Source organism: Bufo bufo, chromosome 2 (genome assembly GCF_905171765.1).
Source record: "Bufo bufo chromosome 2, aBufBuf1.1, whole genome shotgun sequence".
NCBI classification, from domain to species: Eukaryota; Metazoa; Chordata; class Amphibia; order Anura; family Bufonidae; genus Bufo; species Bufo bufo.
The window spans coordinates 16,878,955-16,951,043 of NC_053390.1; the positions used below are offsets into that span (position 1 = coordinate 16,878,955).

General features: G+C 45.1%; 1 protein-coding gene across 1 annotated transcript; it reads left to right on the forward strand.

Annotated features, from left to right (window-relative positions):
* The first annotated feature begins 8,944 nt into the window (after positions 1-8,944).
* Positions 8,945-35,173, forward strand: LOC120992042 (gastrula zinc finger protein XlCGF17.1-like). The gene is made up of 4 exons (XM_040420802.1): positions 8,945-8,997; positions 30,343-30,463; positions 31,349-32,383; positions 32,838-35,173. Exons 2-3 carry the CDS (start codon positions 30,343-30,345, stop codon positions 32,338-32,340), a joined length of 1,113 nt encoding a protein of 370 aa, XP_040276736.1. The 5' UTR covers positions 8,945-8,997; the 3' UTR covers positions 32,341-32,383; positions 32,838-35,173.
* The last annotated feature ends 36,916 nt before the right edge of the window (positions 35,174-72,089 follow it).

Sequence of the window (72,089 nt, forward strand, 5' to 3'; positions counted from 1 at the left end):
GGATTAGGCAGTGGCTGAGTGACAGACAGCAGAGGGTTGTAGTCAATGGAGAACATTCAAAACAAGGTCATGTTACCAGTGGGGTTCCACAGGGATCTGTACTGGGACCAATTTTGTTTAATATCTTCATAAGTGATATTGCAAAAGGCCTCGCTGGTAAGGTTTGTCTTTTTGCTGATGACACAAAGATATGTAACAGGGTTGATGTTCCTGGAGGGAAACGCCAAATGGAAAAGGATTTAGGAAAACTAGAAGAATGGTCAGAACTCTGGCAACTGAAATTTAATGTGGATAAGTGCAAGATAATGCACCTGGGGCGTAAAAACCCAAGGGCAGAATATAGAATATTTGACACAGTCCTGACCTCAGTATCTGAGGAAAGGGATTTAAGAGTAATTATTTCAGAAGACTGAAAGGTGGGAAGACAATGTAATAGAGCAGCACGAAATGCCAGCAGAATGCTTGGATGTATAGGGAGAGGTATAAGCAGTAGAAAGAGTGAAGTGCTTATGCCGCTGTACAGAACACTGGTGAGACCTCACTTGGAGTATTGTGCTCAGTACTGGAGGCCATATCTCCAGAAGGATATAGATACTCTAGAGAGAGTTCAGAGAAGAGCTACTAAACTAGTACATGGATTGCAGGATAAAACTTACCAGGAAAGGTTAAAGGACCTTAACATGTATAGCTTGGAAGAAAGAAGAGACAGAGGGGATATGATAGAAACTTTTAAATACATAAAGGGAATCAACTCGGTAAAAGAGGAAAGAATATTTAAAAGAAGAAAAACTACCACAAGAGGACACAGTTTTAAATTAGAGGGGCAAAGGTTTAAAAGTAATATCAGGAAGTATTACTTTACTGAGAGAGTAGTGGATGCATGGAATAGCCTTCCTGCAGAAGTGGTAGCTGCAAATACAGTGGAGGAGTTTAAGCATGCATGGGATAGGCATAAGGCCATCCTTCATATAAGATAAGGGCCGGGGGCTATCCATAGTATTCAGTATATTGGGCAGACTAGATGGGCCAAATGGTTCTTATCTGCCGACACATTCTATGTTTCTATGTTTCTGTTTGTCACTCTCTAAAATCAATAGGTCATCTAACTATGGACTTATCATAACAGAACACAATACAATTTAGACTAGAACCTTCAGAATCACAGGTGCATGTCCATGAAGATAACATGATTATAAAAAAGAAAATGGCTGCACATCATTATATATACAAACAATAGAGCTAAGAAATGGGGGTCATTCTAAATAAAAGTGGTACAATACCGACTATAAATGAGTCAATGGAAGCTCTTAGCGCACATATTTGATCAAACGTGTGTCGGGCCCATCTACCAGGCATCAAGGAGGCTTCCGCAGATGGGTCCCTAACACTGGTATACTGCCTTTCTTCGGAATTACCTAAGCCTACAATATTCAGGGCAGTGTAGGAACCAGCTCACAAGTCCCAGCCTCTTTTAGACTGAACACGGCCATCTACCTGGGGCTTCTGAGCGGAGTACGTAAGTAGCTGGTTCCTATACTGCCCTGAATATTGTAGGCTTAGGTAAGTCCAAAGAGAGGCAGTATATTAGTGTTAGGGACCCATCTGCGGAAGCCACCTTGACTCAACTGCAGGCCCCGCATATAATGTTTTACAGGGTCAGCTCACCTTTTGATGACGACAGCGAAGTCTTGCCTGTTGGTACTCTGGCACACATGGCTGACTTCATGTTAGGTTGCCTTTCCCACGACCCTCGCGTTATACGCCTTTTAGACAACACAGATTAAAGGTTGTTCATCCTTCTCGACCCCCACTACGAAGAGAACTTCTCATTTCTCATTCCTCTGGTGGAGAGGACAAGCAAAACGGCGCTATACCAGAAGGTCCTTGTTGAAAAATTGCTCCAAAGTTGATAGGGCCGACATCCAAATGGATCGTCGCCGTCACGGGGACGTGCGATCACCTAGAAGTTATCTAGAGTCACCAATGCGGCAGCAGGCCCTCGCCCCTAAGGTTTTAGATGGTCAGATCAGCAGGCCCTTGCTCCAAATGTTTTTGAGGGTCACCAGCAGGCCATCAATCGTAATTTTTCAAGGGTGTGTATGATGCCCTCCTTTATGTGTAATAAAGGGTGTATTGGAGTGCCGGTTCCTTGTAATGTTTTGGCAGCCCTTTCACTTATTGCATAGGCTTTATGAGCGTACGAGTCCCACTACCTGAACTATTGTACCACAATGTGAATGAGTCCCTCCATTATGTGATATACAGGTTGTATCGGAGTGCCTCTTCCGTGTAATTTTCTGCAGCACTTGCACTTTATATACAAGTAAATATACAGGAAAGAATGTTCCTAACAATTTTTCCTCTAAAATTGATTTTTTTCCCCCTGGTTTTGTGCGTATTATTGTCAGTCTGTAAAAGTGGCGTACTACTCGGACAACATCGCTCCCAGCAGCGACCTGCGAGTCCAAGATGCATCCAGACATCCTCCCCATGCTGTTCCCGGACCATTTCAGTGGTGTTTCCAACAATTTCTGACCTTTTCCTATGAACCAGACACCCTCCCCTCTTCAGAGCAGGGGGTGCTTGGTTTAATGCTTGGGTTCTCCCATTGACTTCCATTATACCGAGCACCCCGATGTGTTCGGCCAGGGCACCCGAGCACTTTGGTGCTCGATCAACACTAGTTATTATCATAGACGCCAATGCACTTGCATTGGAATCTACGATGATGTCACTACTTTCCTATGGAGCCTATTACAGGCACGGGCTCCACAGGAAATACTATGCAGCAGCCTCCGGTCATTCACAAAGACAGGGTTTGAAGAGGATTGAGAACCGCACTCTACTACTTAATATTCTGGTGCCGGTCAAGGGCTGCAGACAGCCAATACACATAGGAGTAAAATTGAGGCACATAATTTTCAGTATTTGCAATTTCAGGTGATTTATTTCTTTGTATCATATAGTGATATCATCCATTAGCCCAATCTATTTCATAATGTGAACATTTTCAGAAACCGGACGTTTCTGAAAATGAGCTTGTGGGGATGCGCCCCACAAGCTCATACACCCGTCTGAACAGATAAAACCGCAGATGAAGGTCCTGCACGACCGAAACGTCCGGTTTCTGAAAATCTTCACATTATGAAATAGATTGGGCTAATGGATGATATCACTATATGATACAAAGAAATAAATCACCTGAAATTGCCCATTCACAAAGACAGGGGCTGCTGCACACAAGCTCCGACTCCTCCGATTGATGCAAAGGAGAGTCGGAGCACCACCGGAAGCGCGCGTGGTCAGGATTGACCATGGCATCTGAGGGGTTAAATGTGCGCAATTGGCATTTCTGCTGGTTGTGGACATGAGCCGCGAGTGTCTGCTATAAGAAGCAGGCGGTCACCCGAGGCTATGGCGACCGCAGCGCTCAGGAGCGAGCGGTATCTTTAAAGACCGTACTATTACGGCGCTGGTTGGGAAGAGGTTAAAGAGGCAGAGCAGTGGAGGGTCTAGGCGCAAATGGCGACAAGACTACAAAGTCTTGTCACCATTTTGCAATTCTAAGTCGCATTGGCGACCATTTTGCTTACAATCTGGAGCGCTGGAGAGCTCTGACTGGAGGATCCCGGATTTCCCGGAGTCCGTCCACCACCGAGCGCTGCTCCCATAGAAGTGCTCCATTCATTTCTAAGGGGGCAGACATTTTTAGGCGGCCTCATAGAAATGAATGGACGGCGCCTGCGCAGTGTGCCCTCCGTTTATTTCCCCGCTCCGTTCTCATTGTAGGTGCAGGTATAAGAGGTGGGACCGCACCTAGCAGACAATGGGGCCCTATCCTAGCGATATGCCTCATTGTCTGTGATGGGAATACCCCTTTAAGGGCCTCGGATTTCTCCTGAAAGCTTCCTCAATTCTTAAAATAAACCCCAAATAATCGGAGAGAAGGAGGCGGAGATCATCAGCAAAAGAGTCTGTCAGCCAGGCCGTTCTCCAGGACCCTGGACTCTTCCTGTCACTTCCTATGATGGATTCTCCTTCCCGATGTCTGACTTGTTACAGAATACAATAAAGAGGAGAGAAATCTAGAAAAGTTTACCTCTCCGCTCAGCAGGGAGATGATCTCCAAGGTGAGGTCTAATATTCTTCTGCTGATCTCCTTCCTGTCCATCCTTGGTGGTCATTCAGGAGAAGAGGAGAGAACTGGAGGAGCTGGAGGCTTCTAGGACTTCTAGGACCTGTGGTGATGTCACTGTCATCTGATCCATTTTGTTGAGCCCCGCCCCTGCAGTGATCACATGATGGTGACGTCATCATAGGTCCTTCACCTTCTGGTTACTCCACTACTGTGCCCCGCCCCCTGCACTGATCACATGATGCTGACATCATCCCAAGTCCTTCTACACCTCTTATCTTCTTCACTGCTCAGCCCCGCCCCCTGCACTGATCACATGATGGTGATGTCACCCCAGGTCCTTCAGCTCTGGCAGTGCAGTAGATACTGGGCAGGTCCTGGTCTCTTCTCTAGGAGTTCTGGACACAGCTGAGCACAGCCCAGAGGTGGGACCTGCATCTATCAGACATTTATCTCCTGTGGAGCCACCAGAGATCTCCATGTTGGGGCCCCTGGAATCCATGTGGTGGGGGCTCTGAGAAGCGGGGCCCCTCCAGGCTCAGGAAGTGCGGTTCTGGAGGTGACATCTGGTCTTGTCCCCTGGATGATTTCCTCTCCTCTTCTCATAAAGGCGCCTGCAGTACTAGAAGCCTCCAGCTCCTCCAGTTCTCTCCTCTTCTCCTGAATGACCACCAAGGATGGACAGGAAGGAGATCAGCAGAAGAATATTAGACCTCACCTTGGAGATCATCTCCCTGCTGAGCGGAGAGGTAAACTTTTCTAGATTTCTCTCCTCTTTATTGTATTCTGTAACACGTCAGACATCGGGAAGGAGAATCCATCATAGGAAGTGATAGGAAGAGTCCAGGGTCCTGGAGAACGGCCTCCAGACCTTCCAAGTGATGGAGAACCTGAAGATCAGCCCCCAGTATGGTGAGTGATGTGTCATGTGACCAGTGACCAATAGTCATGTTGTAGGAGCCATGAGGAGGTAAGTAGGCACGTTGTACCAGGAGGAGAGGGCCGGAGGAGAGCACATGGCCCCTGAAGGGTTTATTCCCTAAGTGTCTCTCTCCATCCACAGGAGTACACAATAGTGAAGAAGACATCGGGGGACTGTGTGACTCCCATCATCCATCTCCAGGAGTCAGGAGGGCAGAGCAGGACCCCTCCCCCCATCACAGAGCCTCCCCCTCACCCCCTGATACATGAGCAGAAGATCCTAGAACTCACCCACAAGATGATGGAGCTGCTGACTGGAGAGGTGACACTGCTGGGAATTCTGGGAAATTCTCCAGTAACAGCACTGGAGGGGTCTCGGTGATGACGGTGTCATTGTGTTGTCAGGTTCCTATAAGGTGTCAGGATGTCACTGTCTATTTCTCCATGGAGGAGTGGGAGTATATAGAAGGACACAAGGATCTGTACAAGGAGGCCATGATGGAGGAGCACCAGCCTCTTATATCACAGGGTAAGACCCATCATGTGCAGTGTATACACGTGTGTGCAGTGACATGTAATGGAGGAGCACCAGCCTCTTATATCACAAGGTAAGAGCCGTCATGTGCAGTGTATACACGTGTGTGCAGTGACATGTAATGGAGGAGCACCAGCCTCTTATATCACAAGGTAAGACCCGTCATGTGCAGTGTATACACGTGTGTGCAGTGACATGTAATGGAGGAGCACCAGCCTCTTATATCACAAGGTAAGAGCCGTCATGTACAGTGTATACACGTGTGTGCAGTGACATGTAATGGAGGAGCACCAGCCTCTTATATCACAAGGTAAGAGCCGTCATGTGCAGTGTGTACACGTTTGTGCAGTGACATGTAATGGAGGAGCACCAGCCTCTTATATCACAAGGTAAGAGCCGTCATGTGCAGTGTATACACGTGTGTGCAGTGACATGTAATGGAGGAGCACCAGCCTCTTATATCACAAGGTAAGACCCGTCATGTGCAGTGTATACATGTGTGTGCAGTGACATGTAATGGAGGAGCACCAGCCTCTTATATCACAGGGTAAGAGCCGTCATGTGCAGTGTATACACGTGTGTGCAGTGACATGTAATGGAGGAGCACCAGCCTCTTATATTACAAGGTAAGAGCCGTCATGTGCAGTGTATACACGTGTGTGCAGTGACATGTAATGGAGGAGCACCAGCCTCTTATATCACAAGGTAAGAGCCGTCATGTGCAGTGTGTACACGTGTGTGCAGTGACATGTAATGGAGGAGCACCAGCCTCTTATATCACAAGGTAAGAGCCGTCATGTGCAGTGTGTACACGTGTGTGCAGTGACATGTAATGGAGGAGCACCAGCCTCTTATATCACAAGGTAAGACCCGTCATGTGCAGTGTATACACGTGTGTGCAGTGACATGTAATGGAGGAGCACCAGCCTCTTATATCACAAGGTAAGAGCCGTCATGTGCAGTGTATACACGTGTGTGCAGTGACATGTAATGGAGGATCACCAGCCTCTTATATCACAAGGTAAGAGCCGTCATGTACAGTGTATACATGTGTGTGCAGTGACATGTAATGGAGGAGCACCAGCCTCTTATATCACAGGGTAAGAGCCGTCATGTGCAGTGTATACACGTGTGTGCAGTGACATGTAATGGAGGAGCACCAGCCTCTTATATTACAAGGTAAGAGCCGTCATGTGCAGTGTATACACGTGTGTGCAGTGACATGTAATGGAGGAGCACCAGCCTCTTATATCACAAGGTAAGAGCCGTCATGTGCAGTGTGTGCAGTGACATGTAATGGAGGAGCACCAGCCTCTTATATCACAAGGTAAGAGCCGTCATGTGCAGTGTATACACGTGTGTGCAGTGACATGTAATGGAGGAGCACCAGCCTCTTATATCACAAGGTAAGAGCCGTCATGTGCAGTGTATACACGTGTGTGCAGTGACATGTAATGGAGGAACACCAGCCTCTTATATCACAAGGTAAGAGCCGTCATGTGCAGTGTATACACGTGTGTGCAGTGACATGTAATGGAGGAGCACCAGCCTCTTATATCACAGGGTAAGACCCGTCATGTGCAGTGTATACACGTGTGTGCAGTGACATGTAATAGAGGAGCACCAGCCTCTTATATCACAAGGTAAGAGCCGTCATGTGCAGTGTATACACGTGTGTGCAGTGACATGTGATGGAGGAGCACCAGCCTCTTATATCACAAGGTAAGAGCCGTCATGTGCAGTGTATACACGTGTGTGCAGTGACATGTAATGGAGGAGCACCAGCCTCTTATATCACAAGGTAAGAGCCGCCATGTGCAGTGAATACACGTGTGTGCAGTGACATGTAATGGAGGAGCACCAGCCTCTTATATCACAGTGTAAGAGCCGTCATGTGCAGTGTATACACGTGTGTGCAGTGACATGTAATGGAGGAGCACCAGCCTCTTATATCACAAGGTAAGAGCCGTCATGTGCAGTGTATACACGTGTGTGCAGTGACATGTAATGGAGGAGCACCAGCCTCTTATATCACAAGGTAAGAGCCGTCATGTGCAGTGTATACACGTGTGTGCAGTGACATGTAATGGAGGAGCACCAGCCTCTTATATCACAAGGTAAGAGCCGTCATGTGCAGTGTATACACGTGTGTGCAGTGACATGTAATGGAGGAGCACCAGCCTCTTATATCACAAGGTAAGAGCCGTCATGTGCAGTGTATACACGTGTGTGCAGTGACATGTAATGGAGGAGCACCAGCCTCTTATATCACAAGGTAAGAGCCGTCATGTGCAGTGTATACACGTGTGTGCAGTGACATGTAATGGAGGAGCACCAGCCTCTTATATCACAAGGTAAGAGCCGTCATGTGCAGTGTATACACGTGTGTGCAGTGACATGTAATGGAGGAGCACCAGCCTCTTATATCACAAGGTAAGACCCGTCATGTGCAGTGTATACACGTGTGTGCAGTGACATGTAATGGAGGAGCACCAGCCTCTTATATCACAAGGTAAGAGCCGTCATGTGCAGTGTATACACGTGTGTGCAGTGACATGTGATGGAGGAGCACCAGCCTCTTATATCACAAGGTAAGAGCCGTCATGTGCAGTGTATACACGTGTGTGCAGTGACATGTAATGGAGGAGCACCAGCCTCTTATATCACAAGGTAAGAGCCGTCATGTGCAGTGTATACACTTGTGTGCAGTGACATGTAATGGAGGAGCACCAGCCTCTTATATCACAAGGTAAGAGCCGTCATGTGCAGTGTATACACGTGTGTGCAGTGACATGTAATGGAGGAGCACCAGCCTCTTATATCACAAGGTAAGAGCCGTCATGTGCAGTGTATACACGTGTGTGCAGTGACATGTAATGGAGGAGCACCAGCCTCTTATATCACAAGGTAAGAGCCGTCATGTGCAGTGTATACATGTGTGTGCAGTGACATGTAATGGAGGAGCACCAGCCTCTTATATCACAAGGTAAGAGCCGTCATGTGCAGTGTATACACGTGTGTGCAGTGACATGTAATGAAGGAGCACCAGCCTCTTATATCACAAGGTAAGAGCCGTCATGTGCAGTGTATACATTGTAGATCATACATGGAGCTTCTGGGCAATGTCCGCCCCTGTGTGACTGTATAGAGCCTGATGTCGGAGCTTCTGTCAGAGGGAGATATCAGGAAACCCTCCAGTGTTATCTCCTCCGATCACTAAACCTAGAAGTGAAGGAGCTGAGAGAAGAGTCTGATCTATAGACAGATCTACAGGAGGCCATGTATTCAGTCACTGTGTGCTTGTGTCTCCACAGATGGATCCAGGAGGAGAAATCCACCAGAGAGATGTCCCCGTCCTCTGTATTCCCAGGACTGTCCAGAGGAGAAGGTCCCAGAGAACTCTCAGGTAGATGGAGCTGAGCCCTGTACACATCTATATAGGGGGGTCCTGCAGTCATAGAGGGGTCATAGATTGTGGGGGTCTCTTCTGTGGATCTGTTAGATTTCCCACCTGTCTGCTGTATTGTACTGAATTGTTACAGATGACAAATCAGGGGGAAGATCTGACTGATATTAAAGTGGAGGATGAAGAAGAGAGGATGACGGGATATCCCCCGTGTAAGAGTGAGGTGGAGGAGGACATTCCAGGAGATGTCTCCACAGGTATGGAATTATGAATGGTGAAATGGAATTTTGAGGTTTGTTAAAGGGTTTTCCCCAATAACATTGTTTATAAAATGATAATGCCCATGTTTCCTGTGATGACTACATCAATGCTGTGCAGTATGGTTGTGCCACCGCTCCCAGTCTTTCCACACACAATGGGCCAAATTTAGTCTTCCAGAGTAAACTATCTCCTAATTTGTAGTTGTCCTTTTCTGTTCCTGCAGAGTTCCCTGAGGTCCTCGGTAACAACCACTGAGTGTATTGTTATAGACAGGACTATTTTTGTCACTTCTCAAACAATTTTGGGGCTTTTTTGTGTTGTTCTATGTATGTCTTGGGTTTCTCAAGAATGAGTGTGATGTCATTGGTGGACAATGCTACTTTAGATTCACTGGATCCAGTTTAATTTCGTAGTAAAGCGATGAGTCTTCGAGATAAGAAATCAGGGGTTCAAATTGAATGGATGTAAAAGAAAGCTTTGAGTATAGCGCTGGGCTGTAGGATTTTTATATCGGTCTGAAATGAATACTCTGAAATTGCCCCTGAAACGCCCCTCAAGTCTTGAACCTTCCCAGCTACGCTATTAAAAACTCTTTACTTGTAATGTGATAATCTCACTCATCTAAGGATGGTTCCGGACCATGTGTAGATCTGTCAGGACCTTGCAGATGTTCATAAGAGCCACTTGTCCCCAATCAAGTCCTTCCTGGGATGTACTGATAATATTAAGAAACAGAGAAGACAATATATTATTTTTGACAGTAGCTCCATCTAGTAAATCAGATGATATGAGTTTGGGATTATTAGGAAGTTTCCACGTTTATCTGGCACTTTGCCGTAAGCCGGCTTCATAGGAATCCAGCATTGAGCCTATCTGTAAGACATTTTAGTAATAGCTCAACAGAGGAGGAGTGATTCGTTCTACCAGCACTTCATATATTCTCACTGTGTAGTCTTCGATGCCAGGAGATGAAACAAGCTGGAGTAAGTTGTGACAAATTTATTAAGTAGTGCAGGACAGGAAACCGGCAGATATAAAAACAAGAGGAGGCTCTCCCTTTTTCAGTGCATTCCTGTCACGGCGCAGTGTGGTAAATACATTCCACACTGAACACAGAAGGGAAGGGAAAAGGTCTTAGTTCTGGAACCTAGAGAAAGGGAAATGGTCACACCTAAAGAGTCCCTACGCCGAGCCCTGACTTCTATCAGTATGAACAGACCCTGATGGTAGGAATGTTCATACACAGGAACCTAGGCCCAATCTCGCCCTAACAGGGCCCTGCAGATAGTGTCAGGACATGGATGGCCTATTCCTTCCTAGATGAAGGAAAAGGAGACCCCTAAGGCCTAATATCAGCAGGTAGTGGAAAACCACAAATGACAAAGAAGATTAACTTAACTTCCAGAAGTATGCAGACGAGCAGGAACTCAGAGAGAGCCAACACCAGGACTTCCACAAACAAGGAGCTATCAACTGCATAGCATGATGGGTGAGGTCAGACTAAATAGAGGAGAAGGAATGACCACTTAAACTACACCTGAGACAAGAGGTGTGGTCATCCCCAGCAACAACCAAAGAGGCTGTGAATCACGTGCAGCCAGTCTCCTCAATCTTCTAGTTCCTGTCACAGATGGGACTGTGACAGTACCCCCCCTTCTACGGGTGGCCTCCGGACACCTCGAACAGTCTTTATCCGGATGAGCCCTGTGAAATTCCTTCACAAGACGATGAGCATTAACGTCGGCTGCTGGAACCCACATACTCTCCTCTGGTCCATAACCCTTCCAGTGGATGAGATACTAGAGGGATCTACGGAGAATTTGGGAGTCCACTATCCTGGCTATTTGAAATTCTAGATTACCGTCCACCATGACAGGCGCAGGAGGCAAGGAGAACGGTTCAACAGGTTCGACATATCTCTTCAACAACGACTTATGGAACACATTATGAATCTTCAAAGCCTGAGGGAGTTCAAGACGATAGGCAACCGGGTTAACAATGGCAATGATTTTATATGGACCAATAAAACTTGGGTCCAACTTCCAAGAAGGTACTTTTAACTTAATGTTTCTTGTGGACAGCCACACAGAATCACCCACTCTCAGATCCGGATCACTCATACGTCTCTTGTCAGCCATATGTTTATACTTATTGTCCATTTATTTATTTTTTTATTATTTTGAGTCTTCCGCCAAATAGATGACAAAGAAGAGGAAAATCGTTCCTCTTCCGGTATACCAGAAGTTTCCATACCAGAAAATGTGCCAAATTGCGGGTGGAACCCATATGCCCCAAAAACCGGCGACTTATCAGTGGACTCCTGTCTACGGTTATTTATGGCAAATTCGGCTAAAGACAAAAATAAAGACCACTCCTCCTGGTTCTCCGAGGCAAAACATCTCAAGTAAGTCTCCAGATTTTGGTTAGCGCGTTCAGTCAGTCTGTCTGTTCGACTGAGGATGAAAGGCCGAAGAGAAGGACAGTTGTACCCCCAGATGAGTACAGAACGCCTTCCAGAATTTAGAAACAAACTGAGTCCCCCTATCAGATACCACATCAGAAGGAATACCATGTAATTTCACGATGTTATCAACAAACACTTGTGCAAGAGTTTTAGCATTGAGAAGACCTGGTAATGCTATAAAGTGTGAAAACTTGCTGAAGCGATCAACAGCCACCAAAATCACAGTTTTTCCTGAAGAATTAGGCAAATCTGCAATAAAATCCATGAACAAATGAGTCCAAGGAATGGACGGGATGGGCAACGGAAGTAAGGATCCGGAAGGCCGAGTATGTGTCACCTTAGCACGCGCAAAAGTACTACAAGCTGACATACTCCTCAACACTCTTACGCAATCCCGGCCACCAAAATCTACGAGATTTGATATCAACAGTGGATCCGCTCCCAGGGTGTCCTGTGAGAACTGTACAATAATGTTCCTTGAACACCTTGTGACGTAATTCAGAAGGAACAAACAACTTCCCCGGAGGACAAGAATCCGGTGCATCTCCCTGGGTCTCCAACACCTCTGTCTCAAGGTCGGGATGTAGGGCGGATATTACTACCCCTTCGAACAATATCGGACCAGGATCTTCAGAATCACCTCCCCCAAGGAAGCTATGTGACAGCTTCCGTACCAGGGAGATAGGTGAGGATGAAATTAAATCTGGTGAAAAACGACCATCTGGCCTGCCTTGGGTTCAGTCGTTTAGCCGACTCCAGGTAAGCCAGATTTGTGTGGTCAGTAAGTACAGTAATAGGATGAATTGCTCCTTCCAACCAATACGCCATTCCTCAAAAGCCAACTTAATGGCCAGCAACTCTCTATTACCCACGTCATAATTCCCTTCTGCAGCCGACAGTTTCTTCGATATTTCGGGAATTTTTTGCAGAATATTCACTGCAAATTCGAGAATTCGCGATTTCGGCAATGTAATATGCACGTATTGCACGCACAATTTCATTACCTATAACAAACAATCACACAAAGGCTGTATGCCAAAAGCCGGGTATGTGCAAGACAACAACCTATCCATGAGACAGATACAGTCAGCATACCTTACATTGGCAGCCTTGTGCACTATGAGACATGCAAAACCAGCTTTCTATCCAAAAGGAGAAAGCCAGCAAGCCTCAAAGTTGCTTGATTTGAGTTGGATGGCTTGGGGGACCTGCGCACCTAGATCATTATCATTAGGGTGACAAAAGTTGTAATTTTTTTTATGCCAACTAACTCTTCTTTCACTGCTTAGGAGGGCTGCATAATAATTTTCAGTTTTCTAATGGTCCTAACATTATATTCAATAACCTTTCTATACTGTTTTGTCATGTAAACTCATTTGCATAAACTTGGGCATATGGGAAAGACACACAAATTAGCAGAATCTGCCTTGTTTTTCAGCTGAAACACTATTTGCATTTCTTTCCCATATGCCAAGTTTATGCAAATGAGGCAGGATTTTGCGGGAAGTGCCAACAAGCAGGGCATAAAAGCGCCGATTTTCAGAATGTAATTATATGTAACCTGTGCAGGATTAAAGGCTATGCAAAAGTGGAATGGAGCTCTGTCCTATGTGGATGTTGCCGTAGGCAAGGGACCTACAAAAGAACCAGAGTCCCCCAAAAATGCTGGAGCTGCACTCGCTATGAAAGAACTGGCGAAACCTGAGACTACGAGTGTACCTGGAACATCCAGAGTGCTGATGAAGGAGAAAATGGTGGATCCTGTGAAGAGTGCTCCTGGAAAATCTTCTCCTGCAAAAGTGGCAGGTGAACCTTTTACTGACGCAGGAGTGAAGGGGACGATCGCAGGAGAAGAAGACATGGACCTACATACAAAAGAAACAAAAAGAAAAGTGAGTGGTCATGAAGAACAGGTTCTCAGTGTCAAAAGAGCATCCCGTCAAAGTGCAGATGAGAGCGACAGCGGCTTAAGACCAAGCGTGACCTTATCTGATCCTATGCACATTCTTCAGTTTGAGAGCTCTGCATCACCAGAGCCATTAGTTCCATTTATGTCAAGTAGTTCATCTGATGAAATGACCTGATGCGCAATGCTTTCCTACAAATTCATCTCACAGAAAGTGAGAAATTTCGAGAGCTCAACAAAGAGAGCTGCTTTTGTATGCAAAGAGACTTTCTGTTATTTGAAGTTTTTTTCTTAATGGACAATGTCTGATACGCTAAAAATCTCCTCCCTTAACGTAAGGAGTATTAAGGGAGCACCTAAGAGAGCTGCTGTTTTGGCTTATCTGGAGACAGTCAACTGCGACATCATCTTTTTACAAGAATGTGGAATAGAATACTCCCCAAACTACGCAGACCAAAGGGAAAGTTGGACACATGGCCCTTCATTGTGGTCTGGAGACAACAGTAACAAAGCTACTGGAGTTATAATACTATTCAAAGGAAATAGTTGCCAAATCATTTCATACATACAATTGATTCCAGAAAGAGCTTTATTAGTAAATATCTACTTTAATGGCAAAGAACTCACTTTACTAAATGTATATGCTTCACCTGAACTTCATGAAAGAGCTGAGATGCTAGAGGATATACAACCTTTCTTAGCTGGTCAATCACCAGTGGTCATGGCCGGAGACTTTAATTGTGTCCTAAAAGAGGAAGACAGAACTGGTGAGAAAGTAAGAAGAAGGGACAAAACAGTGAAGCAACTTAAAAATATGATTTTGGACTTTAATTTAATTGACATTTGGAGTAATGTAAAGGACAATGACCCAGGATACACATGGAGTAACTCTTTAGTTCAATCAAGACTGGATTATTTCTAAATGTCAAAAGTCCTGAAGCCTGTGACGATGTCCCTGGAGGGTAATATCTTCTCTGATCATAAGTTGAAATTCTTCCTCAAAATTGGAATTAAAAAAGCAAAAGAGAAAAACTGTGGTTCAAAAATCTTAATACTGAACTACAGACTTGCCTGAAGCTGAGAAATGGAGGCATCGATGTCCCAGACCTGATAGAGAAAACAAAAGGAGAAATTAAAAAGGCAATTTACCAGAAAGGCAAAGAAATCATATTTATTACCAAAGTGAAGCAGCTTGAAGCTGATGACAAATGTACAAGATTCTTCTTAAACAAAACTGTAATATCAAATATCGGTGGTGAAACAAAAAAATAAGAAATGCTTAACAATTCTATTAAGAGCTGTTTAATAAAAAACAAATAGATAAAACCTTTCTTGAAGATGTCTTAAACTCGTTAGAAAACAAGCTGGAGAAAGAGGAGAAAGAAATGCTCTGTAAGGACATCTCGCTAGAAGAATTGCATACTGCCTTTAAAGGTTTCGCAAACAAAAAACAAAACTCCAAGGTCTGATGGACTTACAGTAGAATTTTACTTAACATTCTGGAATGTATTGAAAGCAGACCTGATGGCTATCTTCACAGAAGCTGTAAATAAAGAAATGTTGCCAGAATCTTGGAGGAAAGGTATCGTGACATTACTATAGAAAAAAGGCGACAAATCGCAATTAGAAATCTGTAGACCAATCACACTCCTAGATACGGATTACAAAGTTATGGCCAAGTTGCTTGTGAACCGGATTAAAAAAGTAATTGGCAAAGTAATACATAAAGACCAAGTATGTGCAGTCCCAGGTAGAGGAGTATGGGAAAATCTCAACATAATAGGAGACTGTATCTGGTATCAGAATGAGAGAAAACAAGATCTAGCCATACTATCCTTGGACTTTCTCAAAGCAGAGTGTCACATGAGTTTCTGTGGTTGGTGCTGAAGCAAATGAACTTTCCAGATGTTGTAATAAAACAGATATCATTGCTCTACAGAGAATCCTTCAGCCAAATTCTTATTAATGATTTTCTGTCTGGGAAAAGTCACTTTGTTTTCCGGAGTCAAGCAAGGTTGCCCCTTGTCACTCATTCTGTTTATTTGTGTTTTGGAGCCACTACTATTGCTACTACGAAAAGACAAGGTAATCAAGGGTGTCTCTATACCTGGTGGTAATGGACTTACTGTTAAAACAGGGGCCTACATGGATGATGTTACAATCCTATGTACAACAATACCTGCATTGAGAAGAGCCGTACAAATTATGGAATTCTTTTGCCAAACTTCTGCCTTTTGTCTTAATAGAACGAAGTGTGATTGCTTTGCCAAAGGAGATTGGAGAGAAGCAAATATCCCGGATATAAAAATACAAAAAGAGCTGATAAAAATACTTGGAGTAATTTTTCATGACCATAACAACGTAACACACTGGAAAATTGGCATTGAAAGGTAGACGTTCTAAATTAATCACTAATCCTCAGCCTGATAGAACGTTCAAAAACAAAATAATGAATTTTTATTAGAACCACATATCAAAAAAATCTAGTGGCCAAAACACCCTTTTCAGTATAAAACAGGCCAACAGGATACCCGGCATGTATAGAGGGACTCGGATACACGCCATCTACATGCCCGATAGCCTGACAAGGAATAAATAGTGCCCTGTGTGTATGCCGCCTCACTCTTGTTCCTGATTTTAATACAGTGAGTGTGTGTCACACAAGGGTGAACAAAAAGACAGCCAAACTAACAGTAGATATTGGGAAGTGTTAGCAATCCCCCTAATTTGTTGTACCTCCCAGTGTTACTGATTAAACCACCTGGGGGTAAGGGAGCTAATACACTAACACCTAGAGGCTATGGTGCCACAAGTCCTAAGCCCAGCTACTCCCAATCCTAACTGACATACTAAAATAGAAAGGTAATTGACGCTCGCTCAACGCGTTTCTGCGTGGTAACAGCCACGCTTCATCAGGAGCGATAGGTACACAGTAACCAAGTGAATGTTGTCAAAAGTTACATTGATAGCCGCACTGTAGCACGCGAAGACGGGCGCTGTGATGGCCGTACTTGGCCAAAAGAACGTCAGACTGAAGTAATCTTAGGGGGTGTTGGCGCCGCTGCCGGCCAATCAGGAGCAATGGCGCATCAAAGTGATCCCACTTCACCCCCCCACCCCCGACAGAACGAAGCAAGAGATATCGCCATTGGCGTCCATGCGGCTATGTGTTGCCCAGCATCATATGTGTTGGGTGGACATAGTACAGGTGAGGTGCACCAGAAAAGGGAATATAATAGTCGCAAACAACGGGAATTAATAGATCAAGGAAAACCGCAGGGCATGAATGGGAGTATACATAAATCTGTGGGTACATATACTAACGGGGCAATTCTGAGGCACTAGATCCAGGGAGTTAGTCTGATGCCTGATTGGAGTCGGGAAGGAATTTTTTATTCCCCTAAAGTGGGGAAAATTGGCTTCTACCTCACAGGGTTTATTTTTTTTGCCTTCCTCTGGATCAACTTGCAGGATAACAGGCCGAACTGGATGGACAAATGTCTTTTTTTCGGCCTTATGTACTATGTTACTATGTTACTAGATGATTACACAGACTAATGAACGGCTTGTGCCAATAGGAAGAAACTATTGAAGCAGGGGAAGTGCACATGATGACTTATAAGTACAGTATACCCCTATTCTGTAGCACTGAATATACGATAGATCAGGACCACACTATGGATACGATGAAGCACGCAAATGAGATTGCCTCAATTAGTCCTTTAGGGCTGACTGTCCGTAATTTAAAAATCCATCGAGTTTCATTGCGGAGTAACATCGTGTCGATGTCACCACCGCGAATAGGTCTCTTAATGTGTTCAATCCCCTGGACCCTGAGTACACTAGCATTGCCTCCATGATGATCACATATATGGCGTGCTACTGATGTCTCTCGAATGTTTCTATTATCCAATTGTCACGACCATGGTCATGGTCGTGACTTCCCCGCATGCAGTTGCCTGCTGTTTGGTCTGTTGTCAACCACATGGTGAGGACTGTTGGTATGTTACCTCACATGTGGTTGCCGCTTGCAACATGATTGTATTCACAGTATAGCAGCCTGAGCTGTTGCTAGGCAGCTTGCTGTGAAGGGCATGCGGTAACACCTGGCAACCTCTTTGTTTGTGTGCACTTTCCTGCACTTGCGGTTGTCCGTGGCAACGTGTGGATTTGTGTACATGTGTTGGCAGTGTCTCGGCCTTCTGGCTGTTCCCTAGGACATGGTTGCCACGCATGTCGTTGCCGGCGGTAACAGCTCCAGTGTGTTTATTGTGTGTGTATTCCCCTTTAAGTGGTTTCACTTCCCTGGTTGGTGTGGTAGGGTTAATTCCCTCTCCGGTGTGTGTCTGGGTGGGTGTGGCCACTTTGGGCTATAAAGCCCCTGTGGAGACCTGAAGTTGTGGGGTTCTCCAGCCTTGTAGTAAGCTGGAGGCATCCTCCTGGTCTCTAATACCATCTGCCAGTGAGGGCCACCCTTGTGGTCATAAACCTATGTATTGATGTTATTTTATGTTTATGTGGTGTCTGTTATTATTGCAGCTATGGATCTGGGTTCCTGTGTGTTTGTGTGTGTGCTGTGTCCTTTTATGTTTGGGTGTGGACATCATCTTGTGAGCACGGGATCCAGTCAGTGTTTCTGTGGCAGGTAGGGGTGGAAGTCCTTCACTCTCCTGCCATATCCATTGGCTGTTTATGTTTCTTTTCCTTTACAGCTTGGCCAGTTTAGACTTCTGTCTTTCCGTATCCAGGGGTCTGCACATGAATGGGTCTGCACACGTTCCGCCAAATTGCGGAATGGATGCGGACCCATTTTGCGGACGTGTGAATGGAAAATATATCCCTCAAAATGAAAATAAATTAAATTATTAAAGGTAAAGGGGTTCTGCGCTTTGTTTTAACTGATGATCTATCCTCTGGAGGATATACCTCTCCCTCTAAAGAAAGTGGACCCCTAATCAGTGTCACACTCTGATGAGGATCGATCTGTTTCCACCTCAGGATTGTTACCACGTTTCAAGTTGAAATCAAAGACTCTCCTTGAAATCACAAATGTCCCTATTGAACTGAAAGTGTTTTCTCTCTTTTACTTGACAGGTGAATTTTTCAATGTTTTGCCAAAGAATAGATTATGTTTTGCCAAAATCAATATGTGCACAAATTTTTTTTTGTTTGTGCTATACTCTCTTTCAAGTCACTTTCACTTTTGGTCAGTAATCCTTTTTCTTCCTCAAGTAGAATTTCATGAGACGGAGCAGCTGGTAAAATGGGGTTACGAAGCCCCCTAGGGACTATGTTGTTATTGATATATGTATCCAACGTTTGAACCTCCCACCAGCACGTATATGATCTTTGTAAATACGGGTGAGATTTTTAACAGATGAGTTAATGCTCACATTTGCTGTTGGCGCTGATAATTCCTTTTTGGAAAACACCTCTCTGGGATCACCCAGCCAACTCTCTGATCTGTATCTGTATATGGAGGCATTGGGGACAGACCCTTCACCGATCTAAGAACCCCCTCTACAAAATATCCTCCTTTAAGTGATACCACCCCCATTGACACTTTTGTATTAGTTGTAACAGAGGAGTTGTATAAGTTGGAGACTAAGCAGTGGGGTCCTGATAATCTGAGCAGGGTAGAAAGAACCCTCAGACAATGGGGGCAACATTGTCATCATGGATGACAACCAGTACTGAGACATGTGTCTGAGGATACTGGATGACAATGCCACATATAGACACCTCCCCACTGACCCCACTCCACTGTTAGGCACCAATTGTCCCTACTTCTGAATCAGGCCTATCATGATAACCTCATTAGCAAGACTGAGCTGGACTTTTTGTTACCCAAGTTTCCAGCTCTTGCCATCTTTTATAACTTACCTAAGCTTCAGAAAGGTAGGTACAACCATCAAGGGGAGAGCCATTGTTTCTGGCATAGGCAGACTTACTGCCAATATCAGCACCTACATTGATGTGGTGCTAAGACCTGGGACACGATGGATGTCCTGCAAAGATTGGATGGCTTCCCATGTGATGACGATACATGGCTGGCGAGTCTGGATGTCGAGGCCTTGTATAGTTCAATACCCCACCACACTGGATGCCAAGCCACCAAGGCCTTCCTCCAACAAAGGGGTGAACACTGTAACCGGCACAACGCTTTTATGATGGATCTGATAGAATTCATTCTGGCACACAATGTTTTTCTGTTTGACCGTAAGATTTTCCACCAGCTGAGGGGAGTTGTGATGGACAGTCCATGTGCCCCTACCTACGTAAATCTCTACCTGGGCTGGTGGGAAAGGTTGTCTTTAATGACACAATGGACCACTATACATCATCGATATTAATCTGGATTAGATAAATCGATGATGTATTTCTGCTGTGGAAAGGTGCAAGGGAGCTGTTCGCCCAATTTGTGGCAGAACTTAATATCTACCAGTTAGCCTGTTCTTCACGTCTGATATCAATGAACATGAGATCATGTTTCTACATCTAACCATTTACGCGGGGACAGAGGGCAAGATCGTCACGAACCTGTTTAGAAAAAAGACAGCGACAGTCTATTGCGTTGGGACAGTGGTCACCCTCTTGCCCTCAGAAAAGGAATCCCTATGGGACAATATTTGAGGGCAAGAAGAAACTTTTCTGAACTTAGCGACTTCAGGGTAGTTGCTTGTGAACTGAGATCCCGTTTTACTAACCGGGGTTACCCACAGGGGATTCTTAAGCAGGCATACCATCAATCGATGTGCGCTAATCGCGCACAACTCCTAAGCTCCAAAACTACTAAATAAGATAGTGCACCTATGATAAGGCACACAAACAGGTACGGGAGATATTACAGGCGCACTGGTCAATTTTGCAATCTCATCCAGATATAGGAAATTTGATATCTGAACGCCCCCTTGTTACCTATCATCGTAGCTCGAGCCTACACGACCGATTTGTCCACCTCCTGTACCAAAGCTCTTCATCATCGATGTGGCTTAAAAGTACCTTAACAGGTACGTTTCCATGCGGTTCCTGTGTGGCATGTGGCAATATACTGAAGGGTACTCTCTTCACCAGTTCAGTTACTTGTGAGAATTGCCGCATAAGATCCTTCATCAATTGCCTATCTGTAGGGGTCATTTATCTGCTTACATGTCAATATGGACTACAATATGTTGTCAAGACGAAGCGAGAACTATGGAGGAGAATAGGTGAGAACCTATTGGATAATAGAAACAATCGAGAGACATCAGTAGCACGCCATATATGTGATCATCATGGAGGCAATGCTAGTGTACTCAGGGTCCAGGGGATTGAACACATTAAGAGACCTATTCGCGGTGGTGACATCGACACGATGTTACTCCGCAAGGAAACCTCGATGGATCTTTAAATTACGGACAGTCAGCCCTAAAGGACTAATTGAGGCAATCTCATTTGGGTGCTTCATCGTATCCATAGTGTGGTCCTGATTCACCGTATATTCAGTGCTACAGAATAGGGGTATACTGTACTTATAAGTCATCATGTGCACTTCCCCTGCTTCAATAGTTTCTTCCTATTGGCACAAGCCGTTCATTAGTCTGTGTAATCATCTAGTGCCTCAGAATTGCCCCGTTAGTATATGTACCCACAGATTTATGTATACTGCCGTTCATGCCCTGTGGTTTTCCTTTATCTATTAATTTCCTTTGTTTGCGACTATTTATATTCCCTTTTCTGGCGCACCTCACCTGTACTATGTCCACCCAACACATATGATGCCCTGCGCTGGGCAACACATAACCGCATTCTTAATTCTCCCTTACCGATGAGCGTGCATGCGCTACCCCTCCGGATGTCAATGGCGATATCTCCCGCTTTGTGCCCTCGGGGGGTATGTCACTTTGATGCATCCTTACTCCCGATTGGCCGGCAGCGTCAACACACACCCCCTGGAGGGAGGGGCTAAGATTTCAGTCCAGCGTTCTTTTGGCCGAGCACGGCCATCACAGCGCCGGTCTCTGCACGTTACAGTGCGGCTACCAATGTAACTTTTGACAACATTCACTTGGTTACTGTGTACCTATCGCTCCTGATGAAGCGTGGCTGTTCCCTCGCAGAAACGCGTTGAGCGAGCGTCAATTACCTTACTATCTTAGTATGTCAGTTAGGATTGGGAGTAGCTGGGCTTTGTACTTGTGGCACCATAGCCTCTAGGTGTTAGTGTATTAGCTCCCTTACCCCCAGGTGGTTCAATCAGTAACACTGGGAGGTACAACAAATTAGGGGGATTGCTAACAATTCCCAATATCTACTGTTAGTGTCTTTTTGTTCACCCTTGTGTGACACACACTCATTGTATTAAAATCAGGAACAAGAGTGAGGCTGCATACACACAGGGCACTATTTATTCCTTGTCAGGCTATCGGGCATGTAGATGGCGTGTATCTGAGTCCCTCTACACATGCCGGGTATCCTGGTTTTATACTGAAAAGGGTGTTTTGGCCCCTAGATTTTTAGATATGTGGTTCTAATAAAACTTCATTATTTTGTTTTTGAACGTTCTATCAGGCTGAGGATTAGTGACAATAACAACGGTCAAAAGAGTTGGGAGAAAGTCAAAGCAAAATTCCAAAAGAAAGTGGAGTTATGGAAGCTGCACAAATGAACAATAGAAGGGAAAAATTTGATCATTAAAGCCCTAATAATTCCAATTCTACTGTTTTGAATGAAGTTTTCCCTCCAAGTGATCAGTGTCTGAAATATCTTCAGAGAGTAATCTTTCAGTTTATTTGGAGCTCGAAAATGGAGAAAGTCAATAAGGAGACAATGTATAAAGAAAAACAGTTCGGAGGCAAAGGGATACCTAATATTAAGAAACTTCTGTACTTGCATTTCTTTTCCCTGTGCTTCAGGATGATTAATAGAACCGAGAATACCTGGTCTTTTTCCCTAAAGTATGCAGCAGGACATTTGTTCCGGAAACGCCAATGGATACAATTTCCTTTAACAATACTAGTGTTGCTTGTCCCACCAAGGCAATATGTATTAATTGTGAAGATCATTCGACAGTACTCCCTAGAGAAATGTGAAAGAGACCGTTTGGATAATGCTAAAAGAAAATACATCTGAATAATAAGGAACAAGTCTGTCCAGTCTCAAATTATACAGAAGCCAAGTCTTTGGAATGTTGGAAGCTGTGTAATTGCGCTTACCTCTCGAACTGTTTAAAAGACTTAGCCTGGATGGTAATGCAGGATTGTCTACTGACGAGAGACATTCAGCACAGGAGAGGACTGGTGTCAATGGCAAAGTGTCCAAGAAGTGACTGTGGTATGGATGAAACCTCTCTCCGCGTAATGTGGAATTGTAAGTATGCACAGGACTTATGGAGGAGGATGGGTGTCTTGCTGAAGCATACTTGTGATCTGGGCTTCTTGAATCACAAACTAGTAATGTATGGACTTTGTACTGTGCTTTAGACAGGTAAGAAGCAGGTATTATGGACTATGGTGAACTGCTTGAAAAATACATTATGGAAAGTTCGTAATATTTTGTTGTTCAGGAGAGACTTGATTGAAGAAAAAGAATGCATCAAACTTGCTTTAAGTGAGATTTCTGTTTTCCATTTGTGTGACAGAAAACGTTTAGGTGTTACAGCTGCTACATCGTGGAATATTAACATGTGGAATGTGCTTCTTGATTAACTTTTGATTAAATTGTTTGATTGTAAGTTTTTTAGTTTTATAATAAAAATGTAAAGCTGGTTTTGTATTTCTCATAGTGCACAAGGCTGCCATTGTCAGGTATGCTGACTGTACCTGTCTCATGGATAGGTTGTTGTCTTGCACATACCCGGCTTTTGGCATACAGCCTTTGTGTGATTGTTTGTTATATGTTGTTTCTTGTGAGTTATTGGTAATGATTTATTTTAAAAGTAAAATAATATAGCATCTATAAAAGGAAATTATCAATAATAGGTAGTAAAATATTTATAATTTTTATTAATGATTATAAAAAAAAAAATCGGTATGGATGTAAGATAGCATAATAAGTATTAAGAGTAGCTATATACAATAAGTGAAAAAAGATTATAGGTTTATCTAGTGATAAAAAAAAATCTAAAATATTCACTATTATGAAGATATAGCAATATATTCTAGATCTTAGCGAATTCTCGAAGTGTTGATATTCGCTATTCACGCTCAACACTACCATTTACTAGGGGAAGGACCCTGCAATAAAACTGCTCCTACCCCGGATGTGTCAACTTCCACAATGAATGGCTGTGACACATGTGGTTGCACCAGTATAGGAGCAGAAGCAAAACATTCCATTACCGCAGAAAAGGCTTGTAATGCCGTATCAGACCAGACTGAGACATCCGAACCTTTCTTAGTCATGTCCGTCAAAGGTTTGACCACAGTCGAGTAGTTCAAAATAAATTTACGGTAGTAGTTGGTGAATCCCAAAAACTGAATAAGCGCTTTCAGATTTTCGGGTCGATCCCAGTCTAACACAGCACGGACCTGCTCAGGATCCATACGAAAACCTGAAGATGAGAGTAGATAACCCAGGAATTGCACTTCCTGAACCGCAAATGCACACTTCTCCAACTTGGCATACAATTCTCTTTTAGGATCAGTAACACCTGTCTCACGTGATCCTGATGAGTTTACATATCTGGAGAATATATTAATATGTCATCCAGATACACAACAACAAACCTCCCCACCAGATGATGAAAGATATCATTAACAAAATGCTGAAAAACCGCGGGAGCATTAGTTAATCCAAACGGCATGACCAGACTCTCAAAGTGACCCTCTGGGGTATTAAACGCCGTCTTACATTCATCCCCTTCCTTGATCCTGGCCATCTTATATGCCCCCCCTAAGGTCCAACTTGGAGAACACCTTGGCACCAACAATCTGATTAAACAAGTCAGGAATCAAACGAAGGGTGTACGGATCACGGACCGTAATACGATTGAGCTCACGGAAGTCCAGGCACGGCCTAAGAGTTCTGTCTTTCTTCTTTACAAAGAAAAACCCTGCCACCACTGGGGACTTGGAAGGTCTAATATGTCCCTTAGCCAAACTCTCGGCAATATACTCTCACGTGGCCGCTATTTTGGGTTCAGAGAGGTTATGACTGTGTTTTACCCACTCTGGAGCTGGGAGTGGCTGTGACACGCACAAGTCCAGCATTGTGTAATTGGAAGAGGGGCAGTCCTTGCCCTGAGAGGGAGAAAATCTGGCAGCATCATTGCTTTGCCAGTTTCTCCGTACCCGTAGGTCAAATTAGGAAATAAATTTCATATTTTTCAGGACAATTTTGCGCATCATCTGATATCAAAAATGACTGGAAGACAATACAGTGTGCCTGAGAACCGTAATATCTCAGACAGGGAATTTCCGATTTGTTTGCGTATTTCCAGGAAGGTGTGTTAGAATAACCCGAACAACCTCTGAAGAGATGGTTCCTTTCATATTTTCCTAACCCATGAAATATGAGGAAAATATGGGAAAAATATGAAGTCTATGGATTGGAGGTGACTTTCAGGTCATCTTCCTTCTTGTACTAACCAGCTGTGTGATAAGGATCTGTCCTTTTCTTCTGAAGTTCGCTGCCCAGGCTAAAGGTGTGAGACCTCCTGCGATGCAGGAGCCACACAGACTGGGAAGATGCACTTTTTATGAGGTTTTGTCATGATGATATCAGAGTGATGGATGTATAACCTGGCAGGGGGTGCTCCTCTGTCCAGGAAGATTATTTTGGCACAGAGGTGATAATTGACTCTGATATGTGAGCTGTGCTAGCAAGGTGAATTACTTCTGGGTTGAAAAAAAAAGATTTTAACTCTTTGTGTGCAGGAGAGGGCTCTTGTGATTTTTTTTTTTTTTTGTGATTTTTAAACCGGATGCATTCGCGATTTCTTTGTATTGCTGAGATCGCGAAGCGTCACACCATCCACATGATGTAACCTGATTGATCAGTCCAGGCCATCTTCCTCCTATAGTGCACCTGGTGTCATCTCATCTGTACGTAAGTGACACACTTGCATCCAACCATCCACATGATGTAATGTTGTAGTTCATCAGACCCTTTTTCCCACACTGCACCTGGTGCCATCTCTTCTCCAGGTAAGTGATGCACTCACATCTGGCCATCCATATAATGGATCGTGATTGATCAGAATATGCTGTATTCCTCATTGTTCCTTTCTCTAAAGCTCAGGTGTACATAGTAGTCACTTTGAGTGGTGAACAGGGATCACATAAACACTGTCCCTTCTGTGGCTACACAAGCTCCTACAAAACAAGCTGCAACATCCTGTCATCAGACCAGGTCGCCTTCTTTCCATAGTGCAAATGGTGCCATGATGCACACGCACACACCCAACCTTTCACATAATGTATTGTAATTCATCAGACCATGCTGTATTTTTCCATTTTTTTTCTTTTCTGATGCTCAATAGCTCATTGTAGTCACTTTTCAGTGATGGACAGGGGTCACATGGACACATTGAGCCTGCTGCAGTTTACACAGCCTCATACACAACAAGCTGTATTTTTTCTATGTTCTGACACCTTTCTATCATCACCAGCAGTAATGCTGTCAGTGGTTTGCCCTACAAACTGTTCTGTGAGATTAGACCAGATGGGCCTCAAACCACACACATCAGAGAGCCTTGGGCACATAGCCTTGAGTTAACTGGTTGTACTTACACTTTTTGTAGGTGTTAACCACTGCGTATCCTGAATATCCCACAATAACGTCCGCTCTGGAGATGATCTGACCCTGCCGTCCTCACACCTTTGGTCCTTAAGTTGCTCAGATTCTTAGTTTTGTCCATGTTCCTGCTTCTACCATCAACTTCATTGTCTGACTGTTTACTTTCTGAAAAATATTCCCCATGCTTCCCCGACAGACGCCATTGCCACCATACTATGGCTGATCAGAGTGTATACTGAGAAGGGCGAAACTGTCCTTCTAATGAATCTTCCTACAGAGGAGGGGGTTTTCAGTGATCTCAAAAGTTCCTGTTCCTGTCTAGCAGGGCGGCAGTCTTTCTCATGAAGCTGTCATGGGTTCACAGAAAATATCCAGGAAATGGCATCAGATTTTTTTTCCCCCTCTTTCACCATGACAGCCTGGTGAAGAGACTGGGAGTATTTGCTTTGTCTGATCTATTGACAGATATACAGGAGGCGTGTATTCAGTCACTGTGTGCTTGTGTCTCCACAGATGGATCCAGGAGAAGAAATCCACCAGAGAGATGTCCCCTTCCTCTGTATTCCCAGGACTGTCCAGAGGAGAAGGTCCCAGGGAACCCTCAGGTAGATGGAGCTGAGCTCTATACACATCTATATATGGGGTCCTGCAGTCATAGAGGGGTCATACAGTGGCTTGCAAAAGTTTAGGCACCCCTGGTCAAAATGAGTGTTGAGCGCGAATATTCGAATAGCGAATATTAATTGCGAATATTTCAACTTCGCAAATTCACGAATATTTCGAATATAGTGCTATATATTCGCTATATCTAATATTCGTAATTTTTTTACATCTGAAAACATGATTCCTCCGTGCTTCTTTCTTGTGGGTCAATGAGTCATTGGCCCACAAGCAACTTAAGCAGGAAGGAATCATGTTTTCAAATGGAAAAAAAATTACGAATATTCTAAAAAAAGACTATATAGAGCAATATAGGGAACATATTCCTTATTTTGAATATTCGCCTTTTTTCCCCCAATCTGTACAGTTGTTCGCATACTCCTCCCCGACAAGCGTACCGGTCACCATGGGAACGCCTGTGGGTTAGAAAATACCATCGGATCTGAGTTTTCCCTGAGATCGTGAAAACTCAGATCTGATGGTATATTCTAACCCACAGGCGTTCCCATGGTGACGGGGACGCTTGTCGGGGAGGAGTATGCCAAAGTGGAATACCAGTACACATTGAAAAAAAAAAAGACGAATATTCTAAATAACGAATATTCACTATATTGCTATAACTTCTTTTTTTAGAATATTCGTCATATTCTAAAACAAGAATATATAGCAATATAGCGAATATTTGTAAAATACACATATAGACTGCAATTTAGCTAATATAGTGCTATAGTATTTTTTTTTAATAGTGTACTTTTTTTCAAAATCTGAAGTTCAGAAGAGACAAAAAAAATTAGACAAAAAAAAAAGATTATAGTACTATATTAGCTTAATTACAGTCTATTTGTGTATTTTAAGAATATTCGCTATATTGCTATAACTTTGTTTTTTAGAATATTCGTCATATTCTAAAATATAGCAATATAGCTAAACATAACAAACATAGCAATATAGCGAATATTCGTAAAATGCACATATAGACTGCAATTTAGCTAATATAGTGCTTTAGTATTTTTTTTTATAGTGTACATTTTTTTTTCAAATCTGAACTTCAGAAGAGACAAAAAAAATTAGACTATAAAAAAAAAAGATTATAGCACTATATTAGCTAAATTACAGTCTATATTTTACGAATATTCTCTATATTGCTATAACTTCGTTTTTTAGAATATTCGTAATATTCTAAAAAAACAAAGTTATAGCAATATAGCGAATAATCGTAAAATACACATATTAGCCATAGCCAACCAATAGGAAAGTTGCCTTTATAAAGTTAAAATCGCAATACGTGAATAATTCAATCGCATATTATCCGCGATAAATAGAATAATGACGAATATTCGATTTAGAAGAATATAAGACGAATATTCAATCGAATATTTGCAAAATATCGCGAAATCTAATATGGCACCTCCCGCTCATCACTAGTCAAAATTACTGTTACTATGAACAGTTGAAGCAAGTTGAAGATGATCTCCAAAAGGCTGAACCTGGACATACCCATATTTTCACCCAGGCAGCCCCCCTGATGGTAGCATCGGAGCATTTCATGCTGCGATGCTCTCCCTTGCCCTGTGCACGGCAAGGGCTCTTTTATTTACCATAGCACACTGCCGGGCGGAGGCTTCCGCCCAGCAGTGTGTTCGGTGACATCACTGGCTCTAATGAGCCGACTTTAGTGCTGCCCTAGCCGTTTTACTGGCTAGGGCAGCTCTAAAGCCCGCCTATCAGTGCCGGTGATGTCACCAGGCTCAGTGCCGGATGGAAGCCTCCGTCTGGCAGCCCTGAGGAGAGCCCAGTTCATCACCGGAACTGCAGAAAATGCCTTTGCCCTGCGTGATTCAGCGCAGGGCAAAGTAGAGCATCGAAGCATAAACTGCTCCGATGCTCAAGGCAGAGGGGCTTCCTCTGTGAAAATTGGGGATATGTCCAGGTTCAGCTCTGAACCCGGACAACCCCTTTAAAGATGACACATTCCCTTTGTATTTTGTGCAAAAACATTTTTTATTTTAATTTACATTTTCGAAAAAAGGAAAAGGGCCCAAAACAAAACTGTAGGCACCCTGCAGGGTAGTACCTAGGAGCAAAGAGTCTTTCAGGTCTTGTTTGAGGGATTCTCATCCATTCTTCCTTGCAGACGTCTTCCAGTTCTATGAGATTCCTGGGCCATCTTGCATGCGCTGCTCTTTTGAGGTCTATCCACAGATTTCCATTGATGTTCAAATCAAGGGACTATGATGGCCATGGTAAAACCTTCATCTTGCACCTTTTAAGGTTGCTTGTTGTGGATTTTGAGGTGTGTTTAGGATCACAATCCATTTGTACAAGCCATTCTCTTTTCAACTTCAGCTTTTTTTACAGTTGGTGTTATGTTTGCTTCCAGAATTTGCTGGAATTTCATTGAATCAATTCTTTCCTTTACCCGTGAAATGTTCCCTGTGCAATTGGCTTCAACACAACCCCAAAGCATCATTGATCCCCCCATGCTTAATGACTGGAGAAGTGTTCTTTTATGAATTTCTGTGCCCTTTTTTTCTCCAAACATACCTTTGCTCATTGTGGCCAAATTATTCTATTTTATTCTCATTGGTCCACAGGACTTGTTTTCAAAATGCATCACGCTTGTTTCGATATTTTGTGGTGAGGACTCGGAGGCAGGACAGGTTTTATTCCATTGACTCTTTCATGAAGGCCATATTTGTGTAGGTGTCGCTGAACAGTAGAACAATGTACCACAATTCCAGAGTCTGCTAAATCTTCCTGAAGGTCTTTTGCAGTCAGGCGGAGGTTCTGATTTTCTTTCTAGCAATCCTACGAGCAGCTGTCTCTGAAATTTTTCTTGGTCTTCCAGACCTTCTCTTGACCGCCACTGTTCTTGTTAACTGCCATTTCTTAAACGGCAACCTGAAAACACTTTGCTATCTTCTCATAGCCTTCTGCTTTGTGAACCTCAACCATTTTCATTTGTAGTGTGTTAGCCAGCCACTTAGAAGAACCTGTGGCTGCTGTTTTTCTGGGACAAGGTTAGAGAAGATTGGGTTTTTATAAAGCTTTGAAACTTGTATCGCCAAGCCTTTGCTAATGATGATTGTGAACAAGCCTTAACAGGCTATTTTAAATCTGAGACTTTGGTTAAAGTTATCTGAGCGATAAAACTGAGTTCCCATACTTTTGCAAGGTACTCCTTTCCTCATTTAATCTTCAACTTGTTTAACTGTTCACAGTAACAGTAATTTTGACCAGGGCTGTTCCAAAAATTTGCATGCCAGATTGTAGGGGTCTTTTATGTGGATCTGTTAGATTTCCCACCTGTCTGCTGTATTGTACTGAATTATTACAGATGACAAATCATCGGGAACATCTGACTATTATTAAAGTGGAGGATGAAGAAGAGTGGATGATGGGTCAACCCCTGTGTAAGAGTGAAGTGGAGGAGGACATTCCAGGAGATGTTACCAAAGGTATGGAATCATGAATGGAGAAAGTGACTTCTTCAGATTCTGTCTTTGGTGCCTTAAGGGCTGAAGGAGAATCTGATCATCAGCTGCTGTGCTGCTTTTTGATTGGAGATGTCCTTCATATCATGAAGTGTTTTGCCTATTCAGCTGATGGCGATCTGTGATCATAATTAATTAAGCTTTAGGTGTGTAATATGGCATGAATTTTTCTAGAGAATCCACCAGCTTTATCATGTCTAAAAGATCGAATTAATATTAAATGCTGTTTGTGATGAGTGGTAATAGATTGTTTTTAAGTTAAAGAGGTTGTGCAGCTTGTTTATATCCTCAAGATAGGTCATTATAAATCTGATCGGCGGAGGTCCGGTGCCCAGCACCCCTACCAATCAGCTGTTTGAAGAGGAGGCAACACTCCATGTGAGGTCATCAATAGAAACAGGCTGCACAACCCCTTTAACTTGTATTGGCAGAAGGCAGGCTTGGTTGCCAGACATAGTGGGATTTTTCAAATTTCTGAGCTACAGATGTAGCAGGGTTAGCACTCTTAACTCAAATTTCTTAAATCATTGTGTTATCTTGAAACAAAAGCCATTGGAAAGCAATTGAAGGTGTTTGCTTAGTTTAGATAACACATCTCAGAAATCTCAGAAAGCATGAGTGTTAACTCTACTACATCGGTAGGTTTTTGTAATAACAATGGATACCGGGTGTAGACCAGAGTGCTATAGAAAGCTTTGGAATAAAGTGCAGTTTCTCTCATCCGAAGCTAAGAGTGGATTCTAAATTAATGGTTTATACCTCTAGTTCCTGGATCGAGTGCCAGCCTAATAGGAATTTGTCTACTCCGTAGTTTGGAAAAAACACAAATTAAATTTTTTATCTTAACAGAAAATCCCAGTAAGAATTCTGAGGGAAACTTCATGTTATCATTGAATTATAAAGCAGAGGATGAAGATATCTTACAGCGCTGTTCAGGAGAAACCTTTAATGTACATCCAGGACTTCGCAGTTCAGATCTGTCCTATAAGCCTCCTAATTATGAGGAAACTTTTCCTGACCCGTCACAGATTGTTACCGCAAGTACAGGTCAGAAAGAAGACAGAAGAATTAACTCAGTGGAGAAACCATATTCCTGTTCAGAATGTGGGAAATGCTTTATAAAGAAATCAAGTCTTGGTAAGCATAAGAGGCTTCACACAGGAGAGAAGCTGTGCTCGTGTTCCGAATGTGGGAGATGTTTTACAAATAGATCACATCTTATTATACATGAGAGACGTCACACAGGAGAGAAGCCATATTCATGTAAAGAATGTGGGAGATGTTTTACAGAGAAATCAAGTCTTGTTAAACATGAGAGACGTCACACAGGAGAGAAACCATATTCATGTTCAGTATGTGGGAAATGTTTTGTAGATAAATCAAGTCTTGTTCCACATGAGAGAAGTCACACAGGAGAGAAGCCGTATGCATGTTCAGTATGTGGGAAATGTTTTACAGATAAATCAAGTTGTGGTAAACATGAGAAAATTCATACTGGAGAGATTTATTCATGTTCTCAATGTGGGAAATGTTTTGCGTATAAATCAAGTCTTGTTACACATGAGAGAAGTCACACAGGAGAGAAGCCATTTTCATGCCCAGAATGTGGGAAATGTTTTAGAAATAAATCACATCTTGCTCAACATGAGAGACGTCACACAGGAGAGAAGCCACATCCATGTTCAGAATGTGGAAAACGTTTTAAAGAAAAATCACATCTTGTTAAACATGTGAAAATTCACACAGGTGAGAAGCCATTTTTATGTTTAAAATGTGGAAAAGGTTTTATAGAAAAATCATATCTTGTTAGACATGAGAGAACTCACACAGGAGAGAAGTAAGTTTCATGACTGAGAAATGTTTTACTACTAAAGCCAAACTTAAAGAGGACCTTTCACCTATTCTTACTCTATGAACTAAGTATACAGCCATGTGGAGCGGCGCCCGGGGATCTCACTGCACTTACTATTATCCCCAGGCGCCGCTCCGTTCTCCTGCTATGCCCTCCGGTATCTCCGTTCCCTAAGTTATGGTAGGCGGAGTCTGCCCTAGCGCTGGCCAATCGCATTGCAGAGCTCACAGCCTGGGAGAAAATAACCTCACAGGCTGTGAGCTCTGCGCTGCGATTGGCCAGCGCTAGGGCAGACTCCGCCTACCATAACTTAGGGACTGGTATCTCCGCCTACTATAACTTAGGGAACGGAGATACCGGAGGGCATAGCAGGAGAACGGAGCGGCGCCCGGGGATAATAGTAAGTGCAGTGAGATCCCCGGGCGCCGCTCCACATGGCTGTATACTTAGTTCATAGGGTAAGAATAGGTGAAAGGTCCTCTTTAAGAAGCATCAGAGAAGTCACACAGGAGAATAGCCTTTTTGACGGTTTATATGTGGAAAATATTTTGGAAGAAAATCAAGAACTGAAAATCATCAGACCAGAAAAAAACTATATTATTTTTTGGAATATGGGAAATGCTATAAGAGTGAAGAAGAATTTTATACCCATTTTATTCAGACACGAAAATATTAGGGCTGCATGACAATATGTGTTGGGTACAGCGAGTCTCTAGTCATGCAATTTGTCTGTAACTTGCTGTGGAGATATTGAGCTGAGGTTTGGATGTTAAAAAAAAGCGTCCCCATTGTTACAAACATAGATTTTTATTTTTATTTGGCTCATATTATTGTCTACTATTGTCACCATCTAGAACCATAGCCTGCAAACTCAGAAACTGCTACCAGTCTTCTTTAATAAGTCTGATTGGTAAGCTACCCCAAGGTTCCTCACCAGAGCCTGCCACAAGGCGGATGGATGGACTCGGCTGCTGGGGCCCAGGTTATACCTGTTGAGTAAGGTAGCAGAAAACTGTTGCGAGCATGCCTACCAGAATGACCAGGAGGTGTAAAGAGTAGTCGACAATGAGGGTTAATTGAGAAAACAAGCCACAGTCAGAGTGTAACTAAAACTGCTCCTTCCTGTTCAAGTGAATGGGGTGGAGGATCTGTAATTACACCTACCCACCACTGCAATGCTGACGGTGAGCGGATAATCAATGAACAGAAGAGGTAGAAGCACTGCATTCTCCTCTAGACTCTAGAACTGAGTGATATATCGGTGGTGGGAATCGCTTGTGATGTCACATCTGTTAATTAACCCCTGAATAATGCCAACATGACTTCAGTGACAAAGTGATGCTCATATATGTGTTTCATATGTATCCTCCTCCTTCTTTATTACCCGCAGAACATGAATGGAGACATGAGGATGAATTATTAGTATCTTATGTCTCAGATAATTACTGGCCAGTAAGTTGCCCACTCATTTGGGTTCTGCTTCTGGAAAACAAATAGACTTCATGAATTTTACTAATTTTACCGCCAAACATTTTATTAGACTTATTGAATATAAAATCGAACCCCGGGTCTGGGTAATAATAGAATGTATACCGTAAACAAACAATATCTCTGGGTGATTTAACATTTTTATTTCAGATTATACATTTGGATTTAAAGGTCCATTAATACTACATGTGTTTCCTATATTCATGCTTAATCTTCAAAGGGTTAATGGTTAAATCTGCAGAGGTATGCCCCAAGGAAGAGAACCATCTCGGCAATGCCACCTAGTTGAAGTGGCTCCCTATGAGTCAAAATCTGACTTTCCTTGGAATTTGACAAGGGAGTATAGCCAGGTCAGATATCCATCCGTAGACAGCTGTTTTGGAAAGGTTATATGTAATCCAGAAGTTATAACTGAAATTGTTATCCTTTTTATCTCCATTTAAGAGGTTTCCCTGGGACAAGTTTTCTACTCTGTTATGGGCTTTTTGAACATGATTGGTTGGATAACCTTTCCGATTAAATCTATGTATTAATATCTGACTTTGTACTGTAAAGTCACTGTCTAATGTGCAATTTATTCCTATCCTTTTAAATTGACTAAACGGAATTGACATTCAATTTTTTGTAATGGGTACTGGTAAAATCCAGATAACTTCCCCGTGTGAAGAAGATGTGTGTAATAATTCTGTCCTCATGTGATAATTCCAGGTCTAAATATTCAGTTTTTGCTTGTTGTGGGTCCCAGTGATCATGAGGTTCAACTCATTAGTATTCAAAAAGGAAACTTCTTCAGCTCCTCCTAACTGCCACCCCAAATAAATATTAAGTCATCTATGTAACGTCAGTATATAATTGTATTACCATTTGTGTTGAGAGTAGATGTATTGTTCTTCAAATATGCCCATATATACAAATTGCCAAAGCTAGGGGCAAATCTAATGCCCACTGCAGTGCCCTGAATTAGTGTATATAATTTTGCCAATATAAACTCCTTTTGGGCTTCTGATATGGTTGGATCTCTACTTAGGTATTCATATACACTTTCAAGGCCCGGTATGTCGTCAGGTATGTTGGTATACAGAGCAGACCGATCAAGGGTGAACCATAAATGAGTATTCTTCCATTTTATACTGTACAGTCGATACAGTATATAAGAGACGATATGTCAGATAAGATTTCAAACTGAGAATGCAATGGGATAAATTGCAGGTCAGTGACGAAATACCTGAGATAATGGACCTCCCTGGGGTAGTTTACAAAACTCTTGTGGACCTTTGGCAGATGGTAAAACGTTGCAATGACTGTTCTTTAGTAGAAATATATTCTTTCTCTTTTTTTGTAATTACAGTCCTGATCAAAAGTTTAAGTCCACTTGAAAAATGGCAAATAATTATATTTAGCATGGCTGGATCTTAACAAGTTTCTAAGTAGAGCTTCAACATGCAACAAGAAGAAATGGGAGTGAGACAAAACATTTTTTGAGCATTCAATTTAATGAAAACAACGAATAAACTGAAACAGGCTGTTTTTCGGCTGATCAAAAGTTTAGGACCACATGCCTTTAAAAGGCCAAATCTGTGCACAGATGGGGATTCATTGTCATTTTCTGTCAGGTAGTCACACGTTGTGATGGCAAAGGCAAAAAAACTCTCCCTTTTTGAACGTGGTCGGGTTGTTGAACTGCATAAGCAGGGTCTCTCACACGCGCCATCGCTGCTGAGGTGGGACGCAGTAAGACAGTCATTTGGAATTTCTTAAATTCTAAAATAATCCTGAGGGTTATGGAACAAAAAGTCAAGTGGAAGACCCAAAAAAATTTCATCAGCACTGAGCCGGAGGATCCAATTGGCTGTCCTTCAAGACACTGGACGATCCTCGACCCAAATTAAGGCCCTTACTGGTGCGGACTGCAGCCCCATAACCATCAGACGGCATCTGAGACTGAAGGGCTTCAAAAACAAAAAACGTCTTCGAAGACCTCGTCTCCTTGAACGCCACAGAACTGCTCGTTTGGACTTTGCAAGAGAGCACCAAACATGGGACATTCAAAGGTGGAAGAAAGTTTTATTCTCTGAGAAAAAATGTAATCTTGATGGTTTCCAACGTTACTGGCATGACAAGCAGATCCCACCTGAGATGTTTTCTACGCGCCACAGTGGAGGGGGCGCCATAATGGTCTGGGGTGCTGTTTCCTTCAGTGGAACAATGGAGCTTCAGGAAGTGCAGGGGCGTCAAACGGCCGCTGGCTATGTCCAGATGTTGCAGAGAGCATTCCTCATGACTGAGGTCCCTCGTCTGTGTGATAACGACTGGGTTTTTCAACAGGACAACCCTACAGTACACAATGCCCGCAGGACAAGGGACTTCTTCAAGGAGAATAACATCACTCTTTTGCCCCATCCTGCGTGTTCCCCTGATCTAAATTTAATTGAGAACCTTTGGGGATGGATGGCAAGTTTACAAAAATGGACAACAGTTCCAGACAGTAGATGGCCTTCGTGCGGCCGTCTTCATCACTTGGAGAAATGTTCCCACTCACCTCATGGAAACGCTTGCATCAAGCATGCCGAAACAAATTTTTGAAGTGATAAACAATAACGGCGGAGCTACTCATTACTGAGTTCATGTTTGGAAGTTGGATTTCTGTTTTGGGGGGGTTTATTTTTTTTGGGGATGTGTGGTCCTAAACTTTTGATCAGCTGAAAAACAGCCTGTTTCAGTTTATTCGTTGTTTTCATTAAATTGAATGCTCAAAAAATGTTTTGTCTCACTCCCATTTCTTCTTGTTGCATGTTGAAGCTCTACTTAGAAACTTGTTAAGATCCAGCCATGCTAAATATAATTATTTGCCATTTTTCAAGTGGTCTTAAACTTTTGATCAGGACTGTATCTGTCTTCCTTCTGCCTCTTTTAGCAGGTTCTTGAATTCTTCAATGTAGGCCACTTGGACTATTATTTGATCTTGGTCTAAAGCTTCATAAGATTTAGCATCAGAGAGAATCCTGTATGCTTAATTTAGGTAACCTCCACGATCCTGTATAACGATACTACCTTCATTATCTGCACTTCTAATCAAAGTGTCTCTGTTTTCCATCATCTGCTTAAGGTTTCCTCTCTGAAGATTGTCAGGAACAAGTAGGTTCTGATTTAAAAACCTAAAGTCCTCATATACAAAAGCAAAGGAAGTGTTAACTAAACTGCCTTTGTGGTGTAATAGATAAAAGTTGGATGGTAGATTTAAATTTGAATGTATGATTCCTAATGCGAAAGTTGCGTTCTGTGGAATGTGGGTCTGAATTTTCTTGGAGGAATTTTCCGTAATGACAAAATGTAGTTTTAAGGTAAGTTTTCTTAGAAAAGTATCAAGGTCCACATAAAGATCAAATTCATTTATTTTAGCTGATGGACAGACAGAAAGACCCTTAGATAGGACACTTCCCGAGAGGATTGGGATGAAAAACTGAAGATGTTGACTTTCCTTCAGTATTCCCCATGACTGTTCTTGATGCTGCGTATTAGTTATCAGCTTTTGGCGTTGCCCTCTGGTATTCTAGCTACACATCAGGTGATCGGATCGCTGCAACTTATTCTATTTTATTTGGATGGTCAGCTCTGCATATTTTATATTATCAGTGGAATGTTCTGCTGTGTGTCTAGTGGGATCATGCCACTTTTAGGGTTCTCTTTGATGTGATTATCTTTTATTTTTTAATTTAAATTTAAATTTTTGAAGTGTCTGTCAATGGTCATTGTGTCCTCAGGGCGGTCCTCTTCTCTCAGAATTTCCTGGTCTTTTTCACCATTTAAATGCCACTTACAGCTTGTATTACTATGCATGTTCTTTTAAACCATAAGGGGAATTGTTATTCCTGAAATGCTTTATTTTATCTATTATCAATAAAGAACCACATACATTGTGGATCATTTTGTGGTCATCCTTGTACCAGGAAGCTGTGGAGTTGTGTTTGCTGTTTATTCACACATCCTAGTATCAAAAAAATCAATGACTTGTTCTAACAAGCGAATCAAAAATTATCCCTTAATGATGGCCAATGCCTGCCCTTGTTTATACATACATGGTGGTAGCATTGGAAAACGCTGTGTCTTGTTCCAAACAAGTGGTCCAAAAATGATGTATTAATGGGAACTGATGCCTGTCTGTGTTTACACACATGGTAGTAATGGAAAAAGAATTGGCTTGTTCTTAACAAGTGGTCTGAAAATTTTCGCCTCTTCTGGAGCAGTAAAAATACATTATGGAAGATGATGGACAAGGCTGTAGATGTGTGGCTTTATAGGGGTAGTAGTAGCAACAGTAATAGCTTTGGTAGCAGCTGTACAGTATGAACCTTGTGAACTGAAGATGTGCAGCTGTGTAGGGGTAGTAGTAGCCGCAGAAGTAGCAACTGTAGCAGTACATAATAAAATATGAACAGGAGATGTGCTGCTGCGTTGAGGTAGTAGTAGTGACAGTAGTAGTTTTGGCAGTACAGTATGAACCTTATGGACTGAAGATGTGCAGCTGTGTAGGGGTAGTTATAGTAGCAATGGAATCTGACAGCCAAGGCAATAGATGTGTAGAGGGAGTAGCAGTTGAGGAAACAGCAGGAGCAGTATTGTATAGAACTTAAAGCACAGCAACAGTGGCATCATCGGGCCGGCAGTAAATAGCCTCTGTCAGCAATGGCAGATCTATTCATTGGCATCAGCCAGAGGTCTCTGATTATCCTCGCAGATCCATGCCTGATTCACTTTCACACATATTTAAATAATGAATTCTATACTTGCGGAGAACAATTTTGTCGTCTTCGGTAAGATAACTCCATCTGCCACGATGAATACCCTCTTTTACAATACAGTAGAGGCTGAACAAGACAGTACAACTATAGAAAACTGGGCCAATTCCAGCAACTGATCCCATCTACTGACACAGAAGTACATGGAGTCAAGGAACAGGACATGTGCTGGAGAAAGGACACACTCCAGGTAGGACTTTACCTTGTTGATCCATTTGCTGATATTTTTCAGGTTAGCCCAGCCCAGCACTTAAACTGTTCTATAAGGTTCAGCAAACTATATTGGCTGCCGTGGGTTTTTCTACTTGTAGCAGTAGGGCTGGCAGACATGTTAGGAAAGAGGTGATGGATGGAGCCTCCTACATGCAGGTGATGGGCGTCTGCTCTGCAAAAGTTGTGGCATGCTGGGTACAGAGATTATCCTGGTAATACAACAATTTTGCCTTCTTTTCGGAAACAAGAAATCTTCCCCCCATTTTGCATTTATGGTGACGATCTGAAACCATGGCTATCCAGTAGTTATCACTTTGCTTGATGCTAACGATATGGTTGTCAGCACAAAAGCAGCCAAGCATTCAGCTTGCCATGCTTACCAACATGTCCAAGAATCCAGTGGATTCAGGCTCTGCCCTGCAGTGCAATGGTTGGTCATGGCCAGTGTAATCAGCAGCAGCATGTCTTCCATAATGGCTGTCAGCCTTGTTTCTAGCTGTGCCTGGGAAAACTTCATGTCCCCCTGCACTGCTCCTCCACCAGTCATAACTAGGGATGAGCGAACCCAAACTGTATAGTTCGGGTTCGTACCGAATTTTGGGGTGTCCGTGACACGGACCCGAACATTTTCGTAAAAGTCCAGGTTCGGTGTTCGGCGCTTTCTTGGCGCTTTTTGAAAGGCTGCAAAGCAGCCAATCAACAAGCGTCATACTACTTGCCCCAAGAGGCCATCACAGCCATGCCTACTATTGGCATGGCTGTGATTTGGCCAGTGCAGCATGTGACCCAGCCTCTATTTAAGCTGGAGTCACGTAGCGCCGCACGTCACTCTGCTCTGATCAGTGTAGGGAGAGGTTGCAGCTGCTGCTGTTAGGGAGAGATTAGGCAGTGATTAACTCAGCAAAAACACTTAATTCAGTGATCGATCTACAGCTGTGGATCATTGAACTGCTGCTATTTAATTGCTCACTGTTTTTAGGCTGCCCAGAGCGTTTTTATGTCACTTTTTTCTTCGGTGATCGGCCGCCATTTTGTGTCTTGTGGTGCGCCAGCACAAGCTGCCACCAAGTCCATTTAACCATCAATAGTGTGGTTATTTTTTTGCTATATCCTACATCAGGGGCTTGGCTGTGCTTGCTATTTTATTGAGGGGTAAAATACAATTGGCCAAAATAGCAGTACCCTAAATCTGGTGTTTCAGCTGTGGCTAGCCAATTGTAATACTGTCTGCCGAAGCACAGTTTTTGTTCTGGGTTGAATACAATTCCCAACTTAGCAATCCAATAAATATTTTTTTTCTGCTGTATTAGGCCAAGTTTAAATTGATCCATAAAAGGGTATATTAGATTGAAGGTGCGGATAGTGTCATCCTCAATAACTTCACATGCTACCGTGCATTTCCAAGTTTAAATAATTCTGTCCGTAAACGTATACCTGTCACCCAGCGCCTAAATACTAGGCCTACAATTTATATTCAGCTAAATCTGTTGATACTGCTGTGGCTGGTCAATCTATTTAGTGTCTGCCAAAGCACAGTTTTTGTTCTGGGTTGAAATACAATTCCCAACTTAGAGCAGAAACCACAAATTTAGGGAATTACTATCAGGCCAAGGTTAAATCTATCCATAAAAGGGTATATTAGATTGAAGGTGCGGATAGTATCATCCTCAATAACTTCATACGCTACCGTGCATTTCCAAGTTTAAATAATTCTGTCCGTAAACGTATACCTGTCACCCAGCGCCTAAATAATAGGCCTAAAATTTATATTCAGCTCAATCTGTGTTTATTGCTGAGGCTGGTCAATTTATTTAGTGTCCGCCAAAGCACAGTTTTTGTTCTGGGTTGAATACAATTCCCAACTTAGAGCAGAAACCACAAATTTAGGGAATTACTATCAGGCCAAGGTTAAATCTATCCATAAAAGGGTATATTAGATTGAAGGTGCGGATAGTGTCATCCTCAATAACTTCACACGCTACCGTGCATTTCCAAGTTTAATTCTGTCCGTAAACGTATACCTGTCACCCAGCGCCTAAATACTAGGCCTACAATTTATATTCAGCTAAATCTGTTGTTACTGCTGTGCCTGTATTAGTGTAATACGGTACCTAAATAGATAGCCAGATAGTGTTAGGTGCCTGTAAAAAAAAGGCCTGAATTTGAATTCAATACATTGGGCCAAATAATTTTTTTCTTATTGTGGTGAACGGTAACAATGAGGAAAACATCTAGTAAGGGACGCGGACATGGTCGTGGTGGTGTTAGTGGACCCTCTGGTGCTGGGAGAGGACGTGGCCGTTCTGCCACAGCCACACGTCCTAGTGAACCAACTACCTCAGGTCCCAGTAGCCAGCAGAATTTACAGCGATATTTGGTGGGGCCCAATGCCGTTCTAAGGATGGTAAGGCCTGAGCAGGTACAGGCATTAGTCAATTGGGTGGCCGACAGTGGATCCAGCACGTTCACATTATCTCCCACCCAGTCTTCTGCAGAAAGCGCACAGATGGCGCATGAAAACCAAGCCCATCAGTCTGTCACATCACCCCCATGCATATCAGGGAAACTGTCTGAGCCTCAAGTTATGCAGCAGTCTCTTATGCTGTTTGAAGACTCTGCTGGCAGGGTTTCCCAAGGGCATCCACCTAGCCCTTCCCCAGGGGTGGAAGAGATAGAATGCACTAACGCACAACCACTTATGTTTCCTAATGATGAGGGCATGGGAATACCACCTCAGCACGTCTCTGATGATGACGAAACACAGGTGCCAACTGCTGCGTCTTTCTGCAGTGTGCAGACTGAACAGGAGGTCAGGGTGGAAGACGATGCAGGGGACGATGAGGTCCTAGACCCCACATGGAATGAAGGTCGTGCCACTGACTTTCAGAATTCGGAGGAAGAGGCAGTGGTGAGACCGAGCCAACAGCGTAGCAAAAGAGGGAGCAGTGGGCAAAAGCAGAACACCCGCCGCCAAGAGAGTCCGTCTGCTACTGGCCACCGCCATCTGGGACCCAGCACCCCAAAGGCAGCTTCAAGGAGTTCCCTGGCGTGGCAGTTCTTCAAACAATGTGCTGACGACAAGACCCGAGTGGTTTGCACGCTGTGCCATCAGAGCCTGAAGCGAGGCATTAACGTTCTGAACCTTAGCACAACCTGCATGACCAGGCACCTGCATGCAAAGCATGAACTGCAGTGGAGTAAACACCTTAAAAACAAGGAAGTCACTCAGGCTCCCCCTGCTACCTCTTCTGCTGCTGCCGCCTCGGCCTCTTCCTCCGCCTGTGGAGGAACGCTGGCACCTGCCGCCCAGCAAACAGAGGATGTACCACCAACACCACCACCTGCGTCACCAAGCATCTCAACCATGTCACACGGCAGCGTTCAGCTCTCCATCTCACAAACATTTGAGAGAAAGCGTAAATTCCCACCTAGCCACCCTCGATCCCTGGCCCTGAATGCCAGCATTTCTAAACTACTGGCCTATGAAATGCTGTAATTTAGGCTGGTGGACACAGACAGCTTCAAACAGCTCATGTCGCTTGCTGTCCCACAGTATGTTGTTCCCAGCCGCCACTACTTCTCCAAGAGAGCCGTGCCTTCCCTGCACAACCAAGTATCCGATAAAATCAAGTGTGCACTGCGCAACGCCATCTGTGGCAAGGTCCACCTAACCACAGATACGTGGACCAGTAAGCACGGCCAGGGACGCTATATCTCCCTAACTGCACACTGGGTAAATGTAGTGGCGGCTGGGCCCCAGGCGAAGAGCTGTTTGGCGCACGTCCTTCCGCCGCCAAGGATCGCAGGGCAACATTCTTTGCCTCCTGTTGCCTCCTCCTCCTACTCGGCTTCCTCCTCCTTTTCTTCCACCTGCTCATCCAGTCAGCCACACACCTTCACCACGAACTTCAGCACAGCCCGGGGTAAACGTCAGCAGGCCATTCTGAAACTCATATGTTTGGGGGACAGGCCCCACACCGCACAGGAGTTGTGGCGGGGTATAGAACAACAGACCGACGAGTGGTTGCTGCCGGTGAGCCTCAAGCCTGGCCTGGTGGTGTGCGATAATGGGCGAAATCTCGTTGCAGCTCTGGGACTAGCCGGTTTGATGCACATCCCTTGCCTGGCGCATGTGCTGAATTTGGTGGTGCAGAAGTTCATTCACAACTACCCCGACATGTCAGAGCTGCTGCATAAAGTGCGGGCCGTCTGTGCGCGCTTCCGGCGTTCACATCCTGCCGCTGCTCGCCTGTCTGCGCTACAGCGTAACTTCGGCCTTCCCGCTCACCGCCTCATATGCGACGTGCCCACCAGGTGGAACTCCACCTTGCACATGCTGGACAGACTGTGCGAGCAGCAGCAGGCCATAGTGGAGTTTCAGCTGCAGCACGCACGGGTCAGTCGCACTGCGGAACAGCACCACTTCACCACCAATGACTGGGCCTCCATGCGAGACCTGTGTGCCCTGTTGCGCTGTTTCGAGTACTCCACCAACATGGCCAGTGGCGATGACGCCGTTATCAGCGTTACAATACCACTTCTATGTCTCCTTGAGAAAACACTTAGGGCGATGATGGAAGAGGAGGAGGAGGAGGAATAGGGGTCATTTTTGGCACTTTCAGGCCAGTCTCTTTGAAGTGACTCAGAGGGAGGTTTTTTGCAACAGCAGAGGCCAGGTACAAATGTGGCCAGCCAGGGCCCACTACTGGAGGATGAGGAGGAGGTGGAGGAGGATGAGGATGAAGCATGTTCACAGCGGGGTGGCACCCAAAGCAGCTCGGGCCCATCACTGGTGCGTGGCTGGGGGGAAACGCAGGACGATGACGATACGCCTCCCACAGAGGACAGCTTGTCCTTACCTCTGGGCAGCCTGGCACACATGAGCGACTACATGCTGCAGTGCCTGCACAACGACAGCAGAGTTGCCCACATTTTAACGTGTGCGGACTACTGGGTTGCCACCCTGCTGGATCCCCGGTACAAAGACAATGTGCCCACCTTACTTCCTGCACTGGAGCGTGATAGGAAGATGCGCGAGTACAAGCGCACGTTGGTAGACGCGCTACTGAGAGCATTCCCAAATGTCACAGGGGAACAAGTGGAAGCCCAAGGCGAAGGCAGAGGAGGAGCAAGAGGTCGCCAACGCAGCTGTGTCACGGCCAGCTCCTCTGAGGGCAGGGTTAGCATGGCAGAGATGTGGAAAAGTTTTGTCAACACGCCACAGCTAACTGCACCACCACCTGATACGGAACGTGTTAGCAGGAGGCAACATTTCACTAACATGGTGGAACAGTACGTGTGCACACCCCTCCACGTACTGACTGATGGTTCGGCCCCATTCAACTTCTGGGTCTCCAAATTGTCCACGTGGCCAGAGCTAGCCTTTTATGCCTTGGAGGTGCTGGCCTGCCCGGCGGCCAGCGTTTTGTCTGAACGTGTATTCAGCACGGCAGGGGGCGTTATTACAGACAAACGCAGCCGCCTGTCTACAGCCAATGTGGACAAGCTGACGTTCATAAAAATGAACCAGGCATGGATCCCACAGGACCTGTCCATCCCTTGTGCAGATTAGACATTAATTACCTCCCCTTAACCATATATTATTGTACTCCAGGGCACTTCCTAATTCAATCCTTTTTTTATTTTCATTTTACCATTATATTGCGGGGCAACCCAAAGTTGAATGAACCTCTCCTCTGTCTGGCTGCCGGGGCCTAAAAATATCTGACAGTGGCCTGTTCCAGTGTTGGGTGACATGAAGCCTGATTCTCTGCTATGACATGAAGCCTTATTCTCTGCTATGGGACCTCTCTCCTCTGTCTGGGTGCTGGGGCCTAAAAATATCTGACAATGGCCTGTTCCAGTGGTGGGTGACATGAAGCCTGATTCTCTGCTATGACATGAAGCCTGATTCTCTGCTATGACATGAAGCCTGATTCTCTGCTATGGGACCTCTCTCCTCTCTCCTCTGTCTGGGTGCCGGGGCCTAAAAATATCTGACAGTGGCCTGTTCCAGTGGTGGGTGACATGAAGCCTGATTCTCTGCTATGACATGAAGCCTGATTCTCTGCTATGACATGAAGCCTGATTCTCTGCTATGACATGAAGCCTGAATCTCTGCTATGAGACCTCTCTCCTCTGTCTGGGTGCCGGGGCCTAAAAATATCTGACAGTGGCCTGTTCCAGTGGTGGGTGATATGAAGCCTGATTCTCTGCTATGGGACCTCTCTCCAATTGATATTGGTTAATTTTTATTTATTTTATTTTTATTTTTATTCATTTCCCTATCCATATTTGTTTGCAGGCATTTGTTCCAATGTAAATATCAGGAGGGTGATATTGTTGATGTGTCAAATCTGCAGGCCTGAGTAGACAACACACATTCCTGATCAGTTGCTTCTGCCTGAGATCACAATAACATGTGCTCCCTGGTGTGGTGCATGATGTAGTCATTGACCTCTTTATGCTGCTCGGTACAGTATATGCAGGGAGGAATTCCAGCGACTTGAAACTTCACGCATCAAGTGGTGCAAAGGCACACCATTCTGTCACTGCAAGTCCGAGAGGGTGTTCTTAGTCACATAAGAACAGCTGAAATGCGCACACACTCTCCTGGTCATTGTCATCACCTTCTGCAAGCCTTAGATATGTAAAGATAGGCACTAACAAGCATAATGATGCCGCTTCTGCAAGTCACGATACTAGAGATGAAGGAATTTCTTGAATTGAATTCCTGTTCAAATTCTAACAAATCAGTTGGAAAATCCAATTCAGGTACAAATAAATTTTATCCTAATTGAAAGTGCTTCAATTAGCCTGATAGATTGATATAAGCACAGTCAGAAAAGTCAGCATAATAGAGTAGACTTTTTTTGTGGTTGCAAAAAAGAATCAATTTACTATACCAACAACTAACTGATATGTGCTGATATGTAAAACGGACATCCACTGCTCCGTAAAAATAATATAAATTATTTACGCTGGAAAATAAAATGAATATTTATAATTTTTTCAAGGAACATTGATATATAACAAGTGGATCTTTGATATATATGTTCTCTGCAGCTACAAGAAAACCCATCTTCAAGTGCAGAGAGAGCACCAGTTATATCATTTTTATTTACGTCATCCTGCTTTATATTAAACATTTTTGCATGCTATACCCTTAATGTGATCTATTATTTACTGCCATAAACCATTCAGTTTGTCGCATTGTATAGACCATATTGAAATACGTATAGTGTGATGTGGAGTATATAGACATTTTTTTTATGTGAGTGCCTTTTATTCATTATGTACCGTATTTATATCCTTTTATGCTAACGATTATTCAATAAATACCTTTTTTCATCTTTATATAAGTGGTACGTTTCCATGCAAGAGCCAGATAGTTGAGTGCCCTCTATTCTTTCTATTTTTTCTCTAAATTGTGGGACCTAACAGACAGAATAGTTGATTTGCAACTGTGTAGGAGTAGTAGTAGTGGCACCAGGGGAAGGAGTAGCAGCAGCATTATAGTATGGAACATGATGGACAGGCAGACAATGGCATCATTGGGCTGGTGATAAGTAGTCACTGTCAGCAATGGCAGATCTGTTTATTTGCATCAGTCAGATTGTGTGAAAATCATCACCGATCCATGCCTGGTTCATTTAGACAAAGGTAATGTTTTATACACTTGTGGAGGACAATTCTTTCCACTTGGGTGTGACAACGCCACCTGCAGAGCTGACTACTCTCTTTAACAGTACACTGGGGGCTGGACAAGACAGTTCACTGGGAGCAAACTGGTCCAGTTCCATTTACTATTCCAATCTGCGTCGCTAGCAGTCCATGGGGTCAGGGAACCGAGTGTATATACAGGAGAAATGTAGTAAAAGGAAACCACGGCACTCGTTTTGGTAGTTTTGAAAATTTATATTTTCATTTCATTTCATTTTTCATCATTTATCATTTCATTTTTGTCAGCATCCAGGAATGAGATATGCACAGACTGGCCAACGTTTCGGTCCTAATATGGGACCTTGATCACGGCCTGGAGTAAGGTAAATACAATGCAATACATCAGGGTATTTTTACATGATAAATAGATTCATAGTCAATTCATAATATTTACAACAAAATTATGTCCAGTGTCTAGTATACGGGGACACAGAGGATGGGTAAGACATTGTGAGGCAAAGCAATTTCCACTCATAGTGGCATCGTCAATGGTGGAGTTACACTTAGAGAAATATATAAACATATATAACTATATTCATCAGTGGGTGACAGTAGAAAAAATCAGCAGTAGCCGGGAAATCGATAAGCTTGGCAAGGTTCGGAGCTAGCAAACAAATGCAGAGTGGTGCAGGTCAACAGAGCGTCTCAAGGGTAGCGTGGCCTGTAAGGTGTGGCATAGGTTATAGCATTTATCGGATGGCAGGTAATAGTGAGGATAATAGTGGTAGGTTGTGGTGGCTCACTAGCAAGTAGTTAAGGTATGGTGCTGCAAGCTCATATAAAGGGAATCACCCCACCCTCTCTTAAAAAGCAAATGTAGTAATAGAGTAATGAGCGAGCACTCATACACTTGGCAACCAGATTGACATGTGCAGAAAATATTTATTAAATCCCCATAAAATACAAGTAATAAAATTTATAAGAACAATGTAGCAATAATATACAACATTACAGTCACATATATTATGGTAGATATGATCGATACTATATTCAATAAAAATATTCGATAAATTGAATGGTAGAAAATTCAATGTTGAAATATTCAATAGAATATTCGATACCACTCAATAGTGTCGATAAATTCAATAGTATATATCTCACCAAAAACTTCAAGTATATGCTGTTATTTGGGAAGAGGGGGTATTATCTTGTAGCGCTCTATCCCAATTTGGGAAACTGAATGTCACTGAAAATGTTGTAGGTGTATTCACTGGGAGCGCAACATGTTCATAAAGTGTCCACAGGAATCCTGATAATGTGAAAAGTCTCTTATAGCATATCCTTTTAAGGTCGATATGAGCTTTGGATTGAAGAAAACTTTAAATCGATATTTGGCTTACCGTCTAGCGTCTGCTGTCTCCCTATTGCTTCAATGGAGCTTTAAATATTTGCCGGCTTATTCAGTCGCTCCATACAGCAAGCTGGTTTAAATTTCGCGGGAGTTCCAAAGATCGCAGGAGTTGCCACTCTGTTCCGCAATTTCCTTTGGTGCAGCTTTCGGCGATAAGAATAGTTAATCCTTTTACTGTAGAGATTTTCTTCTGTATGGCCATACAGTATTATCGGAGGCTTTTCAATGCAGGTACATCACTTGTTTCACCATACGCGTTACGGGTAGATTCACTCTCCCTTCCTCAGTGGTCAAGAAAATCTCTACAGTAAAGGATTAACTATTCTTATCGTCGAAAGCTGCACCGAAGGAAATTGCGGAACAGAGTGGCAACTCCCGCGATCTTTGGAACTCCTGCGAAATTTAAACCAGCTTGCTGTATGGAGCGACTGAATAAGCCGGCAAATATTTAAAGCTCCATTGAAGCAATAGGGAGACAGCAGACGCTTGACGGTAAGCCAAATATCGATTTAAAGTTTTCTTCAATTCAAAGCTCATATCAAGCTTAAAAGGATATGCTATAAGAGACTTTTCACATTATCAGGATTCCTGTGGACACTTTATGAACATATTGCGCTCCCAGTGAATACACCTACAACATTTTCAGTGACATTCAGTTTCCCGAATAGGGATAGAGCGCTAGAAGATAATACCCCCTCTTTCCCAAATAACAGCATGTACTTGAAGTTTTTTGGTGTGATATATATTATTGAATTTATCGACACTATTGAGTGGTATCGAATATTTCAACATTGAATTTTCTACCATTCAATTTATCGAATATTTCTATCGAATATTTTTATTGAATATAGTATCGATCATATCTACCACAATATATGTGACTGTAATGTTGTATATTATTGCTACATTGTTCTTATAAATTTTATTACTTGTATTTTATGGGGATTTGATAAATATTTTCTGCACATGTCAATCTGGTTGCCAAGTGTATGAGTGCTCGCTCATTACTCTATTAATAGTGAGGATAAGTATATACAGACAGAGGCAAATATACAGTATATAAGAGTCATAGCCCAGTCATCTATGGGAATCTGTCTAGGGGTGCCGGTTGTATAAAGAGCATCAAAGGTGCAGGCAGAGCGGCGGTATTCAGGTAGTTAGAAGGGTCTCATGTTTACCTTAGTCTTGTCTTGCATGTTGCCTGTGGGATGCGCTGGCTTACACTGCGCTTGTGTCTCTTTTTAAGGATGCCGCTGGTACGGGCGAGCGTCCTGCGTCAAAGCGCCCGGCCCCGTCGCGCGCATGACGTCAACGCGCACAAGAGAGTGACGTCACTGCGGCAGCGGCGTACGCGCGCATGCGCAGTAGGCCGGCCGGGACCAGGGCTGGCATAATAGTATTGGCAACATGATCTAAACGATGAAAGGGGGTATCTCGACTGCCCAAACATAGATGAGTGTGGCGATAGTGGTCTCAAATGGCATATAAAGTGGCACAGTATGTCCCCTAAGAAAAAGGGGGGTTAAGACATACATTGGGGTATGTACATGTACCCAACCAGGGTAAAACACTTTCTAGCAGGCATAATATGTTCCATTATTAACTCTATGTAGCCAAGACAAATACCAGATGTCGGAACAGCACAATATATCTTTTGTTATATACTATGTACTATATGTTATTATACACTATATTTATACTAGTACGACTATGGTAAAACTGTAAATATTATACTATATATTGTATATTATACGACTATGGTATATCTCATACTACCTGGTTGGGATGGACTTTATGAGTCATTTTGTCTGTGGGAGGTAAAGGAGAAAATATGGTGTTAGTAAGCATATCATAACAAGTTGAAGATATAGGCATTAACAAGTCATAGAGAAAGATATGAAGCTATAGTGTCCGATCCTATATATCTTCCGATATAGTGGTATAGATCTGGTAGTATCATCACGATGTACAAAAGTCAAAGTCCCCATTCATACCATTAGGAGAAAGGGTATTGAGTTCAAAGATCCAGAAAGATTCGCGTTCTTTGAGACACGCGATCCGGTTCCCACCTCTTCTTCCAGCGGGTATTTGTTCCAATATTTGAAACCTGAGCTGACTGATCTGGTGTTTTGCAAGAGAGAAGTGATGTGGGATAGGTTGTTCTGTTCTATTGCAACGGATATCGGATTTATGTTTGGAGATTCGGTCACGTATATTTTGAGTTGTTTCTCCCACATAAGCCAGGCCGCAGGGACATTTAATGAGGTACACTACAAACGAGGAGTTACAGGTGAAGAATTTTTTTGAGTAGTATATTTTGCCCGAGCGGGGATGTGTGATACGATTCCCTTTGATTACATTGGTGCATTGGGCACAGTGTAGGCATGGGTATGTGCCTGTTTTTTTTTGGGGCTAGGGTGGTTTGTTGTAGTGTGGGTTTGAGTGGGCCTATGTCAGCATGCACTAATTTGTCTTTGAGATTGTTTGGCCTCTTATAGCACATACGGAGTGGATGTTTGAATTCATTGACCTCGGGGTATGACTGTTGGAGGAGGGGCCAGTGTTTTTTGACAATAGATTGGATCTTGGGAACAAAAGGGTGGTAAGTCATCACTAGGGGGACGCATGGTGGGGACACGGTCTTAGGTGGTATAAGTTCTGTAGATGTGGCTATTAAAAGTTCTTTTGTAAGTAAAGAGGTGGGGTAACCCCTGTCTTGGAATTTTTGGGCCATTTCTGTAAGACGCTGTTCTCTCAGAGTGGGATTTCCTACGACCCTAGTTATTCGTTTGAACTGTGAGCGGGGTAGAGATTTTCTAGTGTTCTAAAAACACTAGAAAATCTCTACCCCGCTCACAGTTCAAACGAATAACTAGGGTCGTAGGAAATCCCACTCTGAGAGAACAGCGTCTTACAGAAATGGCCCAAAAATTCCAAGACAGGGGTTACCCCACCTCTTTACTTACAAAAGAACTTTCAATAGCCACATCTACAGAACTTAGTGATGCGGCGTCCCCCATTCACTTTAATGGTAGGCGAACCTGAAAAACCTTCAGGTCATATTTGCAGCCAGCAAACACTTACTAGAAGTACACAAATAGTCCCACAACATTTACAGTGATATACCAGAGGGGGATCATTGGCAAAAATGCCCACAAAAAATATGTATTTTAATCTGGGGCCATTTTTATGCGTCTTAAAGGGAAACTCTCAAAAATGTGCCCTGCTGGAGCCTAGAGAAATTTTATTTTAGGCCACGGGCCCCAAAAATTAGGCATTCACCTGACAAAAAAGAACTTGTGATTCTGTGGCTGGAGGTACATTAGGTGGTCACTGGATAAAAACAGAACTGTAGTCCACTGGAGTAGAGGCCCCAAAAATTTGGCATTCACCGGACACAAAAGAACTTGTGATTCTGTGGCTGGAGGTACATTAGGCGGTCACTGGATAAAAATGTTACTGTAGGCCACTGGAGTACTGGCTCCAAAAATTTGTTATTCAATGGACAGAAAAGAACTTTGGCTGATGTGGCTGGAGGTACATTTGGTGTTCACTGGATAAAAATTGCACTGTAGGCCACTGGAGTAGAGGCCCCAAAGATTAGGCATTCACCTGACAGAAAAGGCCTTTTATGCTGCTGTATATACATAAGACAAGGAGCATTCTTTGTTCTGGCTCGTGGCAGATATTTGTGGGCTGGCATAAGGAAATTCAATTACAGGTGGTCGTCACAGGTGTTGAATTCCTCCGAGATCCATGCCTCATTCATTTTTAGAAATGTGAGGTAGTCCACCCTGTCGTGAGCTAGGCGAGTGCGCTTATCGGTCACGATCCCCCCTGCTGCGCTGAACGTCCTATCGGACAGGACACTCGACGAGGGGCAAGCCAAGAGTTCCATGGCAAATTGTGCCATCTCTGGCCACAGGTCAAGCCTGCACACCCAGTAGTCCAGGGGTTCCTAGCTTCTCAGAGTGTCCACATCGGCCATTAACCCAATGTAGTCGGACACCTGTCGGTCTAGGCGTTCCCTGAGGCTGGATCCGGAGGGAAGCTGTCGATGGGTTGGCTGCAAGAATGATCTCATATCCATAGTGACCAACACATCTTCAAACCGCCCTCTTCTTGCAGGCACGGTAGGATTGGTATCCGCACCTGTTTCGCTGTGGGTGGAAATTCCTCTGCCAGCGCCCGCAACAGCAGAATGCAGCATCTCTCGCAGCAAGGCCTGGAAATGCTGCATTCTGCCAGCCCTCTGTGATGCTGGTGACATGTCCGCCATTTTGTGTTTGTACCGGGGGTCTAAGTACGTTGCCACCCAGTACTGGTCCTTGTCCTCTATGCTTTTTATACGGTGGTCCCTCTGCAGACACTGGAGCATGAAGGCCCCTATTTGCACTAAATTGGAAGTGGTGGAGCACCCTGGCTCCTGCTCATCGCCCAGGAGAATGTCGTCATTGGTCTCCTTTCCCCAGCCACAGACAACACCATGGATCCCCGAAAAATTTGAAGTCCCCCTCAAAACCTGCTCTTCTTGCTCCTCCTCCCCCCAGCCACCATCCTCCTCTGACTCCTCTTCAGACTCCTGCTGACTTGTCTCAGATGGAGTAGCCCCCCCTGGGAATTCATTCAGCATTGCGACTTCCTCATCTTCCTGCTCCTGCTCATCGACAGCTTGATCAATAACACCTCGCAATGCATACTCCAGAAAGAAGGCGTAAGGTATGATGTCACTGATGGCACCCTGGCTGCGACTGACCAGTTTGGTGATCTCATCAAACGGCTGCAGAAGTCTGCTTGGTCGCGCATGAGCAGCCACTGGTGCGGTGAAAAGAAACCAAGCTCCCAGAACCTGTCCTGCTGCAGAGTTCGTACAGGTAGTCGTTAATGGCACGTTGCTGCTGGAGCAGCCTATCAAGCATATACAAGGTGGAGTTCCAGCACGTCGGGCTGTTACAAACCAGACGTCTGACTGGCAAGTGGTGTTGCGGCTGAACGTCAGCAAAGCGAGACATGGCTGTGTAAGATCTTCTAAAATGGCCAGAGATTTTCCTGGCCTGCCGCAAGACATCCTGGACCCCGGGGTATTTGGCAATGAATCGCTGCATGACTAAGTTCAGGACATGTGCCATGCACGGCACATGTGTCATTTTGCCCTGTTTCAGCACGCTCAGCAGATTGGCACCATTGTTGCACACCACTTTTCCAACTGTTAAATTGAGCGGGGTTAGCCGCTGATCGGCCTGTGACCGCAGAGCTAAAAGCAGTGCAGGACTGGTATGGCTCTTGGCTTCCAGGCACAACATCCGCAGCACAGCATGGCAACGTCTCACCTGGGACGTCGAATAGGTTCTGGGGAGCTTGGGGGGCGCAGCGGAAGAGGCGGTAGCAGTGGAAAAGGAGGAGTCAGCCGAAGAGGAGGAGACTGAGGATGGAGTAGGAGGAGGAGGAGAAGAAGAGGCAGGCCTGCATGCAATCCATGGCGGTAACACCAAATCCACACGGGAGCCACAGGTTACATGCTTGACGGCCGTCAGAAGGTTCACCCTGTGGGCAGTAAAAGTTATGTACCTTCCCTGCCCGTGTTTGCTAGACCATGTGTCTGTGGTCAAATGTATCTTGACATCGACACTGTGTGCCAGAGATATATTCACTTGCCGCTGGACGTGGCCATATAGCTCCGGGATGCCCTTCTGGGAGAAATATTTCCTTTCGGGGATCTTTCATTGCGGTGTGCCAATGGCCACAAATTTTCTAAAGGCCTCCGAGTCCACCAGTTTATATGGCAGTAGTTTGCAAGCTAGCAGTTCCAACAAGCCAGCGGTCAGCTGTTGGGCAAGAGGGTTATCCGGCATCATCATCTTTTTACGCTCGAACATTTGGGCCACGGAAGCCTGCCTAATGCCAGATGAATGCGGCGATGGCATAGTGGAAGGTGGAGTGGAGGACAAATGGGAGGAGAGAGGAGAAGAAGAGGCAGGACGTGGAGCTTTGTGGCTTTGTGTGTTCTGACGGCGTTGCTCCCACTGGGCTCGGTGATGGAAGGCCAGGTGCCTTAAGGTCGTCCCTAGGTGAGTGTTGGGCTTACTTATGCGTTGACAGCACAGGCTGCAGATGGCAACACTATTGTCAGCAGCTGACATGTTAAAAAAGTCCACACTGCGGAGCCATGTGCCAGCGTCCTGGAAGCGCCAGAAGTGACCGTGCATGGTGGATGGCTAGCTCCAGATACATTTGCAGACTGCTTTTTGCCTCCTGTGCACTGCGAGCTGTGCCTGCTTCTCCTCCCTCCCTGCTGCTCCGTCTCTCCCTCTGAACTCCCCTCCTCTTCCTCTCTTGTGGGCACCCACGTGACGACCATCAACTACCTTCACCACCACTGACATTTGAGATCTCGGAGTAGGCGGCAACAGCGGGGACCACCCTCCTTGGGCTGATCTGGGTACTGTCATCAGACCACTGGGTGGCGGCCGTTGCTACCTCCTCATCCAATGTCAAGAATGGCTGCACATCGGTAAGGTCTGGGAATGGATGGGAAAATAATTCCTCTGACTCGTGTGGAGGGGCTATGGTGGTGGTGGATTTGGGGGTGAACACAGCCGAGAGTGAGGAGGGTGCAGAAGCGGAAGGGTGAGTGAGCCACTCAACCAACTCTAGTGTGTCCTTTGAAGTAATCGCTCACGCCTTCTCCAACTTCCCACTTAGGCTCTGGCATGGTGCACCTGCCCTACCACTACCACCCCTGCATAACGCCCTGCCTTTTCCTCTGCCTATCATTTTCAAAATGACCCTCTGCCTATGTCCCTAGAGAAGAGTAGTATTTGTGGAAGCAGGTATAGTGCAGGCCTCAATTAATATTTGGTGGAAGCAGGTATATCTAACCCCTTAATCAGCCTTTTGTGGAAGCAGGTATAACACACCCCTCAATCAGTTTTTTGGAGGGTCTCCAGGTATATCACACCCGTTGCAATTAGTTGTTCCGATACCGTTTGAACCTCTATATAGCTGCGGTATCGCAGCAGAATCGCACACAACTGCTGAACAGTTCAAATGCACTATAATATAATTTATATGTTAGAAAGTATATTATAAGTATATTACACCCCTCTGTATATCGCACCTATCGATAGCACACCTATACCAGTCCTTAAAAGGACTTTGGTGGCCCTATTAGCTAGTGTTTGGTGTCCCTAACAGCCTGTCCCTGCTCCACAAAGCAACCTCTCCCTACACTGACAAAATACAGAATGAAAAATGGCAGCTAGATCGGGTTCTGTTATAGGCTGGGGGTGTGTCCATGTGCTGAAACATCTCATATGGATGTCCTGTCCTACCTGATGGATGTGTCATGGGTCAAAGTTTGGCGCAATGCAAAAGAATATGGCGCTCACGAACATCGCCATATGTTTGCATGTTCGCGGATCGCGAATGCTCAAAGTTTGCCGCAAACCGACCGCCGGGCGAATCGCAAGGCCATCACTAATGGCCAGTGTCATTATGAGTATCAGCCTCATCCCCTAGCTGTACCTAGGAAAATTCCATGTACCCCTGTACTACCAGCTATTCCTCCCCAACTTCCTTCTCCGGCGTGGCAAACTAGATGTGGAAGCTGTTTCCTCTTCCATCATCTCTTGTCGCATCAGTGTGAGCAAGTGCTAATAGATATCAGAGGGATGACCTTGCTGCTGTTCTTTCTCATATCTGGTGGCATCCTTGAAGGGCCCAAGTACACAAAATGCCTCCCTAATGAACTGCCCATGCCTGAGCACAAAATAACATATGCTACCTTCTGTGGTGGTCTTTTACATGATGTAATCATTAACCAGTATCGGCTGCATCACCAGTTCCCATGCTGACTACAATATTAGCTGATATGACCCTGCCAGTTTTTTTTTTTTTTTGCTTTGGCCAGATGTTGCCTATGCTCTTTATTGCTGCTGCAACCACCACCTTCCTCTTCTGATGTCACCACCTCCTCATCACCCCGATCTGGTTTCTAGGTCCTGTCCAATGCGCAATCATCATAGTACTCATCCTCACCACCACTTTTCTCAGACTATGATATGTCATGGGCTTCTTGCCCCTCCCCAACTCCATGATTCTTTCCTCTTTATTTGTCCCAAGTGCCACTGTCACCTGGGCCATGTCTGAGGTTGGCTGTGCTGTTGCTTCTTGCACGACTACAGGTTGCATGGGTCTGTCATTTCCATTTGTCTGGCGTGAATCTCCAAAACTTTAGCTTCATTTGGAAGTATAATGTTTGTGAAATTCTTAATGAATCCAATTCTTTTAAGAGTCAATTTGTTTATCTCTGTATGAAACTTTTTAAAAATGTATTGCACCACCAAATTTATCTTGTGCGCCATGCAAAGAGCATGTGTTATGTTGTAATTAGTGGGGAGACATGAGAAATATGTGACTTGATGTACATTAGCAAGTGATCCGCTGTGTAACAGCTTGGTAATGCTTCAGTTTGAACATATGAAAGGAGGGAGGGGGAAATGAAAACAACACTTGGCTCTGCTTCTGTTGTGGACGGTTGGATTTCCACTGAGGAGGATGCGGAGGAGCACCTGAACAACTGTGGACGTGTCAATTGCATCTGGCTTCATTGCTGTGGTGCAATGTCACCTCTGCTGCACGAAACATTTACCCAGTGGGCTGTGTAATGGCCGTAGCAGTTGCTCCAGGTGTCGATGATTAGGTGCACCTTGCCGCACAGCAGCAATTCCAAGAGGTGTCTCACATTCTCCACCACACAAGAGTACAAGGCAAGTATAGCTTTTTTTTAAAATAAATAATGGTGGCTAGGTACCTTCCATTGAGGCTGAGGGCACGCTTCAGTTGCCTAAAGGCAGTGGAATCTACTATGTGGTAGGGCAGCAACTGTACCATCAGCAACTTGTCTTGGTCAAAGTTCAGGTGCCACACAAGCTGATTACTGGGTGCTTATTGTTGTTTCCTGCCCACACATTCCATTATGGATGGGAGACAATGGAGTAGAGCAGGGGTAGGCAACCTCCGGCACTCCAGCTGTTGTGAAACTACAACTCCCAGCATGCATATTTGCTCTGTTTTTCTCAGAACTCCCATAGAAATTAATGGAGCATGCTGGGAATTGTAGTTTCACAACAGCTGGAGTGCCGAAGGTTGCTGACCCCTGGAGTAGAGCATGAGGAGAAGTAGGATAAGCAACTCCCTTTTCTGGACAAACTGGAATTTGCACTTTGAATTAAACATTAAATTAAAATAAAATAAAATATTATTTAAACAGACATGTAATAGCTTTTTCCATTTACTCCTATGTTTTAGCTTCCGTGTACCTAAATCCAGCCATTTCATAGTGGCAAACAATTTTTATTAATTTATGCATATAGTTGCCTGCTCACTAAAAGTGTAACGGGGCACCGAAGGCACACTCGATCTCCCATCAGCCGCAGACCTGCTGCCTAGCTGATCACTCGGTGCTCGACTTGTCTGTCTGTCGGTCATGTGACGCTGGCCACGTCACATGACCCTCACTCCCCACTATAAATACAGGCGGCCTGCTGGCTACAGGTTGCCTGTGATTTTCGTCCTTTAGGCTGTGTACTTTATTATTAAGCTACCTCTGGAATTGAACCTCGATCCGCCTCTTGACACCTCTTCTGCCTCCTCCCTGTACCTTGACGCTACCTCTCTGATTTTGACCTTGGCTTGTTTACGTATTTGTCTTTGCCTCTTCCCTTGTTCTGACGTGACCTCCTGGACTGACCTCGGCTAGTTGACCCGCCTCGCCTTCCGTTTTTGTTCTACCTCTTGTCCGGTTATTGTAACTTCTCAGTGGCTGTCCTATTCCCTGCTGTCTCTTTCTCTCTGCTTGCACTTAGTAGGTTAGGGACTGTCGCCCAGTTGCGCTCCGTCACCTAAGGCGGGTGGTGCAAGTAGGCAGGGACAGGGGACCGGGTGGCAGCTCAGGGGGTGCACCTCCGCTCTATCTTGATTCCCAAATTCAACATGGACCCTATACAGAGCCTCACCGAACATGTGCAGGGTCTTGCTCAAATAGTACAGGAACTTAGGGAGAGACTACAAGTTCAGGAGACCGTCCAAACTCCCCCTATTCTTGCTCCCGCCACCGTTCAGTTGGAACCTTACATTAAATTGCCCGAGGTTGGTATTATCATTTCCTTGCTTCAAGGGGACCCCCAGGAATGGGCCTTTTTCTTTACCACCAGATTCCCCTTGTCTTAGCTCTGTGGACCTCTTTTTCCAGGCGTTAGGGGTTCTTTATGATGAACCTGACCGAGCCTCTGTGGCAGAATCCAATTTTAAGGCCCTCACTTATTGTACGCAGATTCGCAAGTGGTGCGTTCCTTCAGGCTGGAACGAACCAGCGCTCAAATGTCAATTTAGGGCAGGCTTGACTGAAAAGTTCAAGGATATGTTGGTTTGTTATCCCTGTCCTGACTCTTCAGAAGAGACCATGACGCTAGCCATCAGACTAGATAGACGGATCAGAGAGAGACAGCGGGAGCATTTGTTTTCTCCTCATACCCTTCTACAACCTGAGACTCCCCCCCCCCCCCTTGAACCCAGGATGGAAGCCCACTCGGATGAGCCCATGCAACTCGGGATGACGCTTAGAGAACTACGTCGTCGTCGCGGCTCTTGTTTTTATTGTGGGGATCCCGAACACTGGATCCGTCAGTGTCCTAAAGCTCTGCCTTCTGGAAAATCATCCAAGTCTGAGGGATTCAAGGACAAGGTACTCCCGGAGGTGGTAAGAAGTAAACTATTGCTGCCGGTTTCTATTGCCTTTGGGGTCTTAAAGGGGTCAGGAAATGCCTTTGTGGATTCAGGGTCAGCTTTTAGTTTTATTGATTACAAATTCGTTGATCAGATAGGAATTCCTATACTAGAATTACCCACCCCGATCCAGGTTGTCGCCATCGATTCTACCCCCCTGCTAGGGGGCACAGTAAAACTCCGTACTCCGGAGGTTACCCTATCTGTAGGGATCTGCCACTCTGAGAAATGTTCCTTCCTTGTTTTAGAGAATCTTCCAGTTCAGTTAGTCCTTCGTATGCCCTGGCTTCAGCTACACAATCATTAACTGGAGTTCGGGCGAGTTAGAGAGATGGGGGCCTAACTGTAATTCTTGCTTAACCGTAGCTCAAGCTGGCGTCTCATCAGATATTCCTCATTTTATTGCTGATTATTCAGATTTTTTTTCCACCACTGAGACAGATACTCTCCCTCCCCATAGGTCTTATGACTGTGTTATTGACTTGATTCCTGAGTCCAAATTTCCTAAAGGACGGATTTATAATCTGTCCGGTCCTGAGCGCAGGGCCATGAAAGACTACATCCAGGAGAGTCTCAAGAAGGGAGCAGGATTATTTTTCATTAAAAAAGAAAGACAGTGGTCTCAGGCCCTGCATTGACTACAGAAATTTGAATAAAATTACTATTAGAAATCAGTATTCCATCCCGTTGATTTCTGATTTGTTTAACCAGATTTTGGGTGCTTCTTGGTTTTCTAAATTTGATTTGAGAGGAGCTTATAACCTAGTTCGTATTAAGGAGGGAGGTGAGTGGAAAACTGCCTTTAATACTCCAGAGGGACACTGAGTATCTGGTTATGCCATTCGGTCTTTGCAATGCCCCAGCTGTGTTTCAGAATTTCATGAATGATATTTTTGGAGAACTAATTGGCAAAGTTATGATTGTTTATCTCGATGATATTTTTGTCCTTTCACCTGACTGGGATTCTCATGTGTCTCACATCAGACAGGTTCTTAAAATCCTCAGGGAGAACCATTTGTCTGTTAAATTAGAGAAATGTATATTTGGAGTTCAAGAAATCCCCTATCTTGGCTATATTCTTACTCCTCATTCATTTAAAATGGATCCCAGTAAGGTTCAGGCTATCCAAGACTGGGTAAGACCATCCTCCTTAAAGGCACTCCAATGTTTTTTAGGATTCGCCAATTTTTACCGTAAATTCATAACGAATTTTTCTGTTATTGCCAAACCCCTCACGAATCTAACTAAAAAAGGTTCGGATCTGGTTAACTGGTCGTTGGAGGCCTGTCGAGCCTTTGATACCCTAAAAAATTGTTTCCAAATGGCTCCAGTCTTGGTTCAGCCCGATACCGAGGAACCTTTTGTGGTGGAGGTTGATGCCTCAGAGGATGGTGTGGGGGCCGTCCTTTCACAGGGGTCCTCTAACCTCACTTATTTAAGGCCATGCGCCTTCTTCTCTCGTAAGTTCTCTCCTTCGGAAACCGTGAGTTACTGGCCATTAAATGGGCATTTGAGGAATGGAGGCATTTTTTAGAAGGGGCTAGACACAGTATTACTGTTCTCACTGATTATAAGAACTTAGTGTTTCTTGAGGCGGCCAAACGCCTTAATCCTAGACAAGCCAGATGAGCCCTGTTTTTTTTCTCGTTTTAACTTTTCTGTTACTTTCAGACCAGGAAGTAAAAATGTTAAGGCAGATGCCTTGTCCCGGAGTTTTAATGCCGTCCAACCTCCTGATAACCCCCCGGAACTCATTTTGCCAACAAACATCTTTGTGGCAGCAGTTTCTGCGGATCTTTCCTCTGAGATTCAACAGGCTCAGCAACTTGCTCCTCCACAAACACCGGCAGATAAGTTGTTTGTTCCTGAATGCTTTCGTGTTCAATTATTGGGTGAATGTCATGACTCCGTGCTCTGTGGTCATCCAGGTATTGCTTCCACTAAGGAATTGCTGCTAAGGTCTTTCTGGTGGCCCACTTTGTCTAAAAATGTACGGTCTTATGTTTTAGCTTGCGATGTTTGTGCCCGGTCTAAGACCCCAAGAATACATCCCGCTGGTGAACTACAACCACTACCCATTCCCTGTAAGCCATGGTCTCACATCTCCATGGATTTTATTTCTGATCTGCCCCTCTCTGAGGGGAAGTCAGTGGTGTGGGTAGTGGTTGACCGTTTTAGCAAGATGGTGCACTTTGTTCCTTTTAAGTAAGCTCCCTGATGCAAAGACCTTAGCATCTTTGTTCATTGAACATGTGGTACGTCTGCATGGTGTCCCTGAGAATATCGTCTCTGATAGAGGCGTTCAGTTTGTTTCTAGCTTTTGGAGGGCTTTTTGTAGAAGATGCGACATCTCTTTGTCCTTTTCGTCTGCTTTCCATCCACAGACTAATGGGCAGACGGAACAGTTGAATCAGGCAGTGGCGCTTTTTCTAAGGTGCTATGTATCGCATAATCAACTCCTATGGGTGAGATACCTCCCGTTGGCAGAATTCGCCATCAACAATTGGGTTAATTCTTCCACGGGGGTGTCTCCTTTTTTTGTAACAGTGGTTTACATCCTCGCTTTAGTTCTAATCCCTCTGTATCCTCACTCAACCCGCAGGCAGATTCTTTTACCTCTAGACTGTGCACAGTCTGGGCACAGGTTCATTCGAACCTGCAAAAGGCCCAGGAAACCCAGTGTAAACATGCCAATGAGAGACTGTCACGGCTGAGGATGGGGAAAACCCTCAGCCGTGCGGTATCAGAAGATGGATGGTCAGAGCATGGCCAGGACAGGAATAAGGGAGAAGGTCACCTCCTACACATCCCTAATTCTGACCCTGTCTCCTAGCTGTAACGGACCGTATCCGCAGACAAGGGGTTAAAATCCGTTTAGGCGATAAGCCCCTTTCTGAGAGACAGGCACAGCTACTGCAGGATACACCAAACCCCCGAACTGGATACAAAATAGCACTCCAAACTGGAACCTCACGAATAGCTGCTAGCAGATGAACAGGGATCAGCTTACACTTCTGGCAATCGGTCTTCTAACAGCATACAGTGAATCCCCCCAATAACGAGACAAGGCTCCGTGTTGAGGGTCAAGCAGTGGTCTGACTGTACTTCACGTACAGCCTCTTTTATTCATAAACCACAAACATAGTACTGCCCACAAGGGTTTGAAATACAACCAATCAGTAATTAACAACACATACAATGTAACTACAGCAACCAATCGTTAACACCCCCAGAGGACCAGAATGAAGACTGTGACATAGGACAAATATGCAGCACTGTAGGATACACAGAGACGATACAACCCCACAATGCATCATGGTCTCCTCCTCTCTGTCCCGGAGACAACCGAGGCGTAATCCAATTATCTCTCAAGACAAAGAGAAGTGTCATGGTCTTACCTGCTTGCTGCTCTCCTTCGTTTGACATGTGCTGGCGGCCATCTTGGGTCCTGGGTTTCTTGTAGCCTTCCACCCTGCGGCTCCTCCTTCCCCTGGGAGGAGCTGGATGCCTAGCTCATATATATAGGAGGTCTGTGGCTTCAGTTCCTTGCTTGGTCCTCTTGTGTTCACATGCTTCTAAGACTGCTGCTGCTTCTGGTTCCTGATCCTGGCTTCGTCTGACTACCCTGCTGGTTCCTGATCCTGGCTTCGTCTGACTACCCTGCTGGTTCCTGATCCTGGCTTCGTCTGACTACCCTGCTGGTTCCTGATCCTGGCTTCGTCTGACTACCCTTCTGGTTCCTGACCTCTGGCTTCGCAAAGACTCTGCTCGGTTTCACCATCCGTTTGGACTTTTGCTTTACAGCTTTATTTTCAATAAAGCCTTCTTATTTTCACTTATCTCTTGTTGTACGTCTGGTTCATGGTTCCGTGACATTAGGACCAAGCCATGAATTCTGACGGTACAGGGCCATCCTCGCTACCCACGCTGGTTGCCAGACTTGATCAGCAGGATCACCTGTTGGGTCGGTTCGCTGTGGCGTTGCAAACCCTGCTTGAACGCACGGCTCATTTCGCTCCCGTTGCCGATGGGTCGGTTGTCGCTCCTGGGCTCGCTCCTACTGCCGCTCCGGTTGTTGCGCCAGAGTCTACCCCGACACCTGTTGTTGCGCCTGCAGTGTTTCGGGGTATGACCGGTTCTGCCCCTCTTCCACAGCGCTTTAGGGGAGAGCCAACTCAGTGCCGAGGTTTCCTTAACCAGGTGGGCATTTATTTCGAGTTGCTGCCACATGCCTTTCCTACTGAGAGATCAAAGGTGGGCTTCTTGATCTCGCTGCTCTCGGACAAGGCCTTGGCCTGGGCCAGCCCTTTATGGGAGAACAACAATCCGGTGGTTGCCGAGTTTTCCGGTTTTGTTGCTTCTCTTCGGAAGGTATTCGATGTGCCGGCTCGTGCTGCCTCTGCTGCGAGGCTCCTTATGTCCATCAGACAGGGTTCACGATCCGTAGCTGAATACGCCATTGAGTTTCGTACCCTGGCAGCAGAGGTGGGCTGGAATAATGAGGCTCTGGTCGCTGCTTTCTCTCATGGTCTCTCGGATGCCTTGAAGGATGAGGTTGCAGCTAAGGACCTACCAGTTGAGCTTGAGTCTCTTATTTCTTTCCTGATTTTGATTGACACCAGACTCAGGGAGAGACCTTCCTTTAAGGAGAACCTGCGGAGGTCTTCTAACAGGTTGGTGCCTACGTTTGCTGTCCCACCCGTGCCTCCCTCTCCTCCCACGCCTCCTGGGGATGACTTGTCTGGGGGTGAACCCATGCAGCTGGGGTTTGCTCGCCTGTCCGAGGGGGAGAGGGCACTCCGGAGACGCGAGGGCCGATGCATGTACTGTGGTCTCGGTGGGCATTTTCGGTTGGCATGTCCGAACCGTCCGGGAAACGCTCGTACCCTGAGATCCTGTCGGGGGCAGATCTTGGGTGGAGTCTCCTCGTCCCCGGTTTCCCGTGTTGACAAACCACTGATCACTGTTGTCCTCTCCTGGGTCGGGGGCTCGGTGACGACCCAGGCGTTGGTGGACTCTGGTGCTGGTGGTTTGTTCATTGATAGTGTGTTCGCTGCCGCCAATTCCATTCCTCTGCAGGCTCGAGGTTCCCCACTGGCTCTTGAGGCGATAGACGGCAGACCCCTTCTGCCGCCACACGTGACTCATGAGACCCTTCCAGTGGGGATAGCCATTGGTGCCGTTCACAGAGAGTCGGTCTGCCTCCAGGTTATTTCGTCTCCACACTACTCGGTGGTCTTGGGGTACCCCTGGCTCCAGAAGCATAATCCGACTTTCGATTGGAGATCGGTCGAGATCCTCTCGTGGTCACCGCAGTGTGGGGCTAGTTGCATCCATGGGTCTGTCAAGTTGCTGTGTACTTCCTCGGACTCTCTATTGCCTCCTGAATACGAGGAGTACCGGGATGTATTCGATAAGGTGCGCGCGGTTGCCCTACCTCCGCACCGCCCATACGATTGTGCCATAGAGTTACAATCTGGTGCCGTTCCTCCTCGTGGCAAAGTCTATCCACTGTCGGTAGCGGAGAATGAGGCCATGGAGGAGTACGTGAGGGAGGCGCTTTCACGCGGACACATTCGCAAATCTTCGTCCCCGGCAGGGGCTGGATTTTTCTTTGTGAAAAAGAAGGGCGGTGAGTTGAGGCCTTGCATCGATTACAGGGGTCTCAATCGCATCACGATCAAGAACGCTTACCCGATACCCTTGATTTCCGAGCTGTTCGATCGCCTTAAAGGGGCCACGGTCTTTACCAAACTCGACCTGAGGGCGGCATATAACCTGGTAAGGATCAAGGCGGGCGATGAGTGGAAGACCGCGTTTAACACCAGGACCGGTCATTACGAATCCTTGGTTATGCCCTTTGGGTTGTGCAATGCGCCCGCAGTCTTTCAGGAATTCATCAACGATGTTTTCCGTGACCTGTTGCAGCAGTGTGTGGTAGTCTATTTGGATGACATCTTGGTATATTCTGAATCCATGGAGGCCCACATTCTGGATGTCAGACGAGTGTTGCAACGGTTACGAGAGAACAAGCTGTTCGGTAAGCTTGAGAAATGCGAATTTCACCGATCCCAGGTAACCTTCTTAGGTTACATCATTTCCGCTGAGGGGTTCTCCATGGATCCTGAGAAGGTTTCGGCTGTCTTACAATGGCCCCAGCCCAGTGGTCTTCGTTCCCTGCAGCGCTTTTTGGGCTTCGCCAATTATTATCGGAAGTTCATCAGGGACTTTTCCATGCTGGCCAAGCCTCTCACGGATCTGACCAGGAAGGGCAGTAATTCCCAGGTCTGGCCGCTCGAGGCCATCCGAGCTTTTGAGGCCCTAAAGTCCGCCTTTGTGTCGGCTCCGATTCTGTCGCATCCCAACCCTGGGTTGCCCTTTGTCCTCGAGGTGGACGCGTCTGAGACGGGAGTAGGCGCCCTTCTGTCTCAGCGTAGAACACCAGAGGGTCCTCTGCTTCCTTGTGGGTTTTACTCCCGGAAACTGTCTTCCGCGGAGTGCAACTATCAGATTGGTGACAGGGAGTTATTGGCCATCGTGCAGGCCCTTAAAGAATGGAGGCACTTGCTCGAGGGTTCGGTGGTTCCGGTTCTCATCCTGACGGACCACAAGAATCTGACCTACCTTTCTGAGGCCAAGAGATTGACACCACGTCAGGCCAGATGGGCTCTGTTCTTGTGACGTTTTAATTACGTGGTCTCCTACCTACCCGGTTCCAAGAACATCAGGGCGGATGCCTTATCACGGCAGTACTCCGAGCTGTCCAGGGAGGAGTCGATTCCGACTTCGGTCATACCTCCGAATCAGATCTTGGCCGCCATTCGCACCAGCCTGACCTCTCCCCTGGGTGAGCAGATTTTGGCGGCTCAATCTGGTGCTCCCTCTGGGAGACCCAACGGCAGATGTTTTGTGCCTGAGGAGTTGCGCACTCGGTTGTTGCGAACCTACCATAACTCCAAGACCGCGGGGCATCCTGGAAAGAATCAGCTGTCCTGGGCTGTTTCACGTCTGTTCTGGTGGCCTTCCCTACGTTCCGACATCGCCGCATATGTAGCGGCATGCTCCGTTTGTGCCCAGAGTAAGTCCCCTCGGCACCTTCCGTTGGGCCTTCTGCAACCCATAGCCACCGGGGAGCGCCCATGGTCACACCTGGGGATGGATTTCATTGTGGACCTCCCTGCATCCCGAGGCCATACGGTCATTCTCATGATTGTGGATCGGTTTTCCAAAATGTGCCACTGTGTTCCTCTCAAGAAGTTACCCTCTGCACAAGAGTTGGCCACGATTTTTGCCAGGGAGGTCTTCCGGTTGCACGGTTTGCCTAAGGAGATTGTGTCGGATCGGGGGAGTCAGTTTGTGTCCAGGTTCTGGCGCGCCTTTTGCTCCCAGTTGGGGATTCATCTCTCCTTCTCCTCGGCCTACCACCCTCAGTCCAATGGGGCCGCAGAACGATCCAATCAGGCCTTGGAGCAATTCCTTCGTTGCTATGTCTCCGATCACCAAGACAATTGGGTTGACCTCCTGCCTTGGGCTGAGTTTGCCAGGAACACGGCGGTGAACTCTTCCTCTGGGACGTCTCCCTTCATGGCCAATTATGGGTTCCAACCTGCCGTGTTACCGGAGGTATTCTCTCCCCAGGATATTCCGGCTGTGGAGGATCACCTTTCCGTCCTACGTGCTTCTTGGGTACAGATCCAGAAGTCCCTTGAGGTCTCTGCGCAGCGCCAGAGATTCCAGGCTGATCGCAGACGAGCGCCTGCTCCTTCCTACCAGGTCGGAGACCGTGTATGGTTGTCCACCCGCAACCTCAACCTTCGAGTGCCCACTCCCAAGCTGGCGCCTCGCTTTGTTGGTCCCTTCCGAGTGCTTCGCAGGGTAAACCCGGTAGCCTATGCCCTTGCGCTTCCTCCTGGCATGCGGATCTCCAACGTGTTTCATGTCTCCCTGTTGAAGCCACTGGTGTGTAATCGTTTCACTTCCTCGGTTCCTCGGCCTCGTCCGGTCCAAGTGGGCAATCGTGAGGAATATGAGGTGAGCAATATCCTGGACTCACGCCTGGTCCGCGGTCGGTTGCAGTTTTTGGTCCATTGGCGTGGTTATGGTCCAGAGGAGCGTTCCTGGGTTCCCTCCGCAGATGTCCATGCTCCTGCCTTGCTCCGAGCCTTCCACGCACGCTTCCCTCAGAAACCGTTTTGTGCTCCGCGGAGGAGGGGCCCTTGAGGGGGAGGTACTGTCATGGTCTTACCTGCTTGCTGCTCTCCTTCGTTTGACATGTGCTGGCGGCCATCTTGGGTCCTGGGTTTCTTGTAGCCTTCCACCCTGCGGCTCCTCCTTCCCCTGGGAGGAGCTGGATGCCTAGCTCATATATATAGGAGGTCTGTGGCTTCAGTTCCTTGCTTGGTCCTCTTGTGTTCACATGCTTCTAAGACTGCTGCTGCTTCTGGTTCCTGATCCTGGCTTCGTCTGACTACCCTGCTGGTTCCTGATCCTGGCTTCGTCTGACTACCCTGCTGGTTCCTGATCCTGGCTTCGTCTGACTACCCTGCTGGTTCCTGATCCTGGCTTCGTCTGACTACCCTTCTGGTTCCTGACCTCTGGCTTCGCAAAGACTCTGCTCGGTTTCACCATCCGTTTGGACTTTTGCTTTACAGCTTTATTTTCAATAAAGCCTTCTTATTTTCACTTATCTCTTGTTGTACGTCTGGTTCATGGTTCCGTGACAAGAAGTCACCAATACACATGCGCAGACAACAGGACAGACATCACCCTTTAAACACACAATGGGACAATGGCACAATAGAAACACACCCAGCATTTTCCTCCCAAGCTGACAAGTTACACTTATTATAAATTGTTACAACTTTGTGAGTTTACATTGGCCATACATATAACTTACATCAATTTAAACAGTATAACTTGGGGACAAACCTATCCAAAATTCACTTGAATCGGTTCAGGGGTTTAAAAGTTAGTATATGGCCCATAATCCTGGGGCAAGAGGCCAGCAGCCAGTCCTCTCCAAAACCCAGTGGCGAGGTCGGTTTCGCCACACTAGCCATATGAGCCGACCCTGATGGTGGGAGGGCTCATACACTGGAACCTGATATTCCTGCTCGCCCTCAGGGTGGCCCTGGACTAGGAGCTGGGTAGACAGCCCGTTCCTCCTGGACACGGAGGAACAGGAGTCTAAAGTGGCCAAGCTACATAGAAAGGGGAACATGAACAGACATATGGCAGTGACAGGTAAGTGAGACTAGTACCACACTTACCTGCCACAGACACACCACCTGGAACCCACGTGCAAGTGCTGCTGTCCACAAACAACACAAAGGACACCGCACACACAGACATCACACGGGAACCCAGGAAACCATATTCTGCAATAAACAAAGACCAAACAAATATCTACTAAACACCATACATAAACTTATGACCACAAGGGTGGCCCCCACTGGCAGATGGAATAACACAGGAGGCTGCTCCAGCTAACCATGGCTGAAGTACCCCTCAGACTAGAGATATTCACTGAGGCTATATAGGGCCAAGTAGCCACACCCACAGTCAGACACACCCAGTGCACACACACACACTAGGAAGGAAGTTAACCCTTCCAACACCAGGGAAGGGAAGACTTCAACTTAAAGGGGAAGTGCACACAACACATATAACACCCCGTGCACACCGATAAAAGGCACACCTATAAAGAGAGGTTGCCAGGTGCAACCGCATGCACAACATAGCTAGCTGCCACGATACAGCTCAGGCTGCTATGCTACCACATAAATAATGTTGCCAGCGGCAACCACAGGTGAGGCAAATACTACAGCCCTCACCTGTGATTGACAACCTGATCAAACCGCTGACAACCGCATGCGACCACAAGAGGGGGTAAATTTTGTACTCGGCGATAAGGTGTGGTTGTCGACTAAAAATCTTGCTTTGAAACAATGTTCTAAGAAATTCTCGCCACGTTTGATTGGACCATACAATATTATTGAGCTTATTAACCAAGTATCTTTTAGACTTAAGCTACCCGACTCCCTCCGTATACATGATGTGTTCCATAAGTCGTTACTTAAGAAATATGTGTCACCAGTGGTTCCGGTTAAAAAATCTCCTCCACCTGTGGAGGTTGAGGTTCAGGAGGAATTCATTATTTCTAAAATAATAGACGTCAGAAAGATTAGAAATTCCTTTCAATACCTGGTCCACTAGAAAGGTTTTGGACCTGAGGAGAGGTCCTGGATACCTATGTCTAGGATGCATGTTTCCAGGTTAATTACTAAATTTCACCGGGAAGACCCTGAGAAACCTCGTCCACAATGCTCGGGTCCGGTGGCCCCTCGTAAAAGAGGGGGTACTGTAACAGGGCGCCGAAAGGCGCACTCGGTCTCCCATCAGCCGCAGACCTTCTGCTTAGCTTCGGGAGTGAGGATCTGTGTTTTTGAATCAAATCGTTTTTATTGTTTTTATGATATAATCATTTTCTGTAGACACTTATACATTTTACCATGGAACATACAAAAATAAAATACAAAATACAATAATAAATTGCATCATCAGGCAAAATGCCAACTACAGCAGTAAGGAATAATCAATAATGGGTACCTGAAAATGTATACAATATACAACATCAATACAAGATATATCCCCAAACACTTTTTATGGCACAAAGCATATCCAATTAACGCTCTTTCCCCCCCCCTTCCCACCCCATCCCCCCCTCCCCCCCATGAAAAGGAGTAAGAAAACTTCTGTCATAATTTATAACACAATATGAGTATGAGACATCCAATCATTCCACAATTTCTCAAACTTCTGAGGACAACCTCTCTTAACAAACACACTTTTTTCCATAATCAACATGTCATTCACCCTCCTTTCAAACTCTTCGATCGTTGGCGGACTCCCCTGGATCCACCTCTGAGCCACCAGTTTCCTGGCCACATATAACAGTCTTCCCACCGCCACCTTGACCAACTCACTTCCTCCTATCTCCGACACATATCCCAGCACACACACCTTAGGATCCTTTTGCAATCTCAGCTCCAATTTGCGATTGATCATGTTCAGCACCTCATCCCAATATCTTCCTATCACAGAACAAGACCATAACATATGTATCAAATCCGCTCCTTCCTCCATGCACTTCGGACACCTATCATCATTCCTAACCCCGATTTTTTGTAAAAATACTGGTGTTTTGTATACTCTGTGAATAATAAACAGCTGAGACAATTTAGCCTGCTCGCTTAACCTCTTAAGGACATAGGGCGTACAGGTACGCCCTTGTGCCCTGGTACTTAAGGACACAGGGCGTACATGTACGCCCTGTGTATTTTCGATCACTGCCGTGCGGCTGGCAGTGATCGGAACCCGGTGCCTGCTCAAATCATCGAGCAGGCACCTAGGCTAAATGCGCGGGGGGGTCCCGTGACCCCCCCATGTCGGCGATCGCGGCAAACCGCAGGTCAATTCAGACCTGCGGTTTGCTGCGATTTCTGAAGTTTCTGGTCCCCGCAGTCCCTGACCGCAGGGATCAGAAACTTTATATGCCATAAAAAAAGTTTTATTTACCCCCCCCTGCACCCCCGAATGATTTTTATGGTGGCGGGAGGTGCAGGGGGAGGGTTGCGGGCGGTGTGGGCGGTGCGGGAGGCGGGCGGTGCGGCAGGCGGGATCGCGATCCCCCGCCCGCCTCCCCTTGTATAATCGTTGGTGTCTAGTGGGGATACCAGGGTGCCAGCACATTGCTGGCACCCTGGTATAAACGGCTGACATCTGCGATGCGATGTCAGCCGTTTAACCCTTTCCATACAGCGGTCCGTACGGACCGCTGTATGGAAAAGGTTAACAGCGCAGGGAGCTCCCTCCCTCTCCCATCGGGGGGCTGCTGTGCCTTTGCAGCCCCCCGATGGGGAGGGAGAGAGCCCCCCGAGAGATCCCCTCCTTACCCTTCCCCGTCTGCGAAGTTCTGAGCAGACGGGGAAGGTTCCCATGGCAACAGGACGCCTCTCAGGCGTCCTGCTGTCCATGGTGCTGAACAGATCTGTGCTGAATGGCATAGATCTGTTCAGTGTAAGTAAAATACAGTACAGAACAATATATATTGTACTGTACTGTATTATTCAGACATCAGACCCACTGGATCTTCAAGAACCAAGTGGGTCTGGGTCAAAAAAAAGTGAATAAAAGTGAAAAAAAAGTAAAAATCAAAAAACACATTTATCACTGATAAAAAATGAAAAAAATAAAATTCCCTACACATGTTTGGTATCGCCGCGTCCGTAACGACCTGATCTATAAAACGGTCATGTTACTTTACCCGAACGGTGAACACCATAAAAATAAAAAATAAAAAACTATGATGAAATTGAAATTTTGCCCACCTTACTTCCCAAAAAAGGTAATAAAAGTGATCAAAAAAGTCGCATGTACGCCAAAATTGTAACAATCAAACCGTCATCTCATCCCGCAAAAATCATACCCTACCCAAGATAATCGCCCAAAAACTGAAAAAACTATGGCTCTTAGACTATGGAAACACTAAAACATGATTTTTTTTGTTTCAAAAATGAAATCATTGTGTAAAACTTACATAAATAAAAAAAAAGTATACATATTAGGTATCGCCGCGTCCGTATCGCCCGGCTCTATAAAAATATCACATGATCTAACCCCTCAGATGACCACCGTAAAAAAATAAAAATAAAAACGGTGTAAAAAAAGCCATTTTTTGTCATCTTACGTCACAAAAAGTGTAATAGCAAGCAATCAAAAAGTCATATGCACCCCAAAATAGATGCCAATCAAACCGTCATCTCATCCTGCAAAAAATGAGACCCTACTTAAGATAATCGCCCAAAAACTGAAAAAACTATGGCTCTTAGACTATGGAGACACTAAAACATTTTTTTGGTTTTAAAAATGAAATCATTGTGTAAAACGTACATAAATAAAAAAAATTGTATACATATTAGGTATCTCCGCGTCCGTGACAACCTGCTCTATAAAATTACCACATGATCTAACCTGTCAGATGAATGTTGTAAATAACAAAAAAAAAACGGTGCCAAAAAAGCTATTTCTTGTTACCTTGCCGCACAAAAAGTGTAATATAGAGCAACCAAAAATCATATGTACCCTAAACTAGTACCAACAAAACTGCCACCCTATCCCGTAGTTTCTAAAATGGGGTCACTTTTTTGGAGTTTCTACTCTAGGGGTGCATCAGGGGGGCTTCAAATGGGACATGGTGTCAAAAAAACCAGTCCAGCAAAATATGCCTTCCAAAAACCATATGGTGTTCCTTTCCTTCTGCGCCCTGCCATGTGCCCGTACAGCTGTTTACGACCACATATGGGGTGTTTCTGTAAACTACAG

What these genes read in the sequence shown, in the direction of transcription:
- LOC120992042 (XM_040420802.1), top strand. Translation starts at nt 30,343, where the DNA reads ATGACAAATCATCGGGAACATCTGACTATTATTAAAGTGGAGGATGAA. An exon ending in TCCAGGAGATGTTACCAAAG is followed by an intron (nt 30,464 to 31,348) that starts GTATGGAATCAT and finishes TTATCTTAACAG; the next exon opens with AAAATCCCAGTAAGAATTCT.